General features: G+C 37.8%; 1 long non-coding RNA gene across 1 annotated transcript; it reads left to right on the plus strand.

Annotated features, from left to right (window-relative positions):
• Window positions 1-3,902: 3,902 nt before the first annotated feature.
• On the plus strand, window positions 3,903-55,572 carry LOC140809804 (uncharacterized). Its single transcript, XR_012113180.1, has 3 exons — window positions 3,903-4,162; window positions 4,323-4,444; window positions 55,206-55,572. It is a non-coding gene; the product is annotated as an uncharacterized lncRNA (long non-coding RNA).
• The last annotated feature ends 5,376 nt before the right edge of the window (window positions 55,573-60,948 follow it).

Raw genomic sequence — 60,948 nt, forward strand, 5'->3', positions numbered from 1 at the left:
GCGATCAGTCGAGTCTTCAGTTTGCGATGTAAATAGCTCGTGACTGGTCCTAGCTTCTGCACACTAAGGTAGATTATTAATAACACAAAATAACAAGTTTTGTTAACATCAAAATCAAAATTGCAAACTTGAAAAATTACAACATATACATATATATATATATATATACATACATACATACATAGGGATGTAAATGAACCGAACTGTTCGCGAGCTTTTCGGATCTCGGCTCGTTAAAAAGCTCGTTCGGGCTCGTTCGTTAAGCTTATCGAGTCAAGCCCGAGCCTTATTTTGGGCTCGAAAGTTTTGTTGAGCCGAGCTTGAGATTAATGATGTTCGGCTCGTTAGCTCGTGAACATGTTCGATAATAGGTTCGTGAGCTCAAAATTGAGCTCAGATCGTTTAGCTGGCTCGAGCTCGAGCTCAGCTCGTTTAAGTGGTTCACGAGCTCGGCTCGTTTAGGTAGATCGTGAGCTCGAATTTGAGATAATTAATGAGTTATAATATTAAAATAATTATGTATGATAAATAATATTAAATTAAAAATTATATTAAAAATGTGAATGTTATGGCAATAATGGCATATTCCCGTAACCTCATCTTCATCTATTCCAAATCCCAAACCCTATTTGGCTATTCCCGTAACCTCACCTATTCCCCCCGAATCCGCGCCTCCCGACCTCCGCCTACCGTCGCCGAGGGTCTCCGGTCGTAGCCCAGGTCCGGTCGACCATTATCGAAGCAGGAATCGGTAGATTTGAGCGTGTATAGGTAGCGAGACCCCTTTCCCGTCCACCTCTAAACCGCGTATGATTTCCGACGATTCTCCGTTCTTCCGCCGGCGCCGAGGGCTGAAAATCCTTTTACCGTCTGGGTCGGCTTTGATTGAGGCGTGAATCGAGAGTTTGGAGAACTTATAGGTCGCGAACCCTAGCTCTGATTCTGGTTTGGTTTCATCTCCAAATACAGTGGGCAAAACAATTAGAGACAAAAGTTTAAAAGTTTCAGCCTCTCAGGTGTGTTTGAATATTGCTCCTACGGCAATGAATTTAGTCTACTTAAGAAACTCATATTTGTTGGATTGTTAATGCAATGATATAAATATCTGTTAATGCAATGATATAAATTAATTCTAGCGTATGCACTCTCACTCCGTAGAAATTAATTCTAACGTATGTAGAGACAAAAGTTCAAAAGTTTCAATCTGTTATTGCTGCTACGGCAATGAATCTAGCGTATGCACTCTCACTCCTAATTAATTCTACATATGATTATACGTATATAATCTTATTATTTAAAAATATTATGGTTTGAAAATAATTATACTTTAAAGTAAATATATAAAAAAAAATTAAAATATTTTAATATTATAAACTGAATATCAAACATCAAAGGCAACCGACTAGATATCTAATGTCGCCGCATAGAAGAAACCTTAGCATTGTGAGGTCCAAAAATACAAGGCCACATACGTGATACATTATATAGTTTCATATTATAATATGATATGGTCCAAAATTATATAGGCCCACGTAATTCATTATATATATATATATATAATATTCATTTATTCAAAATTCTAAAGTGTATCTTACAGAAATTACAATGTTATAACACTAGTAGAAAAATCGGATTTTATTTCGACAAGCTTTACTTCGGCAATAATAAATTACGAAGTAATATATTACCGATAACTTCAGTAATAACACAAGCGAAGTAAAATAATATATTTTACTTTGGATGTTTAAAAACACGGGCTTCACTATATTTTTTTATTATATTTTACTTCGGCATATCAATGTTGACGAAGTAAAAAAATAAGAAAAATAAATTCATGCTGAAGTAATAAAATGAACCGCGCAGATTAACAAATGAAACTAAACTATATATACTGAACATTTAGCAACGGTTTGTCGCTAACAAACCGTCGCTGATTTAATCAGCGACGGTTTTTCAAACAATCCGTCGCTAATAGCGACGGTTTTTTCGCGCATATGCGCGCACACTTCAGCGCATATGCGCGAGTGCCTCTGTTCTCGCATCGTAACTACTGGCCTCCTCGCGCATATGCGCGCGACAGAGCCCGCATATGCGCGAGGTCTTCTGAGCAGAAACGAGCTCGCTTAACGAGCTAGTTTAACGAGCCGAACCCGAGCCAGGCTCATTAAACAAGATAAACGAGCCATTAACGAGCCGAGCTCTAGCCGAGCCCGAGCTTCATAACTTCCGAACGAGCCGAGCCCGAGCTTCAAACCAAAAGCTCGTAACGAGCCCGAGCCGAGCAAATAGTTTAACGAGCCGAGCCCGAGCCTGATATTGTTCGGCTCAGCTCGGCTCATTTATATTCCTATACATACATACATATTTATATATATATATATATATATATATATATATATATATATAATTCCAACAACGATGATTTAATTTACACCCTAAACAGCTACTAGCATATCTAAAAAATAGGACCTAAAATTCCTCACAAATTATATATATAAATTTATTGGAACTCTTTCCTCGATAATTAAGGTACGATGTCAAAAAAAAAAAAAAACCCTAAAAATAGTAATTACATAAAGATAGATGATAGGGATCTTACTCCACCCACACCCCTATATATCTAAGCCTCGAGACAAACCATTTCCTTCACAAATCTAATCATAAACAAAATAAAGAAAAAAATTATAACATCTCCTAAGCCACAACCATAATGGAAATGAAGAGGATCGTGTTTGCAACCCTCATCGTCGCCACTGCCACCATGGGTATTACCATGGCCGTAGAAGAGGCCGCACCGGCTCCGGGACCATCTGGTGACGCAAGTGGTGTCTTCCCTACCGTCGGTTCAATCGTTGGAGCATTTATGATATCTCTTTTCGCCCTTTACAGGAACTAGGCTTTGCATGAGGCGATCAAGAAATTGTGTCCATTAGAGAAGAAAGAGATATGTTAGTATCGTATCGTATTTGAGTCACGTCAATTCTCTGATCAAGTTCACGTATCTCATCATAAGATTACTATGTAATAAAAAATAATATTTATAATAATAACGAACTTACATATATACGTAAGTCAAAACAATTTTTGTGTTGATTATGCTGTATTTTTATGTTAACTTTTTAAATTCTACTTATTCTTTTTGACAAGAAACATCAAGTGAAGAATTAAGGGGAGTTCACATCTACTATCCAAAATGCATGGAATTTGAGCATTCCAAAATATTGATTTAAGAGAAGGAAAAATAATACACATGACAAAAAAATAAATTTAGTTTCGATGTTTAAGTATGTGTATTATTTTATGTTACGAAGAATAAATTAATTTATTTTATTCATACATATATGTATTATTCCAAGATGTTAAAAATTAAATATATAGCTATAACTATACTTGATATTGGACATCTCTGAATAAAAGTGCAATAAACATAAACTACCTTTTATGCCTTCCAGGAATACTTTTATTCCCGGGAAATATCAAACAAAGTAAAAAATACCATGAAAAAATTATATATTATGTTACACATTATCTTTGAAATTATAAAATTACCTCAAATGCAATTTTGTTTAGAAATTCAATTAAATTGTATTTTGATTGTTTCATAATTAAAAAATAATATATTATTAAAATGTAACTTTAATGGTATATTTAGCTTAACGTTCAATTGTATTACTAAAATATTCAACCATTTAATAAATTTTTACATATATTTTACTTTATTATCTGCTTTAATTTCTGAAAATATAAATATCTCAACTATTTTATTAAAGCTGAGATGCACTTAGTAACTGTCACTACGGAGACCAAAATTTTATTTACCCTTTTGCCCTTTTATCATTTTGCTTCACTTCAAAGATATTTATCTTTCAAAATAACTCTCCATCTCCAACAAACCACCTACACGATTCTCTCTGATTTACCCTCACAATTCTTCTCTCTCGAAATTATCTGGATCGTCACAAATGTTCTCTCTCGGATCCTCACAAATCTTCTCTCTCGAAATTTGTTTGATAGGGATGGACGAAATCCACGATCTCCTCCAACATATATTCGGTTGAGGCCTCGACGATCCGAACACCACATCCATTGCATTTGATCTCCACCCTCCTATCTGTCGATTGAAATTCAATTTTCCCGACCAAGAAATCAAAAAGGTCCTCTGGTAAGTACACAACAGCGTTCTTTTGCAATTTTTGGAGATTGTCTCGATCCATCAATTAAAGACGTAATCTTTTGCGTCAATCTAGCTTAATTATCCCACGCCAGAGATTACTGGTCCACATCATCACCCGTGACGGGTTCCTTCATTGTGTATATTTCAGATACAAAACTCACTAAATAGAGATACATATAGATTTGTATCGTTGATTGTTGAGTTCCAAAGTTATGGCTGCGGCGTGGGAAAGGCGTGCATCTCCGTTCGTCTTCACAATCGTTTTGCGATGTAAGCGTTTAACGTGTATCTGATTTGTCAATAATGAGATTTACGATACATATCCTTTTTTTTGGAGTTGCGGTAATTTTTTTTATCCGATAATGGTATCTGAGTTTGATAGTTTTATCACGTTTCGTTTTACTATTGTCAAAATAAAAGAAGTTTGGATTCAAATTGGATATATGGAATACGCTTTTGTTTGCATAGAAGTTCTGTGAAAGGCCAATCAATTATTTTTTTTCATATTTTTTATGGTTATATGTTGTTACGTTGATGGTAAATATTTGCCATGTAATGTTCATTGTTATCTCAAAGTTAAGATTTGTCTTTTTTTTTCCTTTGCAGTAGAATCATGAATTCAAAATATGTTGTTGTTTGTTAAGATTATTCGCTGCTACAAACGCGTTAGGTTAGAAGAGTTTGCTTTGAGGCGTTACTCTTCTTTTTCTTTTGCTATAAACCTTTCGAGCCTTACTCTTCTTTTTCTTTTGCTTGGGTGTCTGGAACACAACTTTGATAGCAGCATTGAATACTTCTTTAACATTCTGTATGGAAAACATAATGGGGTAAATGAGTGCAACATGTTGAAAGAGTGAAGATACTAATAAAAGAAACTAGAAAATTGAATATTTAAACTTGAGAATACTTGTTGTGTTTTTTAACTACATTTATTGTAAGCAGGATAACCAATCATGTAATGTCCGAAATTTGAGTTTGATACTGTTGAATTGTTATATATTATGATAAGGCGAGGGAAGAACAGACGTAGAGAAACGACGTTGCAAATTGAGTTTATTGGCAAAGAAAGACCGCACCCGCGCCAAGAAGTATACCGCACCTGCGGTCGTCATCTTGAATTTTTAGTGTTGGTACAGTAGGGTCACCGCACCCACGGTGCCAGACAGAGCGCACCCGCGGTACAAGACGGAGCGCACCCGTGGTCCAAGCTTCTGAAAAATTTGATGTATATCAGTACACTGAGCGCACCCGTGGTGCAAAAGTGAGCGCACCCGCGGTGTGACGTGCAACATGAACATTAAGCCACGTATTTCCAGCATGCATTTTGATATATAAGTGTGCGATTCTCCTTCATTCTTTCAGAACAGGAACCGAGAATTCCAGAGCAAAGCTCCCTCAAATTTACCATAGATTTGTGATTTCGGCAAATCTGTCCATCTGATTTTCGATCTGGACAGAGCACTGTGCTCCTATCGATGCAGGCTACAACTGGACGTAAGTTTTGTTACGTTTTGATATTATTTGAAATTATGATACTGCCAGAATCATATGTGATCCATATATGTTGTTCTTGCGATAGCAGACATTGTATAATCGAAACCGGATCGAAGAACATATACCGTATGGAATTGTTATGAATTTTCATGATTGATTTGATTATGGTTATACCGATTTGGTATCAAATCTTGTTGTTATCGATTATGAGGTGTTGGAATTGATATCTGATTTATACTGTATCGCTGGGTATATTGATATTATTCATATTTGGATCAGATGAGTTGTTGATTTGAATATACTGATATTGTATTGCCGGTATTGCGAGACTATACAGAATTGAGATTATGATTCGTATTGATAGCGATTATGAGTCGTATTATTATATCTGTGATGTTGAGATTGACGGGGCTATCAAGACCGTATTGTTATGCCGTCGAAACATCAGTAGATTGATTTTGATTATATTATGTATTGATTTGAGTATTGATCAGTACAGGTTTTGAATTGAGTTATACATTGACACATTCTATTCGATATTGTCATTTCAGTTTAGATATGGACATATTTGACTTCGAGACTGTAAGGCCTGAGAATTACTAATCTTCATTAATGCGATAATTGAAGATATGAGAATGCATGTTATGTCATGAGAAGCACTATGAAATGCCAAGATTTCGACTCTATTAATCCGGAATTATGGAATTTTAATTGATATGATTATATCGAGACCAGAGTGGGCAAAGTTGTGTCATTTTACCAATTTCGGGCAGAACTAGTGGCGCCCGAGCGGTAGAAAGTGACCGCTCGAGCGCCAATGCTCAAGGGGAGTACGTTCGGGCAGAAGGTGTGGCGCCCGGGCGGTAATTTATGACCGCCCGAGCGCCAGAGTCTAGAATTTCGGACAGAACATTCCGCGCCCGGGCGGTAGAATCTTATCGCCCGAGCGCCGAGCTCGCGCCCGGGCGGTAAGATTCGACCGCCCGAGCGCCAGCAAGATTTGGCCAAAGGAAGCCACGTTTCGGATGCATGCAAGTGGTAATATATAAACGTTATTCCCTCAGAATCTGATAAGAATTAAGAAAGGGAAAAGCTCCGAGAGGCTTGTGAAGTTCTTGCGCTTGCATCTTTTAATCCGTCCGTTAGATTTGAAATCCGATTTCGGTACCGTGTTCCTATCGTTGTAGGCTACACGTGGACGTAAGTTTTACTATGTTTTGGCATGTCTTGAAATTATGATGTTGCAAGAATCAGATATGATTCATATATGTTGTTCCTGACATATTAGACATAGTATAATTGTAAACGGATTTAAGAACGGACACTGTACAGAATTGTTATGAATTTCAGAGTTAAATTGACTGGGATTTGGTATCAGACTTGTACCGTTATCGATTTTGAGTTAGAAGTTGATGCAGTATATTGTATGTATGTCATTTCAGATTGGTATTGACAGATTCAGCAGCGAGACTTCGACTACGACACAGATTGTGCGACGAAAGGTATAAGCCATGTTTGTTTGGGAAGCCATAACTCAAATAAGATATTATTTGAGTTCCCAAACAAAAATCACATACTAGTATTGTTGTATATATGGTATCATGTTTATAACTTGTTTATAGAATTTTATTCAAATCTTGTTACATGATTATGCTTTGATTATAGAATTGTATTCAAGCATGTAAGATTATTGTAATATTCAGATATGAATACAAGCATGCTTTGTTACAGGTTGATAGTCATTGCATTTAAGATAGGAGAGTCATTGACAGTCATTGTCAACTATCTAGATGTTCGGTGTATCTCAGCTTAGGAGTAGTCATTACTCTTATTGCAGCCGTTGATACAGTTCTGACCGGAATCTAGGAATAAGACGTAGAGTCACCCCGAGTGGGAGGGTAGGTGACAGTCATTGACGTCTTATTCACACCGGGATCCCTAGAGTTCTAGTCGAGTCGAGTCGAGTCCAGACATGGTTTGATTCGCATTGCATTGCATGTACATATGATGTCATTCATGATAGCATGTTTCATGTTTAATTGATTATATGCATGTATACATGTTTATACTGGGATTTGTTCTCACCGGAGTTTCCGGCTGTTGTTATGTCTGTATGTGTGCATAACAACAGGTGGGGCAGGATCTGGGTCACGCAGAGGATGAGAGATGGACATAGCGTGGTGATCTCGGGCTTAGCAGAAGAACTAGTAGTTGTACTTTTTGCATGTACTGTATTTAATTACTAGTTGTCGAGTATGGTTTGGAACCAGACATATTGTACCTTATGTTTGTATATTATGTCGTTGAATAATATAGAATGATCTTGTTTAGCTTTCATGTAAATGAATGTTAAAAGCGAAAATTTGATCCACTTTTTTTATTATTGATCCATTAAATCCCAAAAAAAAGAATTAGAGCCCGGGTCCCCACAACAGGTGGTATCAGAGCGTAGGTTCTGTAGACTGAGATAAGATAGAATGAGCGGGGTAGATCGAGTCTTCTTCCTTGCTCTATGATGTGCTAGCATGTTTATTGCTTTCCTTATTACATGTTGTTTGTTATTTGAGTGATTACAGCATGTAATAAACTGAATCAGAACCGATTCTAGGTAAGAGGTAACTGACTAGAGGAGGGCTGAGACAGTTGTATATCTTGTATTCTAATCCGTTGGATTATTAGATACATGCCTCCTAGAAGAGCAGTTGTGCCAGTATGACCACCAGCGCCAGAACAGGGTAGCACATCCGGAGATACGATGGATGTCACTGCTACGCCTATGGAGACTCTGTTAAAGCGATTTCAGTCCTTTCGACCGCCAACTCTTAAGGGTACAGAAAATGCAATCGAATGTGAAAGCTGGTTGGAGGATATTGAAATGTTATTCAAGTCTCTGGAATATAGTGACGAGAAGCGAGTGAAACTCATTGGCCATCAACTGTAAGACGTGGCTAAATATTGGTGGGTGAATATAAGGAGGGCACTAGAACAGCGTGGCACCGAGATTACATGGAAAGCATTCAAGACGGAGTTCTATCAGCGATTCTTTCCTGTATCTTACCGTAAAGATAAAGGCGCTGAATTTGCAAACCTGAGGCAAGGGCAATTGAACATTGAAGAGTACGTTGCTAAATTTTCTTCTTTGCTTCGCTTTGCACCTCATGTTTCAGGTAGTGATGAGGCCGTGGCAGATCAGTTTATAAACGGCTTAAATCCTGATGTCTTTACATTGGTTAATACGGGGAGACCTAATAATTTCGCTGAAGCATTGAAACGTGCCAAAGGAGCAGAAGCAGGATTGCTTAGGCAACGGAGTGTTCCATATGTTGCTCCGAGTCCGAGACCGCCACTACCTCCAGCACAACATCCTCCTCGATTCGAAAGTGGTGGTAGCAGTAGTGGACGCAAAGATCAGTTAAAAGCGAAGGGCAAACAGTTTAAGAGGGCAGGGAGCAGTTCTTCGAGCTCCAGCGGGTCAAGACAGAGAGGTCTTGGCCAGGGTTTAGAGGCGATAAGTGGATATTGCAGTACGTGTGGAGGTAAGCATGCCACAGAACAGTGTCAGGGTGTAGTGGGCAGGTGTAACATATGCAAGAAACCGGGGCATTATGCCAAGGTATGTCCTCAGAGAAGTGGTGCATCGAGATTTCAGGCTGCAGGGTCGTCTGCCTCAGTGACTCAGCCTGAGAGGCAAGTTTCATCTGTTCACTCATTTCAGCCGCCACCTGCACAAACCCAGCCTCGAGCCAGAGGTGGTCAGACCGGGAGCCAGCCGACCCGACAACAGGCTCAGGTGTTTGCGTTGACAGAGGAGCAAGCACAAGATGCCCCAGATGATGTCATCGCAGGTAACTGTTCCCTTTGTGGTTATCCTGCTTATATATTGATAGATACGGGCGCATCGCATACATTCATTTCAGAGCGATTTACATTATTGCATTCCTTGCCTGTTGAGTCGTTGTTAGATGTTGTGTCTATTACTTCTCCGTTGGGAAGTGGTTTGATAGCTGTGACCACGGTTAGACATTGCATCTTACGGTTTGAGGGTCATGAAATTGATCTAGATTGCATAGTACTCGGGTTAGATGATTTTGATTGTATTGTTGGAATTGACATATTAACAAAGTACAGAGCCACCGTGGATTGTTTCCACAAGATTGTCAGATTCAGACCAGAAATGACAGACGAGTGGAAATTCTACGGAAAGGGTTCCAGATCTCGGATTCCCTTGATCTCGGCTTTGTCTATGAATAAGTTGTTACAGAAAAGAGCAGATGGGTTCCTTGTGTACGCGGTAGATGTACAGAAATCTAGCCCGACATTGGCAGATCTGCCAGTAGTACGGGAATTTGCAGATGTGTTTCCAGAGGAGATTCTAGGGTTACCTCCGGTGCGAGAGGTAGATTTTAGTATTGATTTGATTCCAGGTACCACTCCTATTTCGAGAGCTCCGTATAGGATGGCACCGATAGAGTTGAAAGAATTAAAGGCACAGTTGGAAGATCTTCTAGCCAAGGGATATATCAGACCTAGTGTATCTCCTTGGGGCGCTCCGGTGCTATTCGTGCGAAAGAAAGATGGATCGATGCGGTTGTGTATCGATTACCGGCAGTTGAATAAGGCAACGATCAAGAATAAATATCCTTTGCCTAGGATTGATGATTTATTTGATCAGTTGCAAGGATCCTCCGTGTATTCGAAGATTGATTTGCGTTCTGGGTATCATCAGCTCAGAGTTCGAGATATAGACATACCGAAGACAGCATTTCGAACCAGGTATGGACATTACGAATTTATTGTCATGCCTTTTGGTTTAACCAATGCTCCTGCGGTATTTATGGGCTTGATGAACCAAGTGTTTCAGAGATATTTAGATGAATTTGTGATTGTCTTCATTGATGATATTTTGGTGTATTCGAAGAACAGAAATGAGCATGCGGAGCATCTCAGAATTGTTTTGCAGACGTTGAGAAACGAGCGACTGTATGCTAAATTGTCAAAGTGTGAGTTTTGGTTGAATCGAGTTGTCTTCTTAGGACTTATCATATCAGGAGATGGTATTTCTGTAGATCCGAGTAAAGTGGAAGCTGTGATCAGTTGGTCAAGACCGACTTCTGTGCCAGAGATACGCAGTTTCATGGGTCTAGCAGGATACTATAGACGATTCATCCAAGATTTCTCCCGTATTGCTAAGCCAATCACACAATTGACACAGAAGAATGCGCCATTCCTATGGTCTGAGGAGTGTGAGTCTAGCTTTCTAGAATTGAAGAAGAAGCTGACCAGTGCACCTGTCTTGATGATTCCTTCAGGTACGGGTGATTTCGTTGTATATTGTGATGCCTCTCACAGAGGTTTGGGATGTGTTTTAATGCAACGAGGGCATGTGGTCGCATATGCATCAAGACAGCTGAAGACTCACGAGACTCGATACCCCATTCATGATCTTGAATTGGCGGCTATCGTCTTTGCACTGAAGATCTGGCGTCATTATCTTTATGGCGAGAAATTCGAGATCTATTCAGACCATAAAAGTCTAAAGTACTTGTTCTCTCAGTCGGAGTTGAACATGAGACAGCGTAGATGGCTTGATCTATTAAAAGACTTTGATTGCGAGATCAAATATTATCCAGGGAAGTCTAATGCAGCAGCGGACGCCTTGAGTCGAAAGGTTTGTTCTCTATCCTTATCGACGATGGGTGTTACAAAACTCGTTGAAAATTGCTGTTTCTCTGGATTAGAATTTGATACAGATAAGAAGCCACTACGACTTGCTGCTATTCAAGTTGAGCCGGACTTGATCATGAGGATGAAAGAAGCTCAACGAACCGATCAGAATGTGCAAAGATCGATTCAGATGGTCAGAGCAGGGCATTTGTTAGAATATCAGGTGCGTGATCATGTTTTGTACGTCAATAACCGTCTTGTTGTGCCGGATGTTTCAGACTTGAGACATCAGATTATGTCCGAAGCGCACTGCAGTCGGTTCAGCATCCACCCTGGTGGCAGAAAGATGTATAATGATTTGAAGACACAGTTCTGGTGGAAGCAGATGAAATCAGACATCGCCAAATATGTGTCTAAATGCTTAAATTGCCAACAGGTGAAGGCCGAGAGGAAGAAGCCCGGAGGGTTACTTCAGAGTTTGTCTATTCCTGAATGGAAATGGGACCACATCTCCATGGACTTTGTGACGAAGTTACCCCGATCTTCCCGTGGCTGTGATTCGATTTGGGTCATTATTGACAGATTGACCAAATCAGCTTGTTTTATTCCGTATAGAATGACGTATCGGCATGATCAGATGGCGGAGATATATGTTCGGGAGGTAGTCCGATTACATGGTGTGCCGATGTCTATCGTCTTCGATCGTGATCCACGATTCACTTCGCACTTTTGGCACAGTTTACAGCAGGCTTTAGGTACGATCTTACACCTTAGCACTGCTTACCATCCTCAGACAGACGGACAGTCAGAGCGGACTATCCAGACACTAGAGGATATGTTGCGTGCCGTAGTGCTAGATTTTGGCACTAGTTGGCAAGATTCCCTACCTCTTTGCGAATTCTCTTACAATAATAGCTATCAGACGAGTATTGAGATGGCACCGTTTGAAGCTTTATATGGTAAGAAGTGCAGATCTTCGCTGTACTGGGATGACATCTCAGAGGTACCAGAACTTGGGCCGGATATGATTCGTGACATGACCGAGAAGGTAAAGATCATTCAGAAGAGAATGAAGACAACACAAGATAGGCAAGCCAAATACGCCAATATCAGACGTAGACCGTTGGTATTTGAACAAGGAGATAGAGTGTTCTTGAAAATTTCCCCATTTAGAGGCGTTGTCAGATTTGGCAAGCGTGGGAAATTATCTCCGAGATACATTGGTCCTTACGAGATTCTAGAAAAGATTGGCGACCGAGCATATCGACTTGCTCTTCCTCCTTCTCTATCTGGTATACATGACGTTTTTCATGTATCAATGTTGCGTAGATACATGCCAGATATTTCTCATGTCATTCATCCTGACGAAGCTGAGCTTGATCAGACTTTGAGCTATGTTGAGCAACCGGTACAAATTCTTGATCGGAAAGAAAAGAAGCTCAGAACGAAGATTATTCCACTTGTGAAGGTTCAGTGGAGTCGTCACGGCGTGGAAGAAGCAACTTGGGAGACAGAAGCAGATATGCGACAGAAACATCCCGAGTTATTTATATGATGTAAGTATTTAGTCAGTGTTGATTATATTACATCTTGTATATCGAGTGCTTGAGATTTCGAGGGCGAAATCATTTCTTAGAGGGGGAGAAATGTAAGGCCTGAGAATTACTAATCTTCATTAATGCGATAATTGAAGATATGAGAATGCATGTTATGTCATGAGAAGCACTATGAAATGCCAAGATTTCGACTCTATTAATCCGGAATTATAAAATTTTAATTGATATGATTATATCGAGACCAGAGTGGGCAAAGTTGTGTCATTTTACCAATTTCGGGCAGAACTAGTGGCGCCCGAGCGGTAGAAAGTGACCGCTCGAGCGCCAATGCTGAAGGGGAGTACGTTCGGGCAGAAGGTGTGGCGCCCGGGCGGTAATTTATGACCGCCCGAGCGCCAGAGTCTAGCATTTCGGACAGAACATTCCGCGCCCGGGCGGTAGAATCTTACCGCCCGAGCGCCGAGCTCGCGCCCGGGCGGTAAGATTCGACCGCCCGAGCGCCAGCAAGATTTGGCCAAAGGAAGCCACGTTTCGGATGCATGCAAGTGGTAATATATAAACGTTGTTCCCTCAGAATCTGATAAGAATTAAGAAAGGGAAAAGCTCCGAGAGGCTTGTGAAGTTCTTGCGCTTGCATCTTTTAATCCGTCCGTTAGATTTGAAATCCGACTTCGGTACCGTGTTCCTATCGTTGTAGGCTACACGTGGACGTAAGTTTTACTATGTTTTGGCATGTCTTGAAATTATGATGTTGCAGGAATCAGATATGATTCATATATGTTGTTCCTGATATATTAGACATAGTATAATTGTAAACGGATTTAAGAACGGACACTGTACAGAATTGTTATGAATTTCAGAGTTAAATTGACTGGGATTTGGTATCAGACTTGTACCGTTATCGATTTTGAGTTAGAAGTTGATGCAGTATGTTGTATGTATGTCATTTCAGATTGGTATTGACAGATTCAGCAGCGAGACTTCGACTACGACACAGATTGTGCGACGAAAGGTATAATCCATGTTTGTTTGGGAAGCCATAACTCAAATAAGATATTATTTGAGTTCCCAAACCAAAATCACATACTAGTATTGTTGTATATATGGTATCATGTTTATAACTTGTTTATAGAATTTTATTCAAATCTTGTTACATGATTATGCTTTGATTATAGAATTGTATTCAAGCATGTAAGATTATTGTAATATTCAGATATGAATACAAGCATGCTTTGTTACAGGTTGATAGTCATTGCATTTAAGATAGGAGAGTCGTTGACAGTCATTGTCAATTATCTAGATGTTCGGTGTATCTCAGCTTAGGAGTAGTCATTACTCTTATTGCAGCCGTTGATACAGTTCTGACCGGAATCTAGGAATAAGACGTACAGTCACCCCGAGTGGGAGGGTAGGTGACAGTCATTGACGTCTTATTCACACCGGGATCCCTAGAGTTCTAGTCGAGTCGAGTCCAGACATGGTTTGATTCGCATTGCATTGCATGTACATATGATGTCATTCATGATAGCATGTTTCATGTTTAATTGATTATATGCATGTATACATGTTTATACTGGGATTTGTTCTCACCGGAGTTTCCGGCTGTTGTTATGTCTGTATGTGTGCATAACAACAGGTGGGGCAGGATCTGGGTCACGCAGAGGATGAGAGATGGACATAGCGTGGTGATCTCGGGCATAGCAGAAGAACTAGTAGTTGTACTTTTGGCATGTACTGTATTTAATTACTAGTTGTCGAGTATGGTTTGGAACCAGACATATTGTACCTTATGTTTGTATATTATGTCGTTGAATAATATAGAATGATCTTGTTTAGCTTTCATGTAAATGAATGTTAAAAGCGAAAATTTGACCCACTTTTTTTACTATTGATCCATTAAATCCCAAAGAAAAGAATTAGAGCCCGGGTCCCCACAGAGACTTCGACTTCGTCTGATCGAGAAGACAAAGGTATAAGTCAATATGGTATTGGGAGATCGACTCAAGTAGGATATACTTGAGTTTCCCTAAATCACATACTTACTGTTATTATATGTATTGATTTAAATTGATATGCTTGTTCTATTGATTTATAGCAAGCATGTGTTAGATGAGTATTAGACGAGTGATCTTGTGACAGAAGGGCCTGATAGTGGTGGGATCGCCACGGGCATATTGCACGATGTCACAAGATAGTGTATTGGTGTTAGTGCCAAAGTCTGTCACCGGATGATTGGATATCGATGTGGATAGAATTGGAGTTTCTTCTATTACTGATGATCGATATGGAATGCCAACGTCTGGAAACCGGGATCCCTAGACTAGGAATGAGTCTAGTCTTAGATGTGGAGTCACGAGTATGATTTATAGTTTGATATTGATTCATGTTTCTGATTGCGATACATGTGATGAATATATGCTTCATGCTTTTATTTCTGTTATATGAAATTCATGTTTCGTTGATTTATACTGGGAATATAATTCTCACCGGAGTTATCCGGCTGTTGTTTTGTTTGTATGTGTACATGACAACAGGTGGGACAGGTTCAGGGTCAAGGAGTTGAAGAGAGATCGTGATTAGAGTGGAGACTACGGACTTGGAGTAGAAATAGGGTTTGGACACTTGATTTTAGTTGTTTAACCTTAATTTGAATAAATGTATGTTGTACAGGACTTGTACCCTAACTTAAACTGATATGTGTAATAAATGAATGCCATTACGTTCCGCATGTAATATTGTATTTTAAAAAAAAAATTAGACCCTGTTTATTACAGTTGATTAATTAGTCCCAAAGATGATTAAGAATCGAATTAGCGTCCGGGTCTCCACAACAGGTGGTATCAGAGCATTAGGTTCTAGAACAGTAGGTTCTAGAACTGTAGGTTCTTGAGACTGAGATAGAAGCTAGTGAGCGGGGTAGAATGTTTTTTCTTTCCTTGCATGTTATTGCTAGCATGTGATTTATTATGATGTTGAATTACATTGAATATGTTAATATTTCGGTATGTTTTACTGTTTTTGAAGATATGTAAGGCCCGAGATGTAATTATTTTAATCAGACGTTGATTAATTGACATGATTGAGGTCATATGAACTTGAATAAAGAAGTCGGGCCAATCAGAGACCAGATTGGGCAAAGCATATAAATTGTGCAAGTTTTGGACAGAACTATTGGCGCCCGAGCGGTAGAAAGTGACCGCCCGAGCGCCAATGTTCAACAAGAGCATGGTTCGGGCAGAAGATGTGGCGCCCGGGCGGTAGTTTTTGACCGCCCGAGCGCCAATCGATAATCAGCTAAGCTTCGGACAGAGTGTTCGGCGCCCGAGTGGTAATTTATGACCGCTCGAGCGCCGCCTAAGAATTATGAAAAGTGTGACACGTATTTTGACATGCAACGTGTGAATATATAATGCAAGCAAAATTTCATTCAAAGATAAGAAAAAGGGAAATCGGAGAGAAAGCTTCAGAAAAGTAGTGAAAAATCCTTACGCCTTTTGTGAGAAATCCGTCCGTTAGATTTAAAATCTGACTTCAGTACTGTGTTTCTAGCAACGGCAACTACAACTGGACGTAAGTTTTGTTAAATTTAGACAAGATTTGAATTTATAATATTGTTACAATTGAATATGATTCAGATATGGTATTTCTGCTACCGTAGACATTGTAGAATTGAAGTCAGATTAAGGAACAGACTGTTTCAGTAATTGTTATGATTTTTGAAAGATGTTGACCGAGATTTTATATCAGAATTGTGTTAGTATTCAGATTATGAATTGTATTGACACATAATTATGAGTTCCAATGTGATATCTGTGATGTTAAGATTGACGGGGTTATTCAGATTGTATTGTTATGCCGTCGAAACATCAGTAGATTTATATTGATCAGATTCAGTAGTGATTTAGATCGATCAGATTCAGATATGATTTCGATTATATTGTGATGTCGATGATATGACTCAGATTGTATCTTGTTCAGACATTGATCAGATTGTATACTGAATTAAGTATTGATCAGAACAGATTGTGTATTGAATTATTCACTGACACAGCGTATTCGATATTCTCATTTCAGATTGATATGGACAGATTTGAATACAGATCATCGTCTTCGTCAGACCGGGACGACAAAGGTATAATTCATGTGATATTCGGGAAGAAACAACTCAAATAGATCCCATTTGAGTTTCCCAACAAAATCACATACTAGATTACTGTTATATTCTGATATGAATATGCAATGTTTATATGCTGATATGCTCCTGCTATGTTTATAGATTTGTATGCATTGCATTTAATATAGGAGAGTCTGACAGAAACAGTCAAACTTCTAGACGTTCGGTGATATCACAGCTTAGGGGAAGATTCACTCTCCTATTGTAGATGTGGATATAGATCAGACCGAAGTCTAGGAATAAGACGTACTGTCACCCCGATTGGAGAGTAGGTGATAGATCGTCTTATTCACAACGGGATCCCTAGAGTTATAGATGAGTCGAGTCTAGACATGATTTGACTAGAACTGCATGCGTTTAGGAATGTGGTTTCATAGACTATGAAACCCATTTTTATTGCTTTCAGTCATGATAGCATGTTTTAATGATTTGATTTGAATAGAATGTTTAGATGATTTGATTGGCATGCTTATTTTGATTTAATTTCATAGATTATAAAATCCATTGCTTAAATATTATTCAAGATAGAATATTTCATGACATGTTTATGTATATGCATGTTTACCATGTTTTATACTGGGATTTATTCTCACCGGAGTATCCGGCTGTTGTCTTGTTTTGTATGTGTGCATGACAACAGGTGGGACAAGATCGAGGTCGAGAAGATGATGAGAGATCGAGTTTAGCGTGGTGATTCCGGACTTATTGTAGATTTGATGTTAATACTTGAAATTAGTATTTGAACCTTAGATTTAGGTTGTACAGTGTTGTAGTTTTATACAGAAATGTAGTTTTATACAGATACGTATATTATTAGATGTCATTACCTTCCGCACTTATAATTTAAAAGAAAAATTTTTAGACCCTGTTTTATCTTAATTGATAATTAAATCCCAAAGATGAAGAAGAAAATGATTAGCGTCCGGGTCCCCACAAGATACATATTACTTGAATATCTGAGTTGATTTGGTAATGTGTATTATTTGAAAATAGATCAGAACCAATTCTTGATCAGAGGTAAGCTGATCAGAAAGGGACTAAGACGGATTTATCTCATGTGATTGCTAACTCTTGTGATTATCAGATATACCTCCTAGAAGAATTCGATAATTGGGTAGTACTTCGAGTAATCAGATGGATGTGTCAGAAACTCCGATGGAAACAATGATGAAGAAGTTTCAGTCATTTCAACCGCCGATTCTGAAAGGTACTGAGACGCCAGTCGACTGTGAAAATTGGTTAGAAGATATAGAAATGCTATTTGAATTTTTGGGGTTCACAGATGATTGTAGAGTTAAATTGATTGGGCACTAGTTACTGGAAGTCGCAAGGAGTTGGTGGCTGGTAACCAAAGAAGGCTTAGAACAGCGTGGTCCAGCGATTACGTGGAAAATTTTTAAAGTTGAATTTTATCAAAGATTTTTCCCCGTATCATACAGACAGGATAAAAGTGCAGAGTTTGTAAATTTAAGACAGGGTCCGTTGAATATTGATGAGTATTTGACCCAGTTCTTCACATTGCTACGTTTTGCCCCTCACGTGGCTTGGAATGATGCAGCTGTATTTGATCAGTTCATCCAGGGATTGAATCCGGAGATACGTACATTAGTTAATGTGAAACAACCGAATAATTTTGCTGATACTTTGAATAGAGCCAGAAGAGCAGAAACAGTTCTGATGAGAAAAAAGGAAGCTTCGTATGTTCTTTCAACACCGAGACCACAACAACTACCTCCCAGAATCGAGACTGGTAGCAGCAGTAGTGAAAAGAAAGAACAATTGAAAGCTCGAAAGAAGCAGTTCAAGAAGTTAGGGAGCGGTTCATCTAGCTCCAGTGGTTCCAGCCTGAGTTATACCAGAGTGTATTGTAGAGCCTTTGGAGGAAGACACCCCACGGAGAAATGCCAAGGAGTGACTGGTAGATGCAATGTCTGTAAACAGCAGGGACATTTTGCTAGAGTTTGTCCACAGAAAGGTTCCTGAAGCTTCCAGGGAGCAGAGGCATCTGGTTATGATGACCGAGGAAAAGACCCAGGATGCACTTGATAATATAGTGACAGGTAACTGTTCTTTTGCGATTAGTTTGCATATATATTAATAGATACTAATGCATGCCCTACGATTATTTTTGAATGAATTGAATTGATAGACGCTTGATCTGTTGGGTCTATATATATTGTAGTATTGATTTCTTTATCTTTTGGGGGAAAGATTGATATCAGTGAATTCTGTAAATATCGTATACTGCAATGACATGAGAATGAGATGGATTTATACTACGTTTTACTTGCGTTGCTTGATTTGGATTGCATTATGGATATTGATGTGTTGACAAGTACAGAACTATGGTAGATTCTTGCCAGGAGATGGTAAGATTCAGACCTGAGATAGCCAAAGAATGAATAATATACGGTAAGTATTTTCGATTTAAAATTCCTTTGATATATGTATTGATTACGACTCGATGATTATCGAAAGGAATGGAGTAATTCTTTATGTATTCAGTGGATTACTGAAACTGAGCATATCATGAACTGATTTGCCAATGGCAGAAGAATTGCTAAAGTCTTCCTAGATGAGATTCCAGGTTTGCCTTATATTAGGGAAAGTGATTTCAGCCTTGATTTGATATCAGGTACTGTTCCTATTGTTAGAATTCCATACAGAATGATGTTGATTATATCGGAAGAATTGAAATACCAGTTAGAAGATTTAGCCTGAGAGTTAGAATTACTTCTGATTGAGTGTTTCTTTTTGAGATACTTCAGTTCTAATTATGGGTTGATGAATCCTGTGTTCAGAGGTATTCTAATGATTTTATGCCATTTATCTATGATATTTTGATATACTCGTGGCATATGACTGACTGAATTGAATACCTTGTATTGAATGATCTAAGAACTGAAAGTGTTGTATACAGAAATTGTTCAGATATGAGTTTTGACTGAAACAAATTGTATTTGTGGTATGTAATATCCTATTATAGTATAATGATTGATCTTGACACGGTTGAGGCCGTTATCAGTGATTGAGAATGACACCGATGGCAGAAAAGTCAGAAATTCATATTTGGCTGCGGTTAGCAAATTATGATATGTGACTGTTGTTGTGAAATTGCTTGAGAATTGTTATTGTTCTAAAACAGTATTGAAGACAGATTATATTGTTTGGGGGACATTACATTCGAAGATGATATAGCAGTTAATTTAAACAACGTCGAAGATATGATCGAGTAGCCAAATTGACAGTATTATAAAAAATTAACGTTTATGAGGATCAGAGCAGAGCATCGATCAGAGTAACAGATATGTGACAGAATCGTCTCTTTGTGCTGAATATTTCAGATTGATATTAAAGAATTTGATATCGATAGTCAGAACAGGGTGTCGATCAGAATATCAGGTAAGTAATACTGTCTTGTATGTTAATAACTCATTTAGTTGTGCCAGATATATTTCAAATCTGAAATGACAGATATGGTCAGAAGCGCACAGTAGTTGATTCAGTATTATTTCTGGTAGCAGAAAAGAGAAAAATTGTAAGGGCCAAGATCTTGATTCTGTTAATATGAGATTTTAATTATATTAACATGAGATTATTGGAGTTAAGATAATGTGAGTATAACCGGGCCATTACGAGATCGAATTAAATCAAGCATGTGAAGTATATAACTTCTCGGACAGAACTAGCGGCGCCCGAGCGGTAGAAAACAACCGCCCGAGCGCCAATGTTGCTGTAATTCACGTCGCGGGCAGAAAGTTTGGCGCCCGGGCGGTAGATTTTGACCGCCCGAGCGCCAAGGGTGCGTTCGAAAATATTTCGGGCAGAGAAGGCCGCGCCCGAGCGGTACATTATTACCGCTCGAGCGCCGACCGAGAATTGAGAAAAGGTGCCACGTTTCAATTGCATGCAAACTTGATATAAATATCAAAGAATCAGATTTGCCTCAGAATTCGAAAATAAGAAAAGGGTCGAGGAAGTTCCGTGAAAATCCTTACGCCTTTATATTTCAATCCGTCCGTTAGATTTTAAATCCGACTTCGGTATTGTGTTCCTAGCAACGCATGTTTCAACTGGACGTAAGTTTTACTACGTTTTAACATGTTTTGAAATTATGATGTTGTTAGAATTGTATACACGTCATATATGTTATTCTTGACATGTTAGACAGTGTAGAATCGAAGTCAGATTAAGAAACGGACTGGATATGTAATTGTTATGAATTTCAGAATGAAATTGACTGAGGTGTGATGTCAGATTTGTACGGTGGTTGATTGCAAATTATTGGAATTGGTATATACTGATATAGTAGTACCGGTGTAGTCAGATTGTACTGTTGTACCGCCAGAATTTGATAAAACAGAGGTGTTGTGATTTGATTTGAATATTGATACAGAATATTGGTATTGTCATTGCCAGATTGAGTATTGACGGACGTTGAATCGAGACTTCGATTGTATCCGAGCGACAGCAAGAAAGGTATAAATAAATGTTGATTCGGGATTGCACAACTCGAGTTAGGTTTGACTTGAGTTTCCCTAAATCACATACTTTATTTTATTGCATTGATATTTGCAGATTATTAGATTGATATGTTAATGTATTGACTTAGAACAGAGTCAGAGTCCGAGTCTAGGGCTGACAGCCTAGCTAGGGCAGAACCGCCGAGTCTTTCTCAGAACCGATAAGACTCTAGACTTACGGTGTATCGAAGAGCTTTAGATGTAGATCGACTTCTATCTCAGACACTCGATACAGAATACCACAAGTATAAATTAGATTGGGATCCCTAGATTTGAGATAAGATAAGATTAGATCACGAGTCATTAATTCATGTAATCAGATTAGATACATGTTTTGATGTTTGTTTATGCTTTTATATATGTTCTATATGATTGCATTTAATACATTGTTTATACTGGGATATTTATATCTCACCGGAGTTATCCGGCTGTTGTCTTGTCTGTATGTGTGCATGGCAACAGGTGGGACAGATACAGGGTCACAGAGATGAGGACAGATCGAGATTAGAGTGGTGATACCGGACTTGGACTAGAGCTAGGGTTTAAACACTTGATAGTAGTTGTTGAACCTGAGTATGTATGATTGTATATTTTATCAGATTTACACTTTTATACTGATATGTATAGGAGTTTGATTCCATTACCTTCCGCATTTTAAAAAAAAAAAATTTTAGACCGTGTTTATTATACTTGATTAATTAGTCCCAATCATGATTAAAAAGATGATTAGCGTCCGGGTCCCCACAAAAATAGAAGATTGGTTATATTGATTATCGATTTTTGTATAGAAATGGGAGTACATTTCTATAGATTTCGTAATGAAACCACCGAAATATTTTCAAGATTGTGATGCGATGTGATTGTTATTAATAGATTGCGTGAATTTGCATATATTATTTGTACATGAAGACTTACGGATATGACCAGCCGATGGAGATTTATGTCAGAAAAGAAGATAGATGGTACTGAACGCCAAGGTTGATTATATCATACTGTGATTTTCGTTTGATTTTGTACTTTTGACAGAGTATACAATGAACTCTTTCACTTATCGTCTATAGATCGACAGATAGTTGGAGCAACTATCCTGATACTGGAGGATATCCAGGAACTGTAGGGCTGGATTTTAGCACTAGTTGATACGATGTGTTGTCACTTTGTGAATGATTGTACGACAATAGCTATCAGATGAATAATGAGATAGCTTCTCTCGAGGCATTGTACAATACTGATTCCAACTTTCCTTTGTATAAGGATAATACCTTGGAGATACCTAATATAGAATCGGATACGGTCAAAGATATGCAAAGAAAATGTAACTGATTTAGGAGAATTTGAATTAGCTCAGAGTAAACAGACTGAATATGCCAACGTCGGACGGTGACTGTTGGTATTTGCAACTGAAAATAGAATATATCCTTGACTAGGTTAAACAGCTTTGATAACAGCTGATGGTGTTGATTTGTTATGAGCTGTGGATTGGTATATACGGATGTTTTATAACCAGTATTGTGAGATTAGTTTTATCAGAGTTAATTCGAAAGATATTATGATATTATACTTCTTGAATTATTAGTCCAGATTGAAATCAGAAATCCCTAAAAGAAAGAGAAATCATAACGAAGACTATTCTGATAATAAAAGTTCAGTGAAGTCGCCATGGCACTGAAGAAGCGACTTGTGAAGCAGAATCAGAGATGAGACAGAGACATCCTGAGTTATTTCTATAATGTGAGTATTTATTCAGCTTTTGATTATATGGCTTCTGTTACTTGCTTTGATTGATTACTTGCGAGTTCGAGGACGAACTCATATCTAAAATGGGGAGAAATGTAATGCCCGAAATTTGAGTTTGATACTGTTGAATTGTTATATATTATGAATAATGCGAGGGAAGAACAGACGTAGAGAAACAACGTTGCAAATTGAGTTTATTGGCAAAGAAAGACCGCACCCGCGCCAAGAAGTATACCGCACCTGCGGTCGTCATCTTGAATTTTTAGTGTTGGTACAATAGGGTCACCGAACCCGCGGTGCCAGACAGAGCGCACCCGTGGTGTTGCTACAGTAGACAGAGCGCACCCGCGGTACAAGACGGAGCGCACCCACGGTCCAAGGTTCTGGAAAATTTGATGTATATCAGTACACTGAGCGCACCCGCGGTGCAAAAGTGAAGGCACCCGCGGTGTGACGTGCAACTTGAACATTAAGCCACGTATTTCAAGCATGAATTTTGATATATAATTGTGCGATTCTCCTTCATTCTTTCAGAAAAGGAACCGAGAATTCCATAGCAAAGTTCCCTCAAATTTCTTGTACCATAGATTTGTGATTTCGGCAAATCCGTCTATCCGATTTTCGATCTGGACACAACATTGTGCTCCTATCAACGCAGGCTACAACTGGACATAAGTTTTGTTACGTTTTGATATGATTTAAAATTATGATATTGCCAGAATCAGATGTGATCCATATATGTTGTTCTTGCGATAGTAGATATTGTATAATCGAAACCGGATCGAAGAACAGATACCGTATGGAATTGTTATGAATTTTTAGATTTGATTTGATTATGGTTATACCGATTTGATATCAAATCTTGTTGTTATCGATTATGAGGTGTTGGAATTGATATCTGATTTATACTGTATCGCTGGGTATATTGATATTATTCATATTTGGATCAGATGAGTTGTTGATTCGAATATACTGATATTGTATTGCCGGTATTGCGAGACTATACAGAATTGAGATTATGATTCGTATTGTAAGGCTTGTGGTTATTAGTTTTCATGTACGAACGATTCGGAGAATACGAGAATGCATGAAATGCAATGAGGGAAGAAAATACATGAGAAATGAGGGTTTTGCAAGACTGCACCCGCGCTCAGAACAAGAGTGCACCCGCGGTCATAAATCATGGAATTTTGAATGTGCTGCCGAAGCCATACCGCACCCGCGGTGCTTGTAGACACCGCACCCGCGGTGTATGGACAGTAAGTTGGCCAAAATTTCCGTAGCATCACCGCACCCGCGGTGCAGCAAGACCGCACCCGCGGTGTTGTAAAGACCGCACCCGCGGTCGACATTTTAGGAAAATGAAATGGTGGTCGAAGCCTGAGCGCACCTGCGGTCTGGACATGAGCGCACCCGCGGTGCTGCATGCGAGACATCCACCCTTTCTTCTTAACTTGACACATGGCCTATATATATATAGATGAGGTGCTGAGCTTGCATTTCTTCGTTTCAGCAAGGACAGAACCGAAGGTCTCCTTAGATTCTTCAAGTTTTCAAGGCTTTGAAGTAAGATTTCGCAAGATTTAGTTATCCGAATTTTATTTCGATTATAGATTCTTGTTCCTTGCTTCAACGGCTACAAGAGGATGTAAATATGTAATGCCCGAGAATTTAATTATTTTAATCTGATATGATTTACTGATTATGAATTGATGTAATTATAGCCGGGCCAGTTCGAGATAAGATTTGAGCAAGTATATGAAATTATACAATTTGGGCCGAAGGTATAGCGCCCGGGCGAAAATGGTTGTCCGCCCGAGCGCCATTGAGTGTTGGTAGAAAGCTGAGAGTCCTTCGCCCGGGCGGAACTTTTTGTTCGCCCGAGCGCGCATGAATAATGGATGAGGGCCGAGAGTTCTTCGCCCGAGCGGCAACTTTTGTCCGCCCGAGCGAGCGGCATGCATTTTGTTAAATTGCCACTTGGCCTCTTGGGAATGAAACGTGTATATATATGTATATATATATATACATACAATCTTGAGGATTCAGAAGCAAAAATCGAATAATTGGGGAAGAAGCTTTCAAAATTTCCTCCGAAGCTTATAGTTGCGATTTTGTGCAATCCGTCCGTCTGATTTTAAATCCGACTACAGTACTGTGTTCCTATCAACGCAGACTACAACTGGACGTATGTTTTGTTACGTTTAGACAAGATTTGAATTTATGATATTGTCAGAATTGAATATGATTCAGATATGGCGTTTCTGATACCGTAGACATTATAGAATCGAAGACAGATTAAAGAACAGACTGTTTTTGTAATTGTTATGATTTTCGAAAGATTTTGATTGAGATTCTATATCATAATTGTATTAGTATTCAGAGTATGAATTGTATTGACACAGATTATGAGCTCCAGTATTATATTTGTGATGTTCAGATTGACGGGGTTATTCAGATCGTGTTATTATGCCGTTGAAACATCAGCTGAGTTAGATTGATCAGATTCAGATATGATTTCGATTAGATTGTGATATTATTGATATGACTCAGATTGTATCTTGTTCATATATTGATCATATTGTATACTGAATTGAGTATTGATCAGAACAGATTGAATATTGAGTTATTTACTGATACAGTGTATTCGATATTGTCATTTCAGATTTGATATGGACAGAGTTGAATACAGGTCATCGTCTTCGTCAGACCGGGACGACAAAGGTATAATTCATGTGATATTCGGGAAGAAACAACTCAGTCGAGATCATCCTTGAGTTGCCCAATAAATCACATACTATATTCTTGTTTATGTTTTATCTTATTATGCTTGGTTTACAGATTTTGTATTCATGCATTAAGATAGGACAGTCTGGAGATCAGGCAGACTTCTAGATGTTCGGCGATATCACAGCTTAGGGGAAGATCACCGCCCCTTTGTAGATGCGGATACAGATCAGGCCGAAGTCTAGGAATAAGACGTACAACACCTCGATTGGTAGGGTAGGTGGCAGACAGTGACGTATTATTCACACCGGGATCCCTAGAGTTATAGATCGAGTCAAGTCTAGACATGATTTGATTAGAACTGCATGCTTATATGGATGTGGCTCCTAGATCATGGGACCCATCATTACTGCTTTCAGTTGGGTTAGCATGTTTTATGATTAAGATTGTTTATATGCATGTTTATCTGAATTGAGTTGCATGCTTATTTGATTAATTTCATAGACTATGAAATAGATTGTTTCTATACATGATAGCATGTTTTATGATTTAGTTGTTTATATACATGCTTACCATGTTTTATACTGGGATTTATTCTCACCGGAGTTATCCGGCTGTTGTCTTGTTTTGTATGTGTGCATGACAACAGGTGGGGCTGGATCAGGGTCGAGATGACGATGGGAGAAGACGAGTTAGCGTGGTGATTCCGGACTTGTAGCAGACTTGGTCAATTACTTGAATTTAGTAATTGAACCTTAGACTTAGGTTGTACAGTATTGTACTTTTCTACTGAACTGTAGTTTTTATACAGAAATGTATATTGTTTAGATTCCATTACCTTCCGCAGTTACATGTTAAAAAGAAAAATTTTTAGACCCTGTTTTATCTTAATTGATAATTAAATCCCAAAGATGATTAATAAGACAGATCAGCGTCCGGGTCCCCACAAAATATCTTTCAGATTCAACATTGTTGGAAGATTTCATGTTGGGAAAATTCTAATATACTTGTAAATGCGTGTTCTTGAACTCATTGGCATGATAGAATCGTAAACGGTTTAAATATCGGATATCATATGTAATTATTATGAATTTCCAGCAAAGATTGAATGGAAATTGTACAGATTTTGGGAGATTATGTAGATATTAAGATGTTATGAGATGGATTATATTGTGTATGACTTGAGAATTATACAATGTTGAGGTATTGATTAGATTAGAATTTGATAGAGTGTGTATCAATGTATCTCTTTCAGATTTGATTGACAGAATTGATACCAACTCCGAGACTACGACAAGAAAGGTATAAGCCATGTTTGTTTGGGAAGCCACATTTGAAATAAGATATTATTTGAGTTTCCCAACCAAAATCACATACTAGTATTATTGTATATATGGTAACATGTTTATGACTTGTTTATAGAATTATATTCAAATCTTGTTACATGATTATGCTTTCATTATAGAATTGTATTCAAGCATGTAAGATTATAGTAATATTCGGATATGAATATGAGCATGCTTTGTTTACAGATTGATATTCATTGCATTTAAGATAGGAGAGTCGTTGACAGCCATCGTCAACTATCTAGATGTTCGGTGTATCTCAGCTTAGGAGCAGCCCTGTGTGGGGACCCGGACGCTAATCCATTCCTTAATCGTCTTTAGGAATATTTAATCATTCATAATAAACAGGGTCTAAAAATTTTTCTTTTAAAATGCAAAGCGGAAACGTAATGTAATTAAAATCAAATTACATGTTAAACATGAACATACAAATCTGATGTCATCTACAATAATCCAACTAGGTTCAACTACATATCAGTGCTGAATCCTAAGTTGCTTCTGAAGCCCGGATCTCCACGCTATCTAATCCAGCCTCGTTCTCGTCTTGACCCCGCTCCTATCCCACCTGTTGCCATGCACACATACAGACAAGACAACAGCCGGATAACTCCGGTGAGAATTACATTCTCAGTATAAATCATGTATACATGCAATCATATAAACAATATAAAAGCATATAACGGATAATTCTAACATGTATCCAATCAGAACATGAATCCATACAATACTAAATCAAGTTCTAACTATGTACCTTAATCAGGAACATACTCAATATCAAGAATAACTCATATTCTAAACATGTACCAATATCAGGAACCTAATCAATATCAAGAATAACTTCGATTCTAAACATGGACCAACATCTGGAACATGATCAGTATCAAGAATGATTTCTATTCTAAATATGTACCAATATCCGGAACATAAAAGGACATTAACCATATTCAGGAACATAATCAACATCAATCAATATCAATCAATAACTATCACTCAAGCTCGTGACTCCACGTTTTAGACTAGACTCAATCCTAGTCTAGGGATCCCGGTTTCCAGATGTGGTATTCCTATATCGAATTCCGTAAAGGATGGAACCATAATCTCTATTACTCGATATAACCAGTGCCCTGGTATTCCTATATCGAATTCCGTAATAGAAGAATTCCAATACCCTTTACTCGATATAACCAAATATGGTGTTCCTATATCGAATTCCGTAATAGATTCCATTACTCGATATAACCAAACATCCAGTGTCCTGACCTAACCGTCAAGGACTGTAGCTCTATCGCCAATATCCTATCTTGAGACATCGTGCAATGTGCCGTGGCGATACCACCACCATCCGGCACTTCTGTCACAAGATAACTCGTCTAATACCTGTCATCTAATATCAAGAGAACAAGTACATCAATCAACTTAATGCAAATATCAATGCACTAAGGTAAAGTATGTGATTTAGGGAAACTCGAGTCAAACCTCACTCGAGTTGTGCAATCCCAAATCAACATTAATTTATACCTTTATCTTCTCGCTCAGAAGAAGAAGAATTCCCGACTCTATCTCGGTCCATTCCCAATCTGGTAATAACAATATCGAACAGATATAATATCAATAAACAACTCGATTCAATACCTGTTCTGATCAATATGCAAATCACAATAAATCTGATCAATGTCAAGTGAGATACGATCTAATCCATATCGACGATATCACGATATAATCGAAATCACTACTGAATCTGATCAATATCAATAAACTGATGTTTCGACGGTATAACAATACAGTCTCGATAACCCCGTCTGTCCGAACATCACCGATATAATACCAGAACTCATAATCAATGTCGATACCAGTCATAATCTCAATAACAATACATATCTGATATGAATTCTCAATCAAAATCATAACAATTACATGACCAGTCCGTTCTTTAATCTGACTTCAATTCTATGATGTCTAACATGACAAGAACATCATATATGAATTCTATTCAATTCTGACAATATCATAATTTCAAAACGTAACAAAACTTACGTCCTTGTGTAGTTCTTGACGAGAGGATCTCAGAACTGTGTCCGGATTTAAAATCTGATAACCGAATCTTTTAAAATCACAACTTTAAGCTCAAAATAAACTTGAAGCTTTCCAAATGATTTTTCAATGGAACTCTCGGTTTCCCCATGCCCAATTCTGAATTTTGAAGTGGAGAATGACACGTTCAAGGGTGACCAAGACAAGTGTCCACTCAATTTTCCATATTTGCACTTTAGTCCCTCAAATTTTCACTATTTGCAATTCAGTCCTCAAAACTCTTTTTAATTCCATTTCAATCCTAATTAATTACAAAAATCGTGGAATTTAATTCATCATTCCAAAATTCGTAAATTAACTAATCTCAGATTAAAATGATATAATCTCGGGCCTTACAATTCTCCCCCTCTGAGATTCGATTTCGTCCTCGAAATCATGGGTAATCAACTCAGATAAGGAAAGAAGGGTATAACGGAGTCAATCAGAAAACCCATCTTAGTGACATCAATTCTGAACATTGCTACCTCATATCAAACTCTGTCTACCAGGTAATCTCTTCGATGCCCTGTTAACTTTAACTGTATTTCTAACAGTGGAATAGTCTTCATTCTGAATTTTCATTCTTTCACGCATCCCTGATTTCAATCTGAAGAAGAATTCAAGAAGTATAATATTATCATACCATTTAAGATCATTCTGATAAAATCAATTGCAAATACTGGCTATACAACATCCGTATATACCAATCAATAGCTCCTAACAATTCATTATCGACATCTGCTACCAAATTTGTTAATCCTGGACAAAGATATATTCAATCTTCGGCTTTAAATCCCAACAGCCATCGTCTGGCGTTAGCATAGTTCATATCAATTTCCGAGCTATTCTCATTTTCTTCGAAATCAATCTCATTTTTCTTTATCAGATTTCTGATCTTATCAAATCCAATCTCAGGCATCACCGCAATATCATTCCCATACGAAGGAAATCTGCAGTTTTCATTGTACAATACCTCGAATAAAGCTATTTCGATAATCATCTAATAGCTATTATTGTACAATAAATCACAAATGACAATGAATCATGTCAACTAGTGCTAAAATCCAGCACTACAGTTCCTGGATATCCTCCAATATTAGGATAGTTCGCTCCGACTATCCGTCACTTTATAAAAAATAAAGGAAAGCGTTAAGTGTATACACTGCCAAAAGTATAAAATCAAACGAAAATCACAGTCTGACATACTTAACTTTGGCATTCAATACAATCTAACCTCCGTTTCTGACATAAATCCCCATCATCTGGTCATGTCTGTACCTCTTCCTGTATAATATCACATGTACAGATTTGAACAATCGTCCAATCACCATCACTATCTTGGCAAAATTTCGGTGATTCCATCACCAAATCCATAGAAATGTACTCCCATTTCTATTTAAAAATCAATAATCAAGATAATCAATCTCTTTGTTTCTATCTTTCTGTCTTCATCTGTCAGCGATTTAGACATTTCAATACAAATTCTGACCTAACTGATTTCATCTGTTTATATCAAAACTGTCCATTCGAATTATCACACATTTTCTGTTACCAGAATAGTACTTAATCAACTACTGTGTGCATTTGACAATACCTGTCATTCAAATTCGAATATCTGACACAAACAAATCAGCTAATCATATAAAATAAAATATTACCTACCTGGTATTCGGCTCTGACACACTGTTCTAACTATCAAATCAAGTTCTGAACAGTCTGATCAAACTTCTGAACTGTTTTAATCTTAAAAATCAGTTCTAACTCGACTGAACTGTATATAATCTCAACGGTTCATAACAATCGATATCAAACACAGACTCAGAATGATAATAATATCGGATCAGATTCAAAATATCAATACACAATACTGATCTAATAACTGCATAGAACACAATTTGTGACATTTCGAAAATCCTGCCATATTCAATGTCATTCTCAACCACTGATCGCGGTCTCACTGTGCTATAATCAGTCAGTATACTATCTTCAGATATCACAAACTCTGAATACAATCTGTTACAATCGAGATTCATATCCGAACAATTCTGTATACCACAATCACAGTTCCCAGAATATTCAATTCAATCATACGCTGCTAATATATCAAAATTTCATAGATAAAACGAGCATAATGTCTTCAGAATATTGCTGAACACAGGATTTATCAATCCATCATTGGAACTGAAGTATTTTCCAGAGAAACATATATTCAAATGTAACTCTAACTCTTAGACAATAATTCTTTCAACTGATATCTCAATTCTTTCAGTTCAATCAGTATCAGTCTATAAGAAATTCTAAAATGAAACCAATACCTGGAATCAAAACAGGGCTGAAATCACTCTTCTGGATACAGGACAACCTGAAATCTCATCTGAAAGACTATAGCAAACTTCTTGCTATTAGTAAATCAATCCCTGATAAGCTCCACTTTAGTCATCCACTGAATACATAAGGGATTATTCCATTCCTTTCGATAATCATCGAATCATAAACAATACAGATATCAAGGAATTCAAAATCTAAATCCCTTACTGTATATCATTCATTCATTGGCCATTTCAGGTCCGAATTTTACCATCTCCTGGAAAGACTCTATAATAAATCTGTACTTGTTCAATATATCAATATCAATCATGCAGTCATCATCCGACAATACAAGTACAATCTTTCCTAATTCAATCCTATTCTCAACTTACTGCAGTATATAATATCTCACAGAATATCACTGATATCAAATTCTTTTCCCAAAAAGGTACAAAGATCAATACTACAGTAATACAGACCCAACAGATACCATATTTATCAATGCAACTCAGTCAAAGATAAACATCAAGAATGCATTCGTATATATCAATACATATGCAATCTAATCATAAAGGAACAATACCTGCCACTATATCATCAAGTGTGTCCTGGGTCTGTTCCTTGATCACCATATCCAGATGATCCAGCTCCCTGAAATCCTCGGGAACCTCTCAGTTCTAGTACTCCTTTGGTTGTAATCCACCAACTTCTGGCAGCTTCTCGTAACTGAGGGAATACCATTTTAACTCTCTATTCATCTATAAAATCAAGTAAATCGAACAGTATTTCTATGTCATCAAACCAGTTTTCATACTCTTCAGACGTCCCGATACCACTCAGAATCAGCGGCTGAAATAACTGAAACTCTTTCAATTTAATTTCCATCTGAATTTCTGATACATCTATCTGATCAGATGAAGTACTACCCCTTTCTGAAAATCTTCTACGAGGTATATCTGATGATCACAGGAATCAGTAATCACAAGAGATAATCAATCCCAATCCCTTTCTGATCAGCTTACCTTCTGATCAAGAATTGGTTCTGATTCATTTTCAAATCAGATATATTACCAAATCAATTCAGATATTCAAGTAACGTACATTTAAACGCAATAAAACATGCTGGCATGCTAGCATACTCAATGTAAATCAACATAATACTATATCACATGCTAGCAATCAAAAGCAGGAAATAAAACTCAGTCTACCCCGCTCACTCTTTTCTATCTCAGTGCTAAGGAACCTACAGTTCAAGGACCTACAGCTCTGATACCACCTGTTGTGGGGACCCGGACGCTAATCCATTCCTTAATCATCTTTAGGAATATTTAATCATTCATAATAAACAGGGTCTAAAAATTTTTCTTTTAAAATGCAAAGCGGAAACGTAATGTAATTAAAATCAAATTACATGTTAAACATGAACATACAAATCTGATGTCATCTACAATAATCCAACTAGGTTCAACTACATATCAGTGCTGAATCCTAAGTTGCTTCTGAAGCCTGGATCTCCACGCTATCTAATCCAGCCTCGTTCTCGTCTTGACCCCGCTCCTATCCCACCTGTTGCCATGCACACATAGAGACAAGACAACAGCCGGATAACTCCGGTGAGAATTACATTCTCAGTATAAATCATGTATACATGCAATCATATAAACAATATAAAAGCATATAACGGATAATTCTAACATGTATCCAATCAGAACATGAATCCATACAATACTAAATCAAGTTCTAACTATGTACCTTAATCAGGAACATACTCAATATCAAGAATAACTCATATTCTAAACATGTACCAATATCAGGAACCTAATCAATATCAAGAATAACTTCGATTCTAAACATGGACTGTGAGACCCCGAGACTAAAATAGCTTTGATGGTATTTTGGTAAATAAGTTGAAAAATATTCAATTTATTTTGATGGCATTTTCGTAAATAAGTTGAAAAATAATGAATTAATTTTAAGGGCAAAGTGATAAATAGTGACATATCTTTTTCATATGAAGCCCAAATGATTTGAGATTTGGATATGACATAGAAAACTCAAAGATAGAGAAGTTTCATGTTTTGAGTTTTGAGAAATTTGATCGTTTGACCGGTCCAAAGGAATGTGCCGATGTTAAAATGTTAAATATATTATATTATATTATTTTATTAATATAATATAATATAATATAAAAAAATTAAAAAAAAAAAGAAAAAGATGAGATAAACTTACGTGAAAAGAATGAAACTTCATTCTTTCAATTTTCGACACAGAGAGGAACGAGAGAGGAGAGAGAGGAGAGAGAACAGAGTTTTCGATTTTTCTTTCTATCGTGCGACTTATCGGTTTATCCAATCGACGAACCGACTTCAGTTTTGGAATCGTTGACACGAGGTCTTCGATTTGAGGTATAAATTTTATATTTTTGGTGATGTTTTAGATTTGTCGATTTTTGGAATAAATCCGTTAAATTGTTAAATCATACATAAACTGAAGATTGTTGAATAGTGTATGATTTTAACGAAGAAGAGATGATTATAGTGATGTTATTTTGAATTATTCCTAATTTATTATAATTAGAGAATTTTAATAGTTGGATTGAGATCAGAGAATTATTTGTCAGTTATTATTAATTCTGATAAATATATGCGGTAGAATAACTGACAAGAAACTAAGTTTTGAAGTCGGAATTGAATTATGTTCTGATTTCGATTTGATATGAATTTTTGAAGTTTCAAAAGATATTTGAAACTTATATTATTGAATTTGAATGATATTATTGAATGAAATGAATGTGTTATTGATGTAGATAGCGTATTATATTGATATCTTCAAGCTGCATCAATTGGAACGAAGAATTGAGGTATGTTGCGACCGGGTAACATACGACAGGTATCTGTATTATATGATATATGTTGATTTGATTGGATTGATTGGATTGGAATACGTGTCTATGTGCCTATTTGTTGATTTGATGTGGCATACATGACATTGAGATTTGAGTATCGATGTATAAAATAAATATTTTGTTAACACACATCATTTTATGCATACATCGATACATGACATGCACGTTGAGCTATGATCCTTGGATACCCTGATATGATTTGATTGGATTCCGGGGTTTGTGAACACAATCGCTATGCCGGTATTATATGACCCGTAAAGCATAGACAATTGTGGCCCCATATGATTGGATATGAGATGTGGGATTGATGGCGCTTCGTCGACGCTATCATATGTGTATTCCCATATCGGCCGGTGTGCCAGCTCGAGCATTGATTTGATTTAATAGCGATTCGATTGATTCTGACATGTGCTCAGTGGATGGGCATTTGACCTGATACCTCCACGACATACATGCATTGCATACCATATATCATTGTTTAGATATCTTAGGTATATATGATTGGTTGTTCCATATGGAGCTTTGCTCACCCCCAAGGGGGGCTGTTGTTGTCTTTGTGTGTGGACAATGGCAGGTACTCCAGGATATCAGGAGGCCAGAGAGGGTACTTCTGGTGGGAGCCACAGCTTGGGCTGAGGTTTATGTTTATGTCTTGTTCCCAGTATATATGTATATGTATCTATATACCGGGGCATGTCCCGAGGATATGATATGTTTGTATGTGATTGGTTTTGCTTATGTGTGGGCGTGTTTTATGATTTGAATTTAGATACTATTTTTAGTATTTAAATATCAGAAGAGATATTTTGGGCTCATTGTAAAGAAATTTTAAACTCGTTTTCCGCTGTGATTACTTAATCCTAATCAGATTGCATTGTAATAACGATTAGGAGCTAAGGGCCCCACACTAGATGGTATCAGAGCATAGCTGGGAATGCTCTATTGAGTCTTGTGTACACTTGAATAGGCACAAATGAATTGTGCGTATATGCTTGATTTATTTGTATTACTTGCTCTTATGTGATTTGATTTGAGTAAGTATCTGATGAGATTGATGATATGAGATGACGAGATTATGAACTTGATATGAAATTGTGATATTCATCTTTTGATTTGTAGATGGATAACACAAATGAAACTGCGAGTAGCAGTACTGAGAAGATTGTTGGGCAATTTGAAGGATTGTCCATGGATGTTGTGATAGCTCGATTTCAGGATCTGAAACCACCGAAGTTCTTTGGTACTGAGAGTGCTGAAAGAGCTGAGGCCTGGCTAAAGGATATCGAGCACTTGTTTAATATTGTGGAGTATTCCAATGCTCGGAGACTGAAACTTGCTTTGTATCAGTTGAAGGACCGAGCTAAATCTTGGTGGGAAGCCGCTGAGATTGGATTGAAAGAGGCCGGGATTGAAGTCACATGGGATGTCTTCAAGGCCCAGTTTTTGGAGCAGTATTCCCCTCCTTCCTATTATACTGCTCAGGAGAATGAATTCAATAATCTGCAGCAGGGAACGATGTCTGTTGCAGAGTATGCTTCGAAGTTTTCTACTTTACTGAAGTATGCACCTTACGTAGCTGGGAATGCGAGGGCAAAATATAACAGGTTTGTAAATGGATTGCATCCTGCTATATATGCTTATGTTGTTTCTGGATTACCTACCAGCTACGCAGAGGTAGTTGAATGAGCCAAGGCAGCTGAAGCTGGATTAAGGCGAGGAGGTCCTCAGTATGTTCCTCCACCTTAAGTGTCAACTCAGCAGCCTGCCCTGCGACTCAGAAGCAGGAAGATTATTTTGTCTGAGAAAGTTGTGCATAATTGTGTATTGATATATGAGGATAATGTGATATTTCTGAATTTGATTGTCCTCCCTATGCACGACTTTGATTGTATTGTTGGCGTGGATATCTTGACAACAAATCGAGCTACTGTTGATTGTTGTCATGTAGTGGTTCGATTTCGACCAATTGATGGACCCAAGTGGAATTTTTATGGCAAGGGTTCCCAAGCCAAAATTTCATTGGTATCTTCCTTGGAAATGTCTCGATTGTTGACTAGCGGGGATGAGGGTTATCTTATCTACGCTATTGATATTTCGAAGAAGGAGTCTTCCTTATCTGAGATTCCTGTGGCGAAAGAGTTTCCGGATGTATTTCCCGATGAGATTCCTGATTTTCCTCCTCATCGAGAAGTTGAGTTTGGTATTGATCTTGTGCCAGGGACTGCGCCTATATCTAAAGCTCCCTATCGCATGGCACCTTTGGAATTGAAAGAATTGAAAGAACAATTACAGGATCTTCTTGACAAGGGATATATTCGACCGAGTGTATCACCTTGGGGAGCTCCAGTTTTATTTGTTCGAAAGAAAGATGGTACGATGCGAATGTGTATCGACTATAGGCAGCTGAATCGGGCTACTGTGAAAAATAAGTACCCACTTCCGCGTATTGATGATTTATTTGATCAGCTTCAAGGGACTTCTGTTTACTCTAAGATTGATCTTTGATCTGGGTATCATCAAGTACGAGTTCGAGACGAAGATGTGCCTAAGACTGCTTTTCGTACGAGGTATGGCCACTATGAATTCTTGGTTATGCATTTTGGTCTTACGAATGCTCCTGCTATCTTCATGGATTTAATGAATCGTGTCTTCCGAGATTATCTCGACCGATTCGTTATCGTCTTTATTGATGATATTCTTGTATATTCGAAATCAAAAAAGGAGCATACTGAACATCTGAGACTGGTACTTCAGACTCTGCGTACTAGTCATTTGTATGCCAAATTGTCCAAATGTGAATTTTGGATGGATAAAGTGGTATTTCTGGGCCACGTCATTTCGAGACATGACATATCTGTTGATCCTACGAAGGTCGAAGCTGTATTGAATTGGCCAAGACCTACGAATGTTCCTGAGATCCGTAGCTTCATGGGTTTAGCTGGATATTATCGTCGATTTATTGAAGGGTTTTCGAAGATAGCTAAACCTATTACTCAACTGACACAGAAGAATCAGCGATTCATTTGGTCAGATGAATGTGAAGCTAGTTTTCTTGAATTGAAGACGAGATTGACCACAGCACCTGTGCTTACTATTCCCTCAGGTACCGGAGGATTTGTGGTATGTACAGATGCATCTGGTAAAGGTTTGGGCTGTGTTCTGATGCAACACGGCAAGGTGGTTGCTTATGCGTCTCGTCAATTGAAATCTCATGAAACACGTTATCATGTTCATGATCTTGAATTGGCTGCCATTGTATTTGCTTTGAAGATTTGGCGCCATTATTTGTACGGAGAAAAGTTGTTATTTATTCGGACCATAAAAGTCTGAAATATCTCTTTTTTCAATCTGATTTGAATATGAGGCAACGCAGGTGGATGGATCTCTTGAAGGATTTTAATTGTGAGATTCAATATCACCCTGGATCGGTGAATGTTACTGCGGATGCCTTGAGCCGGAAAGTTTATGATTCTGTTTTAGCTTCTGTCAATGTCGCCAAGGTACATGAGGATATATGTACTTATGGTTGGACTTTTCACTCGAATTGGAATTCTGTCACCGTCTCAGCATTGCAAATTGAGCCGAATTTGATATCAAAAATACGAAAGGCCCAACGAAGCGATGCTCAGATCCAAAAGTCGAAAGAACTTGTATCTGCTGGACATCAGTCTGGATTTCAGATTTCTTCTGATGGTTCTTTACGACTTAACGGTCGGCTGGTAGTTCCTAATGATACTGATTTGAAATCTGCCCTTCTTCGAGAAGCACATTGTAGCAAATATAGTATTCACCCAGGAGGTCGGAAGATGTATTTGACATTGAGACCTCAATTCTGGTGGAGACGTATGAAGAAGGACATTGCTGAATTTATTTCGAAATGTCTTGTCTGCCAGCAAGTGAAAGCCGAGAGAATGAAACCTGGAGGTTTACTCCATAGTCTTGAAATCCCGAAATGGAATTGGGAACATATTGCTATGGATTTTGTGACTCATTTACCTCGTTCGCCCAAGGGCTGTGATGCTATTTGGGTGATTATTGATCGGCTTTCGAAATCTGCACATTTTATTCCGTATGAACGGACTTATCCCTATAAGAGAATGGCCCGTTTATACATTGAGAATGTTGTGAGACTGCACGGTGTGCCAGTCTCAATTGTATCTGATCGTGATCCCAGATTTGCTTCTAAATTCTGGGGTAGCTTTCAGGAAGCGATGGGTACGCGTTTGGCTATGAGTACCGCTTATCATCCTCAAACTGATGGCCAGACTGAGCGTACGATTCAGACTTTAGAGGATATGTTGCGTGCTGTTGTGATGGACTTCAAAATGGGATGGCAAGATGCCTTACCATTAGTTGAATTTTCTTATAATAATAGCTTTCAGACGAGTATCGGTATGGCTCCGTTTGAAGCACTATATGGGAGACGATGTAGATCACCGTTATTCTGGGATGAGATTGGTGAGAAACAATTGACTGGACCTGAAATGATACAGGAAATGAATGATAAAGTTCAGTTGATTCGACAGCGGATGAAAGCTGCTCAGGATCGTCAAACGAGTTATGCGAATAAACGAAGACGACCCTTGGAATTCCAGAAAGGTGACAGAGTATTTTTAAAAATATCTCCCTTTAGAGGCACTGTTCGATTCGGCATGCGAGGGAAGTTATCTCCTCGATATGTTGGTCCATATGAGATTCTCGATCGAGTTGGTGATCTTGCGTATCGATTGGCATTGCCACCAGCTCTATCTGCTATTCACGATGTGTTTCATGTTTCTATGTTGAGGAAATATGAATCTGATCCATCGCATGTGCTTGCACCTGACGAGGTTGAACTTGATCCTTCTCTTTCCTATATCGAACAACCTGTTCGTATTATGGATCGAAAGGAAAAGATATTGAGAAATAAATCGATTCCTTTGGTACGAGTGCAATGGACACGACACGGTGTTGAAGAATCAACGTGGGAATTAGAGAGCAAGATACGAGATTCGTATCCGCATTTGTTTGATTCTATGACATCTGTTCCATTGTATTCGATGTATTCTGATCCGTTTACTGATTTTAGCTTTGATATGTACTATAACTGGTGACATATATATGTTTGCCAATGTTATGTATATAGAGATGTTGAGATTTCGAGGACGAAATCTTTTAAGAGGGGGAGAAATGTGAGACCCCGAGACTAAAATAGCTTTGATGGTATTTTGGTAAATAAGTTGAAAAATATTCAATTTATTTTGATGGCATTTTCGTAAATAAGTTGAAAAATAATGAATTAATTTTAAGGGCAAAGTGATAAATAGTGACATATCTTTTTCATATGAAGCCCAAATGATTTGAGATTTGGATATGACATAGAAAACTCAAAGATAGAGAAGTTTCATGTTTTGAGTTTTGAGAAATTTGATCGTTTGACCGGTCCAAAGGAATGTGCCGATGTTAAAATGTTAAATATATTATATTATATTATTTTATTAATATAATATAATATAATATAAAAAAATTAAAAAAAAAAAAGAAAAAGATGAGATAAACTTACGTGAAAAGAATGAAACTTCATTCTTTCAATTTTCGACACAGAGAGGAACGAGAGAGGAGAGAGAGGAGAGAGAACAGAGTTTTCGATTTTTCTTTCTATCGTGCGACTTATCGGTTTATCCAATCGACGAACCGACTTCAGTTTTGGAATCGTTGACACGAGGTCTTCGATTTGAGGTATAAATTTTATATTTTTGGTGATGTTTTAGATTTGTCGATTTTTGGAATAAATCCGTTAAATTGTTAAATCATACATAAACTGAAGATTGTTGAATAGTGTATGATTTTAACGAAGAAGAGATGATTATAGTGATGTTATTTTGAATTATTCCTAATTTATTATAATTAGAGAATTTTAATAGTTGGATTGAGATCAGAGAATTATTTGTCAGTTATTATTAATTCTGATAAATATATGCGGTAGAATAACTGACAAGAAACTAAGTTTTGAAGTCGGAATTGAATTATGTTCTGATTTCGATTTGATATGAATTTTTGAAGTTTCAAAAGATATTTGAAACTTATATTATTGAATTTGAATGATATTATTGAATGAAATGAATGTGTTATTGATGTAGATAGCGTATTATATTGATATCTTCAAGCTGCATCAATTGGAACGAAGAATTGAGGTATGTTGCGACCGGGTAACATACGACAGGTATCTGTATTATATGATATATGTTGATTTGATTGGATTGATTGGATTGGAATACGTGTCTATGTGCCTATTTGTTGATTTGATGTGGCATACATGACATTGAGATTTGAGTATCGATGTATAAAATAAATATTTTGTTAACACACATCATTTTATGCATACATCGATACATGACATGCACGTTGAGCTATGATCCTTGGATACCCTGATATGATTTGATTGGATTCCGGGGTTTGTGAACACAATCGCTATGCCGGTATTATATGACCCGTAAAGCATAGACAATTGTGGCCCCATATGATTGGATATGAGATGTGGGATTGATGGCGCTTCGTCGACGCTATCATATGTGTATTCCCATATCGGCCGGTGTGCCAGCTCGAGCATTGATTTGATTTAATAGCGATTCGATTGATTCTGACATGTGCTCAGTGGATGGGAATTTGACCTGATACCTCCACGACATACATGCATTGCATACCATATATCATTGTTTAGATATCTGAGGTATATATGATTGGTTGTTCCATATGGAGCTTTGCTCACCCCCAAGGGGGGCTGTTGTTGTCTTTGTGTGTGGACAATGGCAGGTACTCCAGGATATCAGGAGGCCAGAGAGGGTACTTCTGGTGGGAGCCACAGCTTGGGCTGAGGTTTATGTTTATGTCTTGTTCCCAGTATATATGTATATGTATCTATATACCGGGGCATGTCCCGAGGATATGATATGTTTGTATGTGATTGGTTTTGCTTATGTGTGGGCGTGTTTTATGATTTGAATTTAGATACTATTTTTAGTATTTAAATATCAGAAGAGATATTTTGGGCTCATTGTAAAGAAATTTTAAACTCGTTTTCCGCTGTGATTACTTAATCCTAATCAGATTGCATTGTAATAACGATTAGGAGCTAAGGGCCCCACATGGACCAACATCTGGAACATGATCAGTATCAAGAATGATTTCTATTCTAAATATGTACCAATATCCGGAACATAAAAGGACATGAACCATATTCAGGAACATAATCAACATCAATCAATATCAATCAATAACTGTCACTCAAGCTCGTGACTCCACGTTTTAGACTAGACTCAATCCTAGTCTAGGGATCCCGGTTTCCAGATGTGGTATTCCTATATCGAATTCCGTAAAGGATGGAACCATAATCTCTATTACTCGATATAACCAGTGCCCTGGTATTCCTATATCGAATTCCGTAATAGAAGAATTCCAATACCCTTTACTCGATATAACCAAATATGGTGTTCCTATATCGAATTCCGTAATAGATTCCATTACTCGATATAACCAAACATCCAGTGTCCTGACCTAACCGTCAAGGACTGTAGCTCTATCGCCAATATCCTATCTTGAGACATCGTGCAATGTGCCGTGGCGATACCACCACCATCCGGCACTTCTGTCACAAGATAACTCATCTAATACCTGTCATCTAATATCAAGAGAACAAGTACATCAATCAACTTAATGCAAATATCAATGCACTAAGGTAAAGTATGTGATTTAGGGAAACTCGAGTCAAACCTCACTCGAGTTGTGCAATCCCAACTCAACATTAATTTATACCTTTATCTTCTCGCTCAGAAGAAGAAGAATTCCCGACTCTATCTCGGTCCATTCGCAATCTTGTAATAACAATATCGAACAGATATAATATCAATAAACAACTCGATTCAATACCTGTTCTGATCAATATGCAAATCACAATAAATCTGATCAATGTCAAGTGAGATACGATCTAATCCATATCGACGATATCACGATATAATCGAAATCACTACTGAATCTGATCAATATCAATCAACTGATGTTTCGACGGTATAACAATACAGTCTCGATAACCCCGTCTGTTCGAACATCACCGATATAATACCAGAACTCATAATCAATGTCGATACCAGTCATAATCTCAATAACAATACATATCTGATATGAATTCTCAATCAAAATCATAACAATTACATGACCAGTCCGTTCTTTAATCTGACTTCAATTCTATGATGTCTAACATGACAAGAACATCATATATGAATTCTATTCAATTCTGACAATATCATAATTTCAAAACATGTCAAAACGTAACAAAACTTACGTCCTTGTGTAGTTCTTGACGAGAGGATCTCAGAACTGTGTCCGGATTTAAAATCTGATAACCGAATCTTTTAAAATCACAACTTTAAGCTCAAAATAAACTTGAAGCTTTCCAAATGATTTTTCAATGGAACTCTCGGTTTCCCCATGCCCAATTCTGAATTTTGAAGTGGAGAATGACACGTTCAAGGGTGACCAAGACAAGTGTCCACTCAATTTTCCATATTTGCACTTTAGTCCCTCAAATTTTCACTATTTGCAATTCAGTCCTCAAAACTCTTTTTAATTCCATTTCAATCCTAATTAATTACAAAAATCGTGGAATTTAATTCATCATTCCAAAATTCGTAAATTAACTAATCTCGGATTAAAATGATATAATCTCGAGCCTTACACCCTGACTCCTATTGTAGTCGTTGATACAGCTCAGACCGAAGTCTAGGAATAAGACGTACAGTCACCCCGAGTGGGAGGGTAGGTGACAGCCATTGACGTCTTATTCACACGGGATCCCTAGAGTTCTAGTCGAGTCGAGTCCAGACATGGTTTGATTCGCATTGCCTGTTTATATGATTGTCATTCATAATTACATGTTTCATGTTTAGATTGATTATATGCATGTATAAATGTTTATACTGGGATTTGTTCTCACCGGAGTTTCCGGTTGTTGTTATGTCTGTATGTGTGCATAACAATAGGTGGGGCAGGATCTGGGTCACGCAGAGGATGAGAGATGGACATAGCGTGGTGATCTCGGGCTTACCAGAAGGACTAGTAGTTGTACCTTTGGCATGTACTGTATTTAATTACTAGTTTGTTGAGTATGGATGGACAAGACGTGTTGTACGTTATGGTTGTACATTATGTTTGTAATTTAAATAAAGAATTTATGTTTGTTTATATACATTAGATTTAATGTGGAAAAGCGAAAATTTGACCCACTTTTTATATTAACGATCCATTGAATCCCAAAGAAAGAGTTAGAGCTCGGGTCCCCACAACAGGTGGTATCAGAGCCGTAGGTTCTGTAGACGGAGATAGAGTAGAATGAGCGGGGTAGATCGAGTCATCTTCCTTGCTTTTGGTGTGCTAGCATGATTATTGCTTTCCTTCTTATGTGTTGTACTGTATATGATGTGATTACAGCATGTAATGAACTGAATCAGAACCGCTTCTGGATCAGAGGTAAATGATCAGAGGAAGGCTGAGACAGTTAGTATAGATTGTATACTAAACTGTTTGAATATCAGATATATGCCTCCCAGAAGAGCGGCTGTGCCTTTACGACCTACAGCACCAGAACAGGGTAGCACATCTGGTGATACGATGGATGTCACTGCTACGCCCATGGAGACTCTATTAAAGCGATTCCAGTCATTCCGACCACCGACCTTAAAGGGTACAGAAAATGCAATTGAATGTGAAAGCTGGTTGGAGGATATCGAGATGTTATTCGAGTCTCTGGAATATATTGATGAGAAGCGAGTGAAACTCATTGGCCATCAACTGCAAGACGTGGCTAAGTATTGGTGGTTGAATATTAGGAGGGCACTAGAACAGCGTGGCACCGAGATTACATGGAAAGCATTCAAGACAGAGTTTTATCAGCGATTCTTTCCTGTATCCTACCGTAAAAATAAAGGCGCTGAATTTGCGAACCTGAGGCAAGGGCAATTGAACATTGAAGAGTACGTTGCTAAATTTTCTTCTTCACTTCGCTTTGCACCTCACGTTTCAGGTAATGATGAGGCCGTGGCGGATCAGTTTATAAACGGCTTAAATCCTGATGTCTTTACATTGGTTAATACTGGGAGACCCAATAATTTCGCTGAAGCATTGAACCGTGCCAAAGGAGCAGAAGCAGGATTGCTTAGGCAACGGAGTGTTCCGTATGTTGCTCCGAGTCCGAGACCGCCACTACCTCCAACACAACATCCTCCTAGATTTGATAGCGGCGGTAGTAGCAGCGGGCGGAAGGATCTGTTGAAAGCAAAGGGCAAAAAGTTTAAGAGGGCAGGGAGAAGTTCGTCGAGCTCCAGCGGGTCAAGACAGAGAGGTCCTGGCCAGAGTTTAGATGTGATGAGTGGATATTGCAGTACTTGTGGAGGTAAGCATGCCACAGAACAGTGTCAGGGTGTACTGGGCAGATGTAACATATGCAAACAACCGGGGCATTATGCCAAGGTCTGTCCTCAGAGAAGCGGTACATCGAGATTACAGGGTGCAGGGTCATCAGCATCCGTAGCTCAGCCCGAGAGGCAAGGTTCATCTGTTCACTCTTTTCAGCCGCCACCTACCCCGACCCAGCCTCGAGCCAGACGTGGTCATACTGGGAGTCAGCAGAGCCGACAACAGGCTCAGGTGTTTGCGTTGACAGAGGAGCAAGCACAGGATGCCCCAGATGATGTCATCGCAGGTAACTGTTTCCTTTGCGGTTATCCTGCTTATATATTGATAGATACGGGTGCATCGCATACATTCATATCGAAACGATTTGCATTATTGCATTCTTTGCCTGTTGAGTCGTTGTTAGATGTCGTGTCTATTACTTCTCCATTAGGAAGTGGTTTGATATCGGTGACTACGGTTAGACATTGCATCTTACAGTTTGAGGGTCATGAACTTGATCTAGATTGCATAGTACTTGGGTTAGATGATTTTGATTGTATTGTTGGAATTGAAATGTTAACAAAGTACAGAGCCACCGTGGATTGTTTCCACAAGATTGTCAGATTCAGACCGGAAATGGCAGAAGAGTGGAAATTCTACGGTAAGGGTTCCAGATCTCGGATTCCCTTGATTTCGGCTTTGACTATGAATAAGTTGTTGCAGAAAGGAGTAGATGGGTTCCTTGTATATGCTGTAGATGTACAGAAGTCGAACCCGACATTGGCAGATTTGCCAGTAGTACGGGAATTTGCAGATGTGTTTCCAGAAGAAATTCCAGGATTACCTCCAGTGCGAGGTAGATTTTAGTATTGATTTGATTCCAGGTACCACTCCTATTTCGAGAGCTCCGTATAGGATGGCACCGATAGAGTTGAAAGAATTAAAGGCACAGTTGGAAGATCTTCTAGCCAAGGGATATATCAGACCTAGTGTATCTCCTTGGGGCGCTCTGGTACTGTTTGTGCGGAAGAAAGATGGATCGATGCGGTTGTGTATCGATTACAGGCAACTGAATAAGGCAACGATAAAGAATAAGTATCCTTTGCCTAGAATTGATGATTTATTTGATCAGTATGGGGTATCGAGTCTCTTGAGTCTTCAACTGTCTTGATGCATATGCGACCACATGACCTCGCTGCATTAAAACACATCCCAAACCTCTGTGAGAGGCATCACAATATACAACAAAATCACCCGTACCTGAAGGAATCATCAATACAGGTGCACTGGTCAGCCTCTTCTTCAATTCTAGAAAGCTAGACTCACACTCCTCGGACCATAGGAATGGCGCATTCTTCTGTGTCAATTGTGTGATTGGCTTGGCAATACGGGAGAAATCTTGGATGAATCGTCTATAATATCCTGCTAGACCCATGAAGCTGCGTATCTCTGGCACAGAAGTCGGTCTCGACCAATTGATCACAGCTTCCACTTTACTCGGATCTACAGAAATACCATCTCCAGATATGATATGTCCCAAAAAGACAACTCGATTCAACCAAAATTCACACTTTGACAATTTGGCATACAATCTCTCATTTCTCAGTGTCTGTAACACAGTTCTGAGATGCTCTGCATGCTCATTCCTATTCTTAGAATACACCAGAATATCGTCGATAAAGACAATTACAAAATCATCCAAATACCTCTGAAAGATTTGATTCATCAAGCCCATAAATACCACCGGAGCATTTGTTAAACCAAAAGGCATGACACTAAATTCGTAATGCCCATACCTGGTTCGAAATGCTGTCTTCGGTATGTCTACATCTCGAACTCGGAGCTGATGATATCCGGATCGCAAATCAATCTTAGAATAAACAGAGGATCCCTGCAATTGGCGGCTATCGTATTTGCACTGAAGATTTGGCGTCATTATCTTTATGGCGAGACATTCGAGATCTATTCAGACCATAAAAGCCTAAAGTACTTGTTCTCTCAGTCGGAGTTGAAAATGAGACAGCGTAGATGGCTTGATCTATTAAAGGACTTTGATTGCGAGATCAAATATTATCCAGGGAAGTCAAATGCAGCAGCAGACTCCTTAAGTCGAAAGGTTTGTTCCTTATCCTTATCGACGATAGGTGTTACGAAGCTTGTTGAAAATTGATGTTTCTCTGGATTAGAATTTGATACAGATAGGAGGCCACTACGACTTGCTGTTATTCAAGTTGAGCCAGACTTGATTATGAGGATTAAAGAAGCACAACGAACAGATCAGAATGTGCAAAGATCGATTCAAATGGTCAGATCAGGGCATTTGTCAGAATATCAGGTGCGTGAGCATATCTTGTATGTCAATAACCGTCTTGTTGTGCCAGATGTTTCAGATTTGAAGCATCAGATTATGTCCGAAGCACACTGTAGTCGGTTCAGCATTCATCCTGGTGGCAGGAAGATGTACAATGATCTGAAGACACAGTTCTGGTGGAAACAGATGAAGTCAGACATCGCAGAGTATGTGTCTAAATGCTTGAACTGCCAACAGGTGAAGGCCGAGAGGAAGAAGCCCGGAGGGTTACTTCAGAGTTTGTCTATTCCTGAATGGAAATGGGACCATATTTCCATGGATTTCGTGACGAAATTACCCCGATCTTCCCGAGGCTGTGATGCGATTTGGGTCGTTATCGACAGATTGACCAAATCAGCTTGTTTCATTCCGTACAAAATGACTTACAGACACGATCAGATGGCGGAGATATATGTTCGAGAGGTAGTCAGATTACATGGTGTGCCGAAGTCTATCGTATCAGATCGTGATCCACGATTCACTTCACACTTCTGGCACAGTTTACAGCAGGCCTTAGGTACGACATTACACCTGAGTACTGCTTATCATCCTCAGACAGACGGACAGTCAGAGCGGACTATCCAGACGTTAGAGGATATGTTGAGAGCCGTAGTGCTAGATTTTGGCACTAGTTGGCAAGATTCCCTACCTCTTTGTGAATTCTCTTACAATAATAGCTATCAGACGAGCATTGAGATGGCACCGTTTGAAGCGTTATATGGCAAGAAGTGCAGATCTCCGCTATACTGGGACGATATCGCAGAAGTGCCAGAACTTGGGCCAGATATGATTCGTGAAATGACTGAGAAGATCAAGATTATTCAGAAAAGAATGAAGACAGCACAGGATAGGCAAGCCAAGTACGCCAATATAAGACGTAGACCGTTGGTATTTGAACAAGGAGATAGAGTATTCTTGAAAATTTCCCCATTCAGAGGCGTTGTCAGATTTGGCAAGCGTGGGAAATTGTCTCCGCGATACATTGGTCCTTACGAAAGTCTTGAAAAGATTGGCGATCGAGCGTATCGACATGCTCTTCCTCCTTCGTTATCTGGGATACATGACGTCTTTCATGTATCAATATTGTGTAAATACATGCCTGATGTTTCTCATGTCATTCGTCCTGACGAAGCTGAGCTTGATCAGACTTTAAGCTACGTTGAACAACCAATACAGATTCTTGATCGAAAGGAAAAGAAGCTCAGAACGAAGACTATTCCTCTAGTGAAAGTCCAATGGAGTCGTCATGGCATCGAAGAAGCGACTTGGGAGACAGAAGCAAACATGCAACAGAAACATCCCGAGTTGTTTACATGATGTAAGTAAATTTTCAGTTTTGATTATATTACTTGTCATATATGTTTAGTAATGCCTGCGATTTCGGGGACGAAATCATTTCTTAGAGGGGGAGAAATGTAAGGCTCGTGGTTATTAGTTTTCATGTACGAACGATTCGGAGAATACGAGAATGCATGAAATGCAATGAGGGAAGAAAATACATGAGAAATGAGGGTTTTGCAAGACTGCACCCGCGCTCAGAACAAGAGTGCACCCGCGGTCATAAATCATGGAATTTTGAATGTGCTGCCGAAGCCATACCGCACCCGCGGTGCTTGTAGACACCGCACCCGCGGTGTATGGACAGTAAGTTGGCCAAAATTTCCGTAGCATCACCGCACCCGCGGTGCAGCAAGACCGCACCCGCGGTGTTGTAAAGACCGCACCCGCGGTCGACATTTTAGGAAAATGAAATGGTGGTCGAAGCCTGAGCGCACCCGCGGTCTGGACATGAGCGCACCCGCGGTGCTGCATGCGAGACATCCACCCTTTCTTCTTAACTTGACACATGGCCTATATATATATATAGATGAGGTGCTGAGCTTGCATTTCTTCGTTTCAGCAAGGACAGAACCGAAGGTCTCCTTAGATTCTTCAAGTTTTCAAGGCTTTGAAGTAAGATTTCGCAAGATTTAGTTATCCGAATTTTATTTCGATTATAGATTCTTGTTCCTTGCTTCAACGGCTACAAGAGGATGTAAATATCTTTCAGATTCAACATGGTTGGAAGATTTCATGTTGGGAAAATTCTAATATACATGTAAATGCGTGTTCTTGAACTCATTGGCATGATAGAATCGTAAACGGTTGAAATATCGGATATCATATGTAATTATTATGAATTTCCAGCAAAGATTGAATGGAAATTGTACAGATTTTGGGAGATTATGTAGATATTAAGATGTTATGAGATGGATTATATTGTGTATGACTTGAGAATTATACAATGTTGAGGTATTGATTAGATTAGAATTTTATAGAGTGTGTATCAATGTATCTCTTTCAGATTTGATTGACAGAATTGATACCAACTCCGAGACTACGACAAGAAAGGTATAAGCCATGTTTGTTTGGGAAGCCACAACTCAAATAAGATATTATTTGAGTTTCCCAACCAAAATCACATACTAGTATTATTGTATATATGGTAACATGTTTATGACTTGTTTATAGAATTATATTCAAATCTTGTTACATGATTATGCTTTGATTATAGAATTGTATTCAAGCATGTAAGATTATTGTAATATTCGGATATGAATATGAGCATGCTTTGTTTACAGATTGATATTCATTGCATTTAAGATAGGAGAGTCGTTGACAGCCATCGTCAATTATCTAGATGTTCGGTGTATCTCAGCTTAGGAGCAGCCCTGACTCCTATTGTAGTCGTTGATACAGCTCAGACCGAAGTCTAGGAATAAGACGTACAGTCACCCCGAGTGGGAGGGTAGGTGACAGCCATTGACGTCTTATTCACACGGGATCCCTAGAGTTCTAGTCGAGTCGAGTCCAGACATGGTTTGATTCGCATTGCCTGTTTATATGATTGTCATTCATAATTACATGTTTCATGTTTAGATTGATTATATGCATGTATACATGTTTATACTGGGATTTGTTCTCACCGGAGTTTCCGGCAGTTGTTATGTCTGTATGTGTGCATAACAACAGGTGGGGCAGGATCTGGGTCACGCAGAGGATGAGAGATGGACATAGCGTGGTGATCTCGGGCTTACCAGAAGGACTAGTAGTTGTACCTTTGGCATGTACTGTATTTAATTACTAGTTTGTTGAGTATGGATGGACAAGACGTGTTGTACGTTATGGTTGTACGTTATGTTTGTAATTTAAATAAAGAATTTATGTTTGTGTATATACATTAGATTTAATGTTGAAAAGAGAAAATTTGACCCACTTTTTATATTAACGATCCATTGAATCCCAAAGAAAGAGTTAGAGCCCGGGTCCCCACACGTATTGATAGCGATTATGAGTCGTATTATTATATCTGTGATGTTGAGATTGACGGGGCTATCAAGACCGTATTGTCATGCCGTCAAAACATCAGTAGATTGATTTTGATTAGATTATGTATTGATTTTAGTATTCATCAGTACAGGTTTTGAATCGAGATATACATTGACACCGTCTATTCAATATTGTCATTTCAGATTAGATATGAACATATTTGACTTCGAGACTTCGACTTCGTCTGATCGAGAAGACAAAGTTATAAGTCAATGTGGTATTGGGAGATCGACTCAAGTAGGATATACTTGAGTTTCCCTAAATCACATACTTACTGTTATTATATGCATTGATTTAAATTGATATGCTTGTTATATTGATTTATAGGAAGCATGTATTAGATGAGTATTAGACGAGTGATCTTGTGACAGAAGGGCCTGATAGTGTTGGGATCGCCACGGGCACATTGCACGATGTCACAAGATAGTGTATTGGCGTTAGTGCCAAAGTCTGTCACCGGATGATTGGCTATCGATGTGGATAGAATTGGAGTTTCTTCTATTACTGGTGATCGATACTATATCGATGTGGATAGAATTGGAGTTTCTTCTATTACTGATGATCGATATGGAAAGCCAACGTCTGGAAACCGGGATCCCTAGACTAGGAATGAGTCTAGTCTTAGATGTGGAGTCACAAGTATGATTTATAGTTTGATATTGATTCATGTTTCTAATTGCGATACATGTTATGAATATATGCTTCATGCTTTTATTTCTGTTATATGAAATGCATGTTTCGTTGATTTATACTGGGAATATAATTCTCACCGGAGTTATCCGGCTGTTGTTTTGTTTGTATGTGTACATGACAACAGGTGGCACAGGTTCAGGGTCAAGGAGATGAAGAGAGATCGTGATTAGAGTGGAGACTACGGGCTTGGAGTAGAAATAGGGTTTGGACACTTGATGTTAGTTGTTTAACCTTAATTTGAATAAATGTATGTTGTACAGGACTCGTACCCTAACTTAAACTGATATGTGTAATAAATGAATATCATTACGTTACGCATGTAATATTGTATTTTAAAAAAAAATTAGACCCTGTTTATTACAATTGATTAATTAGTCCCAAAGATGATTAAGAATCGAATTAGCGTACGGGTTCCCACAAATCATCTTTCTCAGCTCCTCCCCCTGCACATTTGATATATGGAATTACAGTCATGTTTAGAAATAGGAGGAAGAAAAGATTAATTAAGTATTTTTTGCTTAGAATAAATCAAGAAAGTAGATGGCAAAAAGAGCAGCATAGTTGAAGTATTATGCTGTAAGGGCCAAGATCTTGATTCTGTTAATATGTGATTTTGATTATATTAACCTGAGATTATTGAAGTTGTGCTAATGTGATTATGGCCGGGCCATTACGAGACCAAATTGGGCCAAGCATATGAATTACACAATTTGTGGACAGAGAGTATGGCGCCCGAGCGGTAGTTTTTGACCGCCCGAGCGCCAGTGTTCAATAGAAGTATGTTCGGGCAGAAGATGTGGCACGCGGGCGGTAGTTTTTGACCACCCGAGCGCCAAGGTGCAAGAAAAAGAGTGCTTGTACAGAGAATGCCGCGCTCGAGCGGTAGTTTAGCACCGCTCGAGCACCGACCGAAATTCATGAAAAATAGACACGTTGATTTTACATGCAAGTTTAGATATATATATATATATATATATATATATATATATATATATATATATATATATATATATATATAACGCTTCCTTCAGAAATAGGGAAGAACAAAGAAAAGGGAACGAGAAATCCTCCGAAAATCCTTACGCCTTTATATTTCGATTCGTCCGTCCGATTTTGAATCTGACTGCAGTATTGTGTTCCTATCGACGCAGGCTTCAACTGGACGTAATTTTTGTTAAGTTTTGATATGCCTTGAAATTATGCTATGTCCAGAATCAGATACGATTCATATATAGTGTTCTTGACATAGTAGATATCATAGAATCAAAGTCAGATTAAGAAATAGATTGATTATGGAATTGTTATGAATTTCAGAGTTAAATTGACTGAGATGTGATATCAGATTTGTATCGTGGTTGATTATAAGTTTTTGGAATTAGTATATACTGGTGTGGTATCACCGGTATCGTAGAATTATACGGTTGTACCGTCAGAATTTAATAAGACAGAGATGTCTTGATTAAAATAGAATATTGATATAGTATATTGGTATTGTCATTTCCAGATTGAGTATTGACAGGAATTGAATCCGAGACTTCGACAGAGTCAGACTGATATAAAGACATGTATAAATAAATGTTGATTCGGGATTGCACAACTCGAGTTAGGTTTAACTTGAGTTTCCCAAAATCACATACTTTATTTTATTGCATTGATATTTGCAGATTATCAGATTGATATGTTTAGTCTATTGAATGATAGCAGAGCCAGAGTTTTGAGTCTAGGACAAATCAGCCTAGCTAAGGCAGAATCGCCGAGTCTTTGTCAGAACCGCTAAGACTCTAGACTTACGGTGTATCGATGAGCTTAGATGTAGATCGACGTCTATTGTAGACATTCGATACAGCATACCAAAGTCTAAATTTAGATTGGGATCCCTAGGTTAGAAATAAGATAAGATAAGATAATAAGTCATTGACTTAGATACAGATTCGTATTGATTCATGTAGTTAGATTGGATACATGTTTTAATTATTGTTTATGCTTTTATATATGTTTTATATGATTGCATTGATACATTGTTTATACTGGGATATTTATATCTCACCGGAGTTATCCGGCTGTTGTCTTGTCTGTATGTGTGCATGGCAACAGGTGGGACAGGTTTAGGATCACAGAGGTGAAGAAAGATCGAGTTAGAGTGGAGACTACGGACTTGGACTAGAGATAGGGTTTAAACACTTGATAGTTAGTTGTTGAACCTGAGATGTGTATGATTGTATATTTTATCATATTTATACTTTTATACTGATATGTATAGGAGTTTGATTCCATTACTTTCCGCATTTAAAAAAAAAATTTAGACCCTGTTTATTATAATTGATTAATTAGTCCCAATCACGATTAAAAAGATGATTAGCGTCCGGGTCCCCACATATGCAGTGATGATAAATAAATTATTATGCAAATAAATGTTGAAGCAAATTAATAAGTATACCAATTGTATAAAAAACTCAGTAATTAAATAAAATAGATAAAATTTTTGGTTAAGAAATTATATTGCATTTAGTATAATTTGTTCTTTTGCACATTTCATCATCGCTTAAATATGTCTTTTTTTACGGCCAAAAAAATTAATAACAAACATTCTTTATATGATGAATAATAAAATGACTCGAAAATCAAATTTATACATGAAAAACACATATTGGCTTATCTTCATCTTCATTATTTACGAAATATTTAATAAATCATAGGATATACTGTTATTCAAATCTTTCAAATCTTCTGAGAGTATTCGATGAACATGATCGATTATACTGGTATGTTTTCTCTGCAAATAAGTATTGAAATTTGTTGGGTGCAATAATTATCCTTACTTGGTAGATCTATCGAACCATGGTGTTTGAACTGCTGTGCGGTTTAAAAAATTTGAGTTGCACTATTACCACTAGCTATAGATTTTGGTAAAGCGACAAACACTCGGTCCTACAATTGATATCATAGTCAAGGTCACATGTTCGATTCCCATTGATTGCAAAGAGTGCAATTATTGGGAGAGAAATTGTTGGGTGCAATAATTGTCCTTTCTTGGTAGAGCAATCGAATCATGCCTGTGCGATTTAAAAGATTTGAGTTGCACCATTACCACTAGCTATAGCTTTTGATAAAGCGGCAAGCACTCAGTCCTACAAAAATATTTTCTCTGTAATCTTAAATAAAGGATTTAATTTTAGTAAAAAACAAGTGGAATTTAGTATGCTTTTCTTTCACATTTGTAACTTTTGGAGGAGAGTTGACAGTCTTTAATGTGCACTATGGATACTGTTATTTTGATATCGTTTATTTTATTGAATCTATGAAATGAGTGACCTTCTCATTAGTAAACAATTAAATATGTGTTTTCATTTTTATTGGACAACTAAAGGTGATCTCATTAGTAAACAATTAAATATGTGTATATTTTGTTTGTTGAGGATGGTGATGAATTTTGTTTAAATTTTATCGAATTCATGCATAAATGATTACAACAATTAATTTTTTTTAAAAATTAAATTTTAGAAACAAAAGCTTATGTACATTTTGTTTTACTGAGGATGGTGATTAATTTTGTTGAAATCTTAACGAAATTCAAAATATTTAACAATACTATATGAATGATAGAGATGTCAACTTTAATGTGTATAAAAAAATCCATTAACTGTGGCTAACTAATCTAAGATCAGTTATAGTTCATTTCAAACAGAAACAGTGGTGCTGAGACAGATCTATATGCCAATGGTTGCTATATCCCCCGTTCGAATTTCACGCTCGAGGTGGTAGAGGCTTCAAGTTGTTCAATCCGAAGCCCGAGTTTTGTTCCTAAGGACACAAGGTTTGATATCTACTCTTTGTGAATAATAATGTTATATTTGAGTTCTTACGAAGACAAATTAGGATGGTTAAATATAAACCTCTTAGTTGTCTCATAAAGATTAAAAACAGAAGCCAAAAACCAGCCTTCAGCATTAGTGGGCCTATGGGTGCTTTAAAATATATTATTATTATTTTAGCATTAGTTTCATAAAATTATTATTGTTTTAGCATGGTTTCATAAATATATTTTAAATAACTGTCTTTTTTTTGCTGACAAATAGTTGGTAACGCAAATTTTAAATTTAAGATATTTTTGTAACAATAAACTGTTTAAATTTGAAATGAAATATATGAGATAAAAAAAATAAAATTGTGTTCAACAAAATAATATATACTATTAAAATGATATAATATTTGTAACTTATTTTATTTTGGATTTTAAAAACAAAAAATATGTATTTTGAATAAAAAATAAGTATGGTTTTATGAGAATAACCTCCCACTTCAAATCTTATACATGTTTCCACAATAGTTTATCTAATTAAAACATGTTATCATCTTCTGACATCAACTTTCTTCATCTATATCCTTCATTTTTTTAATCATTGCATAAATTTTCATTCATTTATGTATATTGTATTGATTTAATGATTTTTTAAATTTTGTATTCATGTTTACCAATTGACTTTGTTTTTAAAATTTTCATATGTTTAAAAAATTCATTATATCTCTACTATTTTATTAAAGTTCAGAATGCTACAAAAATCTCTTCCCTATTCCAAAACCTCTCTCAAATATAAGCGCATAATAAAGTTACAACCTTTATTTTTTCCCGATTTCTTGAGTTTGTATTCTAATTTCTTCCAACGAGACAAAGCTTCATCTCTTTGCCTATTTTGGATTGATTTTCGTGCCTCCATTTCAATTGTTTGAATCAAGAAAAATGTATTCTGGTGTATGGTCTGAAAAAAGTTTATATGAAAACTTTCATTTATTGATAATTATTTTTTTTCATCACCATTGTTTTAAATTTTCAAACACATGTGAACTTTTGATTTTTTTTTTTTACCATATTTGTTCTCATATCTTGTTAGGGATCGATGTAGAGTTTAGAGGAAGGTGAATAAACTCAACTCCTTCTTTCGAACTTTTTCACGTAAAGGAGATGTTAAAATCCTGCTAGAGATAATAGCTTATCTTGTTGTGTATACTTCCAGTAGATTACAATAATGATGCAGAAACAATCCGATGGAGTAAGTGAAAACAGTAATAACAGTAGGCAGTAGACAGTAGTTGTTTCCAGAAGGTATCACTAAAATTTTTTGGATATTACAGTACAACACTTGTACACACCCACTTCAGCAGGGCTAGCTTTTTTTTCCTACTGAAACTCTTAGCTTCTCAATACAATTGGAAAACAATACAGTAATGTTCTGGAAAAAATTCTTTTCCAGATTACAAACTCTACTCAACAAGATATAAATATTTGAGTGATTTTCAAAGAGTGTAAGAAACAGTAGCACGAGATAATCTTAAACAGATTGGATATATGCTATGGAGCGTGTGCTACTCTTCTATAAGTTGAGCTAAAAGATATTTAAAGATTCGCGATTTGCTCAAGAAAATGTTGGACAGATATGATTGAAAATTCTTGTGTCTTCTATATGGGTTTGTTCCATATCTATAGGTAACTTGAGTCCAACGTCTATAATCAGAGAGTGTCTCCTGTCTTCTGATACAATCAGCTTTATTACCGAAATGGGTTCCTGCAGAAAAGCTACAGAACAATCAGTCATGTTTAATACTAAAATCAGTAAAGCGTATTAAATGACTTCGTACAGTAATTAATGCTGCAATTAATACTGATACTAGGCAAAGTAACGGTAACATTTAAGGCTGATATCGTTAAGACATTAAGTCCCGTTATGTCCTATCTTCTTCTTCTGATTCTATATCCGTTCTGATAAACTTAGTACTTCTTCTAATTTTCTATTTAGTTAAAACTGAGTACTGCTTCTGGTCTATCAATACGCTAACTACTGCTTTTCATTTGTCTGTTTTTTTAACGAATGATCTGCTGGTTTTGGTTTTCATCGCCACAATAAATTTAGGTCTATCAATTTCCCCCTTTGTGGTGATGCCAAAACCTAGACATTATCAGAAAGGCAATATAAAGCAGATAACGATTAGATTAAGACAATTAAAGAAAACAAAATTAAAAGCAGCAAGATTTTAATCATTGGTTCCAATATCCCTGTATATGATTTCTTTATTCTAGATATCTTGGTCTCCTTGTCTGGCTGATGATTTTGCGTTGTCTCTGGTTCTCCTTTCTCTTGTTCTGCTTAATCTCTTCCTCTTTGTTCTTCTTCCCCCTTTTTGGCATAATTTACAATGACCCGAGCAATTAAATCATCCGTGCGTCCAGACAAGTTTTGAATTCCATTCGTCAACATTTCCTGGTAAGGAGCCTGTGTAGAAACTCGTTCATTAAGAGCAGTGAGAGATTGAGATTGGGACTCAATCTTGGCATCCATAGATTCCATGGTGGTGGAGAAAGAACGAATAAGTGCATCATGATCAGTGAGTTGTTGAAGAATATCAGTTTTACCGAGCACGATGGTACCGTAACCTTTGGAAATGGTTTGTCTAAAAAAAATGGTCTCAGCATGCATCTTGCTCACAGATTCTGCCGTGTTAAATATTTCCTTTGTTATACGGTCTCGAAAGAACTTAGAACCACTGACTTCTGCGGCATGTTCACGAGATAGTTCCATGACTATATCAGAGAGATTGTTGAGATTATTCTGTAGAATATCTATCTCACTTTCGATATTGAATGGTTCTAGTTCTGGAAAAGGAGTCCTTTCAAGCATACAATGCCTTATCTCAGTAAGGCGATCATCACCAACCGTTTGTCCATGTGTGGATAAAACCAATGCAGTAGAAGTTTGAACTTTGGGCTGAACAGAAGAAGGGATAACATCTGTTGGATTAGCAGAGGGGCCAGGTTCAGCAATGCTTACTTCTGAAGCAGTAGAACGTGTAGTTTTGCAGTAGTGTTCTGAATACCAGAAGGAACAGTCTCTTCAGCAGCAGTAGGATCAGGAACTGTGTTCCCTTTAGGTTGAATATCTTCAAAGGTTTCCAGTGGCTGTTATGCAGAAACAGGTTCAGATTGCTGGTTCAAAAGAGCTTCCATTTCTGCTTGGTATTCAACAGAAAAGTTCTCCGGATTTGGCAATAATGGAGGTGGAGCAGCATCTGATTCTGCCATTGTTTTGATCCGCTGGAGGAGAAGACGGCTGAACCAAATCAACATCTTGATCTGCTGTTGGTGCAGTAGAAGATGTATGAACAATTGATTGAATGACTTCTTCCACTGAAGCTAGTTCATGAACCGATAGTATAGATAAGGATGAAATAGGCTGCTTCGTCGTTTCAGGAGTACTGGGAACTTGAGCTTCAGGTGAAGCTGGGGTCCGATCCTCAACTGTTTCATTCCGAGAAAAATCAGGAACAAACCTTCATGATATTGAGGTTGCTCTCCAAAAGCATGTTCTCGAGCAAGAATTTGCTCACCCATCTGTCTCGATCGCTCAGTCAGAGTGTAAACAACCTGTCTGTCTTGAGCAGCAGTAGGAATCATTGGATCAAAATTTGATTCGAGATTTTTCAAAACTGATTCCATCTTTTGACATTTCAGTTGCTAAAGGATATAACTTCGTCGACGCATGGCGTCAATCACATTTTCTGTGTTTGCAAACTCGAACACTCTCTTTTCGGCTTTCACCATTTTTCCATAAGCACCTAACGTCTTGAAGTAGGAGAACGGATGAAAAACTCGAACTTTATGCCATTCACCAAAGAAATTTATGGCTTTCCTAGCAGAATCTTTGATCACTGTCATGTGAAGATCAATACCAGTCAAAACGGATGACTTGGCTCCATGAGATTTTGGTTCTTCAATCAGCTTCCCTTTGCCCTTATCAGAGGATGAAATAGGCATACTGGTCGGAAATCTGAATATCCCGAAGCAGATTCTCGAATAACAACCCCTGAAGTGGGTCTAAAAGTTGGTGCAATGGTGGATGTTGTAGTGGTAGAAGTTGCTGATGGTCGATTAACAACTTCTGGTACAGATGAAGTGGCTTCTGGAAACACTTCGCAATGGGACAGTGTCCACGTCAACAATATCAACTGTTTTCTTGATGCGGAGAACAGTGCGAGGCTTCTTCTTCTTGCCGGGAGTAGCAAGTAGAGATTCTAAAACAGGAGCAGCAGACTCCTCAGAAAGGGTTTTATCAGAGTCGGTTGTAATAACCACTCTCTTCCTCTTAATCTTCGTAAGAGGTCCTTGAATCTTAGCATCCCCAATTTCCTTTTTCAGTGCAACAAATTCAGCCACAGTTGGCTTTGGTCTTAACGCGAGTACGTTGTCAGCATCAATAATTGTTACATATACAGCAACATGTTCAGTTGTAAACGCAAAACCAGCATCCTTAAGCATTGTGCTTATCTGAACAGCAAAACCAGAACTCTTCCTTGTGACCATCTTCTTTATCATTCGAAACAGAAATCGACTCCAATCCATCTTAATCCCTGAAGTGATGGCAACCATCACTTAAACTTTCTCATTGGTTAGCTTATAAAACGTACCGGCCTTGACCAGCAGTGCCTTTGCGACAATATCAGCAAACACTTGATATTCCATTTTCAGAAGTTTCTTGAAGCAAGATGGATAAAGTTCCTCTCCGAAAGCTGAGAAAGTGCTGAGAGCAGCTGACATCTCCTGCTTAGAAACATCAGAAAGTTCAGAGATACCTGAGCATGGAAGGAAAAAGGTCGATCCCAATAGTGCGACATCAATGGAGATAGATGCATCTTTCTGAGAATGAATGATTTTTCCTTCGTGAACAACTGCCTTGGCGTAGAAATCTAAAAGTTCAGTATTGTAAATTACAGCAGGAGCTTCCAGAAATTTCCTGAGTCTGGATTTTTCAATGGTTAGGAACATTTTGACGAGATTCTCATCTTTGATTTTGAGAACTGAAGCAAAGTTAACTTGATAGGCGTTGCGGGTATATGCTCCGGCCATTTCTGTAAGTCGAGACGAATTAGGTAGATGCTGCAGTAGAGAGAAGTACGAGAGAAAGCAGTAGCGAGATTGCAAATAGTCTGGAATAGTAAAGGTAAAGATAAAATAAGAAGCTGTAAATATTCAACAATGTACAGCCGGCAGTGTAAACACAAGGACACGTGTCAATATGTTTACGGTTGAGTATTTGAAAAGTTTTCGGAACGTGTCAGATTGACCAATGATTTTAAAGTTTTGAAATTTAGTGAAAAGAGCGGACTGTCCAAGCGGTTACTTTTGAAAAAAATCAGATGAGGGTTTATCGTCTTATGATAACTTCTAATGGAAGTTAAAAAGTGCTGAAATAAATTCAGATCCTTGATAAAAACCAGTGGATCGAAAAGACAAATCACCTTCTGCTTCTGACACATAATCAGAAAATAAATCATAGTCATAATAAAGTTCCCCCCAAATTCATGCAATTAATAAATGCGACGATACGGTTTCTGAGGAAAATATAGATCAGTATTGGTATCCATGTAGTCAAATCGCCGTCTCTACA

Source organism: Primulina eburnea, chromosome 13 (genome assembly GCF_022965805.1).
Source record: "Primulina eburnea isolate SZY01 chromosome 13, ASM2296580v1, whole genome shotgun sequence".
In the NCBI taxonomy this organism is placed as follows: Eukaryota; Viridiplantae; Streptophyta; class Magnoliopsida; order Lamiales; family Gesneriaceae; genus Primulina; species Primulina eburnea.